Source organism: Peromyscus leucopus, chromosome 4, assembly GCF_004664715.2.
Source record: "Peromyscus leucopus breed LL Stock chromosome 4, UCI_PerLeu_2.1, whole genome shotgun sequence".
NCBI classification, from domain to species: Eukaryota; Metazoa; Chordata; class Mammalia; order Rodentia; family Cricetidae; genus Peromyscus; species Peromyscus leucopus.
The window spans coordinates 35,182,647-35,254,735 of NC_051066.1; the positions used below are offsets into that span (position 1 = coordinate 35,182,647).

Below are 72,089 nucleotides of genomic sequence, written 5' to 3' on the forward strand. Positions count from 1 at the left end.
CTAAAGATTTCTTTCTGAAAGCACTTAGATGTGATCAACGCTTTCATCAAATAAGCCAGACACAAAATCAACATATAAAACAAATATCACTCATATGCCATTATGAAAGAATCCAGGAAACAAACCATATTCACAATAGCTTCAAGAATACCTGGTAATAGCTATAAGCCAGAATAGAGAAGGTCTCCACAGTGAAATCCATGTGACACTGGAAAGCTGAATTGTGGATGAGACTAGAAGATGGAACGACTTCAGATGTTCATGGATTGCCAGACTTCTTTGAAAAGGGGTGTATTAGAAAAGGTAAGGGTGTGAATAGTGGGAAAAAATATTCACTCTGGTTAATTTTTTTTCCTCAGGGACTGTACAAAGGAAAGAGAGATAGATACCACTTGGGTAGTGCATTGAATGGGCCCCTTTCAAAGGGTTTCTACTTCAGTAAACCTGGGGACTGTTACACACTGACATTGGAAATGACTTCACAAAACAACCATGGGAAATCTGCAAATACGATCAGGAGTCCATTTTCTTCCAAGGAAATGTTTTTAGTATTATTAAAATTTTTCTTCTACTCCCTCATTAATTATAGTTCTTACCCTTAATCCATGTCAGAGCACATAAATTAACATTTTTAGCAGTATGTCACAAAATATAGTTCTTAAATCTTCTGGAAAACCCATTTGAAGGGGAAAAGATTCCTCTATCACCCAGACCTATTGGGCAGCATCTCTAGCCCCTGGAGCCTTGAAATCTGGATTTGACACATTGCAGACCTGTGGTTGCCTGAAGACTGAAGCTCAGACAGCTGAGCTCATGTCTGGGCCAGCCAGTTTCATGTGTGACTCTTCACCCACATCCTGTTTTAACCAGTGGATCTGTCTAGTTTGTAAACAGATTAAGAGCACATTGTACTGTGGTAAGGAAATAATAACCAGCTCTTCAAATACAGCTCAATGAGACAAGAATCTCAGCCATTGTCATCATTCTTACTCTTCATATTTTTTAAATATGTTAAAAGAAGTTCAACATTTCTATTAACCTCAATTTTTTAATGGCAAAAATGACAGTTACTATGGTAAAGCAGTTTTTATAAAAGGGAATGCATATTCTGGTCAGCTAATTTCTTTCTTATTTCCTCCCTCTGAAAAAGAATAAAGTTGAAATACATATCAACCCAATTAACTTCTGGACATTTTAAGATAAAATAATTACAAAAAAGTGTCATCTTCCAGTTGAAGAAAGACCATGCATGTCTTCCCTTTCCTCTGTGCATTGGTGTCCTGAGAGTTGGTTTGCCTACATTGATTTTATGTCACAGTGCAAGGAGAGTTCTTTTCTCTCTACCTGAAAAGTTTATGTAGAGCAGTGATTACATTTATGCCTCCAGGCTAAACTAGGACATTTTAGAGTGAATCATATTCTGTTAGGTATAAATACCAGATTTTAAAGATCAATTCATCTGTTGATGGACACTAAAACTGCCTCATACTATAGATACTGTAATGCAGTAGTGAATTTGGACATGCAGACATCTCATTGGTAAGCTGATAAAAATTGTTCTAGGTCATGACATAGATATAACATTGAGTCGTCATAAGATAACTCCATTTTGAGTTTGTTAAGGAAACTTGATGCCATTTCCAGAATGACTGGGCTAACTTTCCACACCACCAGCAGTATATAAGGAAGGACAATTTCCTTTTCTCTACGTCCTGCCAATATTTGCTATCTTTTATCATTTTTTCAGAATAGCTGAGCTAATGAGTGTAAGATAGTTCCTCGTGGTGGTTTTAATTTGCATTTCTCACATGATTAGAAGAATTGAACATATTTTCCGTATATCTGTGGGTATTTGTTTGACTTCTTTTGTGTGATACCTATTTGAGTCCTTTCCCCATTTAAAAACAAGGTTCATTGCTTATTACTGAGTAGATTGTGTCCCTTGTCTGTTCTGGGTTTTAGCCCCCTTACCTGATGTATAATTTATAAAACTAAACAAAACAAAAAAACTTTCCCTAAACATGTTTTCTCTTTACTTTATTCCCATGCTATGTAGAAGCTTTATAGTTTGACATAACTTATGTGGGGCCTACTTTTTTATTACCTGTGTTTTGGGTATCAGCTTCACAAAATCTGAGTTATATCTTTGGGGCCTGAGTAAGTTGTGGTCCATTGAGGAGCTTTGTTAAATAAATGTTTCAGTTATCATCTATTGAGTTTCATTCTGATATATGTACACACACACACACACACACACACACACACACACACGACTGCGTCTTCTTCTTTTTACTCACCCTTCCCACTGCCCTTCCCTGTCTTTAATCTCCTTTCTCCTATGTATCTTTACTTTCCTATCTCCTAGTTTTCCTTCCCTGAAAAGTAACCATTTGTTTTCCTGTTACATGCAAATATGTATGTATACATATACATATTTAAATCTAGATTCTGCATCTGAGAGAAAAGTGACATATTAAGTTTTCGTCCCATTGCTCTAGGTTATCCTGCCTTGCTGCTCCATTGAGAACTCTTTTCCCAGGCTCCTATTTCCTCTTCTACATTCATGCCCTATAAAGCTGTTGAGAAAATATGTGATATCTGTCTTTCTGAGCCTGGCTTATTTCACTTGACATCCACTGAATAAATGTCCTGCATTCAGCATCCATTCATCTGTTGGTGGACATAAAGGCTGATCCCACATCTAGAGTGATGTAAATTGTGCAGTAGTAAATGCAGATGTGCAAGTGACTCTGTGGTGTGCTGACTTACACTCGTACTGGTGTATATCCAGGTGTGAAATAACTGGGCCATATGATAGGTGTATTTTTACATTTCTAAGAAATTTGCATTTTAATTTCTATAGCAGCACTGCAAGTTTGTACTCCCACCAGTAGAGTCTCTCATTCCCACCTTGCCAGCCCTCCATTGTGATAGTTTTGTTTTTGTTGGCTATTCTAAATTACCCTGCCTGTAGTAGGACAGACCCATAGGGTTGAGGAAACTGGCTCAGACCAGTTGCCAAGGCATGTACATAATGTACTCCTTATGAGCCAACCTGGAGTCTGCCTGAGGGCCTAGCAACAGGAGCTGTCAGAGTTCCTAGTCACTGTCAGAGTTCCTGATCATGCTCAGCCAATGAGGGATGACCACGAAATGCTAGATAGATTGATAGATTGTGACACAGACTAGGTGCTGGGAGGCCTTCCCGGCTACTAAATCAAGTTCATTATTTGCCTTCAACTGACTCCCAGTGTCTGTGCCACTGATGTAGCACTTCTCACCCCCTCGCCTGAGGGAGCCAATAGAATCTAACAACACCTTCCCTCATGGATAAACATTGAGCATTTTAATAAAAATCTAGCTAACATTTATTCTTTTGAAAACTATTTATTTGCCCTTTTATTGATTTGTTGATTTGGGTTTCTTGTGGGGGGAGTAATTTTTGGGGTCTTTGTAGATTCAAAATAGTAATTCCTGGCAGATGTATGGATAGCAAAGATTTTCTCCCATCCTGTAGGCTGTCTCTTTATTCTGCTAATTGTTTCCTTTATTGTACAACTTTTCAATTTCATGCAATCCTACAAACTGTGTAGATTCTCAGGAATCTTCCTAAGTTACTGGAACTCTTTTCACATAGTTGTTGTCTATACCTATATCTTAGAGTGCTTTCCTTTAGTAGTGCCAGAGAATTGGGTCCTATATTAATATTCTGTCCACTGTGAATTTTTTTTCTATGCAGGGTGAGAGATATGCATCTGCTTTCATTCTTCTACATGCAGATATCTGTTTTCCCCTGGCAGTATTTGTCAAAGAGGTTTGTTTTTCCTCCATATGTTCTGACATTTAAACATGATTGGATGTATATATGTATAGAGTTTATATCCAAGTTCTCTATTCTTTTCCATTGGAGAAACTTAAGACTCACCCCTGGTACCCACTTTCTCTGCCAACACTCCACCTCCTACATTTTCACAGCAACACTATCTGGAGACCAAGTTCAAAAAATTAATGTGAACCGACCTAAGTTTCTCCTTTCTAAAAGATTTTTTGCAGCATGTCATACAAAGGAAATTCTACTAGCTATGAATTCACTGAACTGTTGTTTGTCTGACAATCTCTTCATTTTTTTCTTCATTTTGGAAGAGAATTTCACAGAGTATAGTTTATTACTTGCTCTCTCCTTAAAATATTTAATTTCTCTCTCTTATAAGGTCTCTGAAATTTTGTGTATACTTAATTGCTTTGATCTAAGATAGATGTTAAAGTTTGAGCCTGAAATATCTCACAGACTCACATTTTGAATAAATGCTCACTCTTTTCCCAGCTTACACATTGTTTTGAAAGTCATGGAACTTTGATGGGGTGGGATCTAACTGACACTAAGTCAGCAACAGTAGGCCTTTGAAGTTCTACCCTACCCTGCTTCTGGCCTACTGTATCTGTCAATTGGTTGTCCATGATGTGCATAAATCTACCATATATTTTCTTCACTGTGGATAGAGGCCACACTTTGTATTCCTAGCCACAACTTACTGAAACCATGTGAAAAAAAAAACCAACTTAGAAACACCTTCCCTGACTTAGGCTCTTTCTTTCGGGTGCCTTTATCACAAATACAAAAGTAACTATTATGGAAAATTGGTACCAGAAAGTAAGGCCATTGCTATGATTAAACCTGACCATGTGGTAATTTCTAACATAGCCTAAGGGGCCTGTCTTCTCAAGCTGGTAGCAGTACTTGGGACATACAGAAGAATACAGAGTGTTGTAATCTCCATTTAATTGGTGATTCTGCTGGGAGTTTGGAACAGCAGAATGCCAACAGAAGTGTTGACAATAAAGACTGCTCACGAAGTTTCACATGCACACAAAGACTCTACCTGGCACAGAGGCCATTCTTGCTGCACTCTGTCAAAGACTCCCGCTAACTTTTCCTATAGTCTGGAAATTTGAATGATATTAAAATAAAAAGTAATGAGTGAATTCTATTTGTTGGAGAAATTTTTAAAATGGCTTAATATTCTGTGTCATGGTTGTAGTGCTTGCTGCTTTTAGCCTGACTTACAGCAATAATTAAGAGTAAAAATGAGATCAGAAATGATTAATGTATAATCTGGTAAGGAAAAGGAGCATGAACATTGTTAAAGTTCCAGACAAAGCAATCGTGGATAAAACATCTCTAATTGTTTAAAAGATTAGGGACTGAAAAGATGGGTCAGAACTTCCTGATCTTCCAGAGGAATCTACTTCAGTATTCAGCAAACTCACAGGCAGACTCACAAACAACCATATTTAATTCAAGTTCCAGGGCTTTTCTGCCATTTGTGGACACACATATACACAAATAAATGTTTAAAAACTAGAGAATAGTGCTACTAAAGAAAAATTCAATCACTTTGCATTAAGACAATTAGAAATGTATCTTGACTGCTAGATTCCTACTTGTCAAAGACTTCAGAATATAAAATTGAGACTTTCATTTGAAAACAGAATGCTCCTGCGGTGTCCTGTAAGGATTCGGTCCTTAATTACATCATCAAGCCTAAAAAGCAGGTGGGCCCTCTGTGTGCTCTCTGTCTTCTCTTTCTGCTCCTTTCTCTCATCAGCGCCCCCTCTCTCCCTCTCCCCCCTCTCCCTCTTTCCCCCCTCCCCTCCAATAAAGCTCTAAAAAGGTAAATATGGCTCATGACTCTCCTCCAGCACTCTCCTCCGCAGTCATGGCCGCCATGGGCAGTGGCCAGCCAGGAGGAGCAAGGGAGCAACAGCAATGCCACAGCATAAACAACATGCCCTGCAGGGAAATGGCACCCTAGGGAAGTATTTTTCTGTTTTCAGTTGTGAAGAAACTCAGCCTACTGTGGTCATGGTGCCAGGGGGTCTGTCTACCTCTTAGAAAGCAGAAGTTGACCTTGTTTATATGATGTTAGTCTTTTTAGGAATAAAGGGTTTAAGATTTGCAAGATTGGTGAGGGGGGCTGGTTCCAAACAAAGGCCTATGAGCCCAGGACATGAATGTCAGGGTTGTACTCCTTACAGAGAGCCCTTATGGTCTTTAAACACAAATGAATCTATGCAGATGAAGCCTGCTTTTCAGTAGAGACCCCAGGATGTAGGAGATGTTAAGAAGATGGACCATCTATAGGGAAGAGCTGCAATAACTAAGTGGAACTGGTCCAAGAGAGAGCTCTGTGTACTTTAGATGACAGGCTCCCAAGAGGAAGGGCTGCTCAGATCTAGTGGTATACAGATGTGCCTGTGTATCCCAAGCACACAGCCATTGTGTGCCTGGGAATCCAGCCCTGGAACTACAGGATTTAATGTCTTTCCAATAGCATTTCAGTGTTACTCTGCTCCTGTTCCATCCTTTTGAAATGATAATGTTTAGCCTATGATGTTATATGTTAAAGTATGATGTTGCTTCTTTTTAAATGGGATCCCATAGCTAAAACTTGCCTAGAATTTCAAGAAAGACTTAATATTGGACTTTTGAACAGTGTTAGAACTTTTTAAAAGGTGAAGACCTTTATTTTTCTGCATGTGAATGTGTGTATGTCTCCCTGTGTGTATGTGGCCATGTACAGGCACATGGAGGCCAGAAGGGAACTCAGGGAGCCCTGGAGCTGGACTTACAGGCAGCAGGTGAGAGCTAGGTACTACACTCAGGTCCTCTGCTTTCCAGCCCTTAGTGTGAGAACTCAACAAGGATGCTTGAAATTGGACTAAACACAGTTTTCATATGAGATAGACATGAAATCCAGGGATGGAATGCCATGGTTGTCTTCTGAAATATCTCCCATGGAAAACCATGTTTTAAATGCTTAATCTTTATCTTGTGACACTATTTTGAAAGCCATGGAGCCTTTAGAAGGAAGGAACTAGGTAAAAGTAGTAGTCCAGTAGGAGTGGGCCCTTAAAGATTGTGCCCACCACTCTTGTCCTTGGTCTGGCACCAAGTGAACAGCTGTGCCTCATACTCTTATCACCATAGACAGGGTTGCTCTGCTGTGCCCTCCCTGTCATGATGACTGGTCTCCCTAAAACCGTGAGCCAAAATTAGTCTCATCTCTTCAAAATGTTTCCACTGAGCATTTTCCTCACAGTTCCACAAAGCTACCATGATAGGCTCAGTGTGCTATTGTTGGGCTTGCTTTCAATAATTTTTCTCAAGCTTTGATTATCTAAAATTTGTGGATAATATGCTAGGTATGTTCTGGATGTTCATTTTACTTAACAGAACTGTGTTTTAATTGCTAAAATTAATTTAGGGGAAGTATCATCTGTTATTGCTTCAAATGGTGCTCCTCTTCCTTTGTCTTTTTTCCCTTTTATCTCCCTTTTTTTATTAGTTACAAATTCTGTAGCTGTCCCACAGTCCTGTTATTTTTATTCTTTCCTTCATTCTTACATTTTTTCTTCTGTCTTACTCTTTTTCATCAATTTCTATGATTCAACAAGTCACTTTAGAGATGCTTTCCCAGCCAGGCTCCTAATTAATCTCTTAAGGAATTCTTCATTTTGATGCTGGTTTTGGAGTCTTTCACTGTGGTAAGAATACATTACATGTAATCTACACTGTTATCACATTTTTAGTGTATAATTCATTGTTGTAGAGTGTATTATGCATCAGGTCTCTAAAACTTGTTTATGTTGTCTGATAGAAACTTTATGCATATTGACTAATAGCCCTCAGTTTCCCATTTGCCTAGATCATAGTAATCACAGTTCTTCTTGGAATCTATTGATTTAATTATTTCAGTTATCTTGTGTAAGTGGAATTGTGCAGGATTTATCTTTCTGGTCTATTTCAATTAGTATAATGTCCTTAATATTTATACATATTGTTCCTTATATTGGTAGATCCCTTCTGTTTAAAGGTACATAATACACCAGTGTATACATTATCATATTTTCTTAACCATGCCTCTCTCAATGGACACTTGATTTTTTTTATCTCCAATTTCTAGCTACTGTGAATAATACAATAATGAGAATAAAAGTGCTCAATGTCAAAAACATTCAGTTCAATTATTTGGCTAAATATCTTGATGAAGAATTACTGATGCATATGGATATTCTACTTTTAATCTTTGGAAAGACCTCTATGCTGTCATCTACAGTGGTATTCAGAAGTTCTCTCCTCTCTACATCCTTGACAGGGCTTTTGTTTATTTTCTCCACAATAGTAATTGTGATATGTTAGGATTTCACGAGAGAGGTCAAACATGTTATACAATTTTTACATGTATTATACACATATTATATCTGTAATTTTAATTATAATTATACATTATACATTTGGCCATTTGCAAATATTTTTAGAGTTTTGTTTTTTGTTTTTGTTGGGTATGTGCTTAACTTATTCCAGCTTTTATCCTGTTTCTATATAAATCAGGTTATTGGTTTGTTCAAAGTATTTTTAAACTCCTCAGTTGTGGGACTTCCTTATGTCTTTCTGTAGACTGAGCACTTGTCCCACATAGCTGGCCAATGCTTTCTCCTCTTCTGCAGATTTCCATCCACTCTGCTGACTCTTGCTTTGCTCTGTAAAAACCTGTTTGTTAGTAGCCCTTCTTGTTCATTCTTGTTTTGTTGTTTACATTTTTTTTGTAAAAAGAAAATATATATTATAGTCAAAATAAGTGTTATGATGCTTTTCTCCTACTTCTTTCTAGGACTTTTGCAGTTTCAGGTATGACGTTTAAATATTTGTTAATTTGAGATGAATTTTGTTTGTGATATGTGCTCTGGGCACTTGGTTGAGGAGAGGAAGGAGGGGCAAAGGTCTTCAGTTGTCTTACCTGTTCCCCTGGCCTGCTTAGCTGGTGCATCATCAACAAATGATGCTGCTCTAAGTGGATGCCTGAATGTAGAAAAATGCAAATAGATCCATACTTAATACCCTGCACAAAACTCAAGTCCAAATGGATCAAAGACCTCAAAATTAAACCAGATATACTGAGCCTCATAGAAGAGAAAATGGAAAAATGCCTTGAATGAATTGGCACAGCAGATGACCTCCTGAACAGAACACCAATAGCACAGGCACTAAGATAAACAATTAATGAATGTGACCTCATGAAACTGAAAAACTTCTGTAAGGCAAAGGACACCACCATTCGGACAAAGCAGAATCCTACAGAATGGGAAAAGATTTTTAGCAACTCTATATCTGATAGATGACTAATATCATATATATATAGTACAAACTAGGTATCACAAAAATAAAGACTCAATTTTAAAATGGGGTACAAATCTAAGCAGTAAATTCTCTATAGAGGAAACTCAAATGTCTGAGAAATGCTTAAAAGAATGTCCAATATCCTTGGCCATCAGTGAAATGCAAATAAAAACTTAAGATTCTATCTTCCACCTATTAGATTGGCTAAGATCAGTAACACAAGTAACAGCTCATGCTGATGAGGATGTGGAATAAGGGGAATGCTCATCCATTAATGATGAGAGTACAAATTTGTACATCAACTATGGAAATCAATATAGTGGTTCCTCAGAAAATTGAGAATCAGTCTACCTCAAGATTCAGCTATACCACTCTAGGACATATACCCAAAGGATGCTCCATCATACCACAAGGACACTTGCTCAACTATGATCATAATGGCTTTATTCATAATAGCCAGAAACTGGCAACAGCCTAGATGTCCCTCAACAGAAAAGCAGATAAAGAAAATGTGGTAATTTACATAATGGAGTATTACTCATCTCTTAAAAAAAATAACATCATGAAATGTGAAAGCAAATGGATGGAATTAGAAAAAAATTATTCTAAGTGAGATAACCTAAACCCAGAAATATAAATATGCTATGAATTTACTGATATGTGGATATTAGCCATTAAATAAATGATAACCAACCTAAATCAGACCCAGAGAAGTTAGGTATAGAGGAAGGAACAAATGTGGAAACATAGATCTCTCTGGGAGGAGGAAATAGAACAGATTTTATGATTGGAATGGGTTCAGGTAGGGACTGTAATGGGAGGATAAGGTGAGGAGAGGGAGAGGAGATATGGTTAATGGAGGAGAGAGACAGCTGGAATTGGGTAGCATTTGAAGGAAGTTATGGAAACCCAGTGCAGTGGAAACCCGCTAAAATATATGAAGGTGATCCTAATGAGGGTTGCTAACAATGAGGGTAATGGAGCCCCAACAAACCATCATTTGTCACCAAATGAAGCTTTTAGTACCAGGACTGTGTTGCAGTCATTTGAACTGTTGGCTAAGGGAGTCCCACAGAAATCCTCAAATAACCCAGGCAACAGTGGGTTGCTTTCCATGAACTGACAGCAGAGTCCCCTTGCTTAGGACAACAGCCACAACAATTTATTGAACATGGAAAAGTAGAGCTTGTGCCTACATGGGGCCTTCACTCCTACAGTCTAACCATCTTGGTGTGGGAAAGTACTCTGCAGGCTTCCAAAGGAGAATCATAAATACCAACACGACCACAAAACCTTTGACCGACAATCTACCCTGCCTGCAAGATAGGCAAGGGCAATGGTGTCACAGAACTTGTGGGAGTGACCAACCAATGTCTGATTTGACTTAAGGTCTACTACAGGAGATGAAACCTATACCCAGAACTGCTTGGGTGACCAAGAACCAACGACTAGATAGTTCAGAGACCAAACACTAGTGGCTAAAAATAATTTTTAAAAAGTATCAACCAAATGACTCCCAGTGATATTCAGCTATACTCATAGATCAGTGCCTTATTCAGTCATCATCAGAGAAGCTTCTTCTGGAAGAAGACAGGAACAGGTGCAGAGACCCACAGCCAGACATTATGAAGATAGAGTCCTTTTAACACAGAGCTGTACATTGATTTCTCTATCAATTCCCTCTCCTCCGAGATCAGGGAACCCAGCAGAAGATGAGGCAGAAAGAGTGTAAGAGCCAGAGGGGATGGAGGACACCAGGAGAAAAATGTCTCTGAATCACCTGAGCAAGTCTCATAGGAATTCAAAGAGACCGAAGCAGCAAGCACAGGCCAACACTGGTCTGCATCAGGTCCTCTGCATTATATTATAATTTTCAGCTTAGTATTTGTATGGGACTCCTGAGTATGTGAACAAGTGGTTCTCTGATTCTTGTGCCTGCTTTGGGGCTCTTTTCCTTCTGTTGAGTTGGCTTGTCCAGCCTCAATGTGCTGGTTTTTGTTTTATCTTGCTATATTTTATTTTGTCATGTTTGATTGCTGTCTCTTAGAAACCTGCTCTCTCTAGTGAGAGACAGAAAGGGAGTGGATCCAGAGGGAAAGAGAGATGGGGAACTGGGAGGATTGCGGGGGAGGGGGGGACTGTAATCAGGATATATTGTGTGAGAAAAGGAACAGTTTTTCAATAATAGGAAAAAATATCATTGAGACTTTAATAGCTATTTTATAGACTCTGTAAACTGCTTTGGAATTGTGAACATTTTAATACTGTTAAATTGTCTTACATGGCCGGGCAGTGGTGGCACATACCTTTAATACCAGCACTTGGGTGGCAGAGCCAGGAGGATCTCTGAGTTTGAGGCCAGCCTGGTCTACCAAGCGAGATCCAGGAAAGGTGCAAAGCTACACAGAGAAACCCTGTCTTGAACCCCGCCCCCCCCAAAAAAATTGTCTTACATGAAATTCAACATGACTTTTTTTCTTGGGATCTTGTTTTATTTTTTTCTTGGTAAGTTGTTTAGGAGGAAAAAAACCAGCAAGGAATTAGCATAGGGAGGACATCTGATCAAGGTCAGCAAGCAAGGCAACAGCTCCCCAAGAATGGGGGCCAGGGCCCAACAGGTCCCCCCTTTTTACTAAAAATGAGCTCCTGACTTAGGCTGCATGGGATGTTAGCACATCACCTTACCCATCATAGGGAGTACCTGCCCAGGCCCCACAAGTCCCCTGTCTTAGGTTGGTGCATGCCTCCCAGGCATTACCAGACATTGAATGCTCATTTATCATACAGGCTCAGACATGTGTGAGCTATAGGGTTAACTGCTGCCATAGATCTAAAAGTGGTGCTGGGCTTGCAATCTGTGCATTCAACAGAGGAAAGACCAACAGAAGTCCTAACCCACCCATAGCCAGTAGCTAAGGGCAATTTAGTCATTCCCTTTCTTAACGAGCCTTACTGCAAATTGGAGTCCTCATAAGATGGTATTCCAAAAGTAAGTGGTACTCAAGTTATTAATTTTATAACTTTAAAGCCAATCGAAATGCATCTTATTGCTGAATTAAATTTATCATGCCCAATAAAATGAAAGATTAATTAACTGTGGTAGCTACTTTTGCTGCCAGGTTCTCCACTGTACTAGCTGTAGTGAACAATTGTGAAAAATAATCCCAGAAATAGTAGCAGCAGTGGCTACTACCACTGTAGTAGCAACAACAACCCCAGTGAAGTCAAATTCTCTTCTGGAGTATGTGAGCACCATCTGTGTCTACAGCCATGGTTCACTGGCATGGACACAACTCCAGGAACACGAATCACCAAGGCCCATTTTTCTTGATCCCAGCATGACTTAAGCTGGTAGCTCTGCAAAAGAACAATTAAGAACCACAAAGAAAGACAGAAACAGCATACAAGGAGCAGAAGTAATGGTTTCATAATGGTTACATTTCAAGCTCACCAATTTTAAGGTATCTTCAAAGGGGGCTAGATGAATTCCAGGAAGCCATAAATGTTGTACAAAGCCATTCCTGAAAAGGTAGGTGCTATACCAGCTTGAAGAGGATTGCAAAAATGCAAAAGCTTAGCTGGCATGGTACTGTTAACAAATGGAGGTCAGTGATCATACTACCAAATGTCAGGGTTGCCCTTTAATATCCAAGGTGCCTGGGTAACATGTTGTCAAACATACTTGAAAAAGCAGTTACCATACATTACCTTCTGAAGAATCCAACTGCATGGCTACAGTTCCTAGGCTTATGTTAATGCTTGTCAAGGCCGGCCGTATAGGGCTCTCAATCCCCACAGGCATCAGAAGTGATATTTTAAACTGCACCTTTTTTTGCTGTTAGCTCAGGTTTTTCTGTGTTGCGTTGATTTTTCACGGATCTCAGCTGCGGATGCCTTGTGCTGGTTCTAGCGTCCACCATTAGCTTCTTAGCAGCTTCTGGAGCTTTTGAAAATTGTTCAGACTGCCTGTTTTGCAGTCTGTTAGGACACTAACTTCTGTATCTCAGGTTCTTTCACCATATACATTAAGCATAGACTCACACTTAACATTTACACTTTACAAACTCACATATAAGGTATCTTGCAAAGCATTTAGACTCAAAATCAACATTTACACTTTTTTACAAACTCACACATAACATTAACATCTACTTATTTATACTCCTTCAGCAAACTATAGAACTACTTTAACAAATATATTTCTTATTTACTTCTTATATTCATTCTATATTCTTATTTAAACTTACATTTACAACTAGCATCTTTACCTCTTACAAGCTTATTACTACATGTCTTAGGACTACCTTAGATACTTCTTGCAAGCTTATATTCTTAAAGAAACTCTATAGATCTATTTTACAAACTTATATAGGGCTACCATTAGCATATATCTAACTTAGCGAACAGATTTCTTAACACTTAGAGATTTAACATTTTCTAACAAGACAGAATAATTTTCTACTTCTTACTCTTAGTTATTATCACTGTAACTATTAGAAAGATTCTCTTAACTAGACAGAAAATACGTATATCATTTCTAAAGTTCAGAGCTTATTGTCAACTTTGATATTCTAAAAGTTCTAGATGGATTGAAACAAGAGTAATTCTTTAATGGCTCGCTCTTAACTCTGGGACTTAGTGACTTCTGTTGCTATGCATTTCAGAATCTTTATAAGAACTCTATTAAGAGCTATCTCAGTTTACAGCAACCCTCCTCCCCCCCCCCAAAAAAAAAGAAAAACCTTGACAGGAATATTCTGTTTCTGAATTGCTTAGTCATTCCATAACAGTCATATTCCCAACATGAGAAGATAGTTGTCTAAATTGGAGTGAGGTTCCAGACCTGCAGCTTTCATCAGGTCTGAAGACATTGCTGAGACTTAGTTACAATTGTCTCAAACTCCTCAGCAGTCTGGAAGCCTCTTCATTCTTCTACTATCCCCAGACTGCAAGATGGAACCTTAATATCAGGAGCATTGTTTTAGCTGCTTTTTACACTCATCACCAAACTCTGATACAATTTTCCCCTTCTTAATTTTTTAAGCTCTATTTGCTATGAGTTCTTTAACAATGCTGATGTTTCTGATCGATTTTTACTAGCCCAATATTTTCACCAAAACTGCTACTCTTCAAAGGAGTCAAGAACATAGATGTTCTTTCATGAAACATATAATTAGCTTACTCAGAGGAAAAGTATTTTCAAGATTTTGTATTTTTACTTCATTAGCTTTAACCCCTGATGTTATTGTTAGCAGCTGTGATATTTAGCATTGATGTCTTATAAGGAACTTTCAGGTGAAGCAACTCTATTTTGTAAGACAGATTTTCTGAAGTTTGAGCCCATCTAAGCAGTAATTTCTTTTTGAATGCCTGCTTCCTTGTGTCATTAGATTTGCAAAGTAATCATTCATGCTGGTTGTTTGTTCAAAAGGCAAAGGACTTAATTTCCCATAAGTTTTTAAAACAACGTTCAATGTATAAACTGCTTTCTCATGTTTAAAGGATTTGAAAGTGGCTTGATTGCTCTTATCGGTAGCTTTTTGTCTAATCTGGGTTCTCAAGAGGTAAGATTAAGCTTTCTAGCATTGCTTTGAGAAGAAACTTCATTCTGAGCTGAAAAACCAGTTTTTGGACAGTATCGCCATCTTTAGTTGAAAAACTACATTTCCCAGAAGGCATTTCTCGGTATCAGCTCACTGTTACAAGCTAGCTTATGGACTCCATTCCCATAGTTCTTTTTGGGTCTGGGAGTCAACTTCTGGTACTTTTACAGGACTTGCTTATGAAGATTTTGCTTTTGCAACAAGAGATTTGAACTAAGCGTGTTAAGTTTTCAATTATGGGACATCAGGAGATTTCTGCTCCTTCTGCGCTGGCTTCAACAGGTGTCTCTCCTTTATCCCCGAATCAGAACTGCACCTGCCTCATTAGCACGCCTTTGAGGTGGGCATTTGATAACAACTTCCCTTGGGGCTTGTGTTTTTCCTAAGCCAGTCAGTGAAAAACAAAAACATTTACAACAGAGCTTTTCCATACCTCCTTCGGAGTCTTCCACTGATAGATATTTATCTCATTTTGCTTGTTCCTTCTGCCCTCCAGATGCAGAGCTTCAGGTATCTGTCTGCAGCTCTGTACCTCTGCTAGCTGCCTTTGGAGGTGGGTTTTTTTTTTTTCTCCCCAGAATCTGCCTCAAACTCTAGCAGCTTTCTCAAGTCATACATTTTCTGGGTAAGAATCTGTCCCTTCTCTATGCAAGTATTTTTGTAAGTCAATCTTAACCTGTTCCCAATCTGGTATATTAAATCCCCCAGAGACCAGAAACCAGGGACTAACATTCTGGAGGATTTGAATGAAATCTTTAGCAGTCCTGCTCTTAACTGTTTCAGTAGTCCAATTAGGAGCTACTACAAACTAGCTTCACCCATAACAATTCACCCACTCTTACCTTCTTTTAAAATGCTGGCCAGCCTTTCCTCGGGTATCCTTCAGAGCGTCCCTTCTTTCTCTGATCTCGGTGGAACCTCCACTTGTAGTGCCCGCACTACTACCCATTCACCATGTCTGAGCAAGGGGCTGAGGATTAAAAAGAGAGACAAGACAGCAGGTCATTCATCTCAGTAGAATGTCCTTTATTGAAGGAGGGAAGAGGCCTTAAATACAGGCTTATAGCACAGTGGAAGAACCTGGGAGGGCAAAAGTTCACTACAGATGTTTTACATTCTAGCATTATACCAATATGCAAGATACGTAAACAAGGAACCTCTAGTAATCTGTTTAGGAAGAATGAAACTGTCTGGGAATTAGCATAGGGAGGACATCTGATCAAGGTCAGCAAGCAAGGCAACAGCTACCCAAGAACGGGGGCCAAGGCCCAACAGATACCCAGGCATTTTTTGCTGTATATACTGTGAAAATCACCCCTCACAAAATTATGAGACCGGCCTTCCAACAATAACCATGACCCTGGGAGTTTTTAATTCTCAGATATGTCCATAGGAATCTCAGGAATTTGTCAGTCACTGTTCAGGCTCTCCTAGTGCACTGCTTCTCTGTAGGTGCTCTAGTAAGCTGAAATTCTCTAAATTGAATTTCTCTCTCAAACTTAGAGGCCATGCTTTACCTTGTTACCCTTCTTTATGATGTATCTAAGAAAAATAAATGTTTAGCTTGCTCGGTCAATTTTTTTTTCTTTTTGCTAGAGTGGTGCCTTCTAAATTCCTTAAAATTTGGCCTAAAAGTCATCAATCTGCAGATATTCTAAAAATAAAAACATTTGTATTTATTTGAACCTTTCCAATCAGTTTTCACATTTTACTACTCTACCATGGTTTCTCTTGTTGTGGAATATTATTTTGACTAGGCAAGGATGTGGTACATTTGTTTATGCTGTGGAATACTACTTTAACTATGTGAAGGTGTGTTACATTTGTTTCTGCGGCATTTGTTAACCATGAAAGATGTGTTACATTTGTTTATGTTGCACTTGTATAATTATGTAAAGATGTGATGCATTTGTTTCACCCTGCCTGCCTAAGGCACCTGATTGGTCTAACAAAAAGCTGAAAGGCCAATAGCTAGTCAGGAGAGGGACAGGTGGAGCTGGCAGGCAGAGAGAATAAGTAGGAAGAGAAATCTAGGCACAAGAGAGAAGAAGAACAAAGAGAATATGAGAGAAAGAGAGGAATATGCCTGGGCCAGAAGCCAGACTGCCACCAGCCAGCCAGACACAGAATAGGTATACAGTAAGAAAGAAAGGTAAAAAGCCCCAGGGCAAAACATAGATAAAGAGAAACAGATTAAAATAAGAGCTAAGATAAAGTCAAGCATTCATAATTAATAAGTCTCCATGTCATGATTTGGGAGCTGGTTGGTGGCCCAAAAGAAAAAGCTTGATATATTCTCTTCCTTCTTTTAATTATCATTCATCAATTTAAATGTACTAATTTTTACATTTAAAAATTACACTCTGGTTTTCGAGATTTATATTTATAAAAAATAATTGTGACAGTGTCCTGTTATCCCCATATACTTTGTGTACAGTTTCCCCAGCTGTTTGCATCTTATATTGTTATAGTTGTGGTGTGTAACTTTTCCTGGGGGGATGTGAACAAACATGTCTTTGCACAGAGCACTAAAAACTGACCAAAGACATTCCACCCAAGTCTACCTTAGTGAGCCAGTGAATTTTTTTGGAGCTACTTGCTGGAGCGTGTGGTAAGAGTTACTTAAAGGAGCATGGGTAACTCAAAGGGAGCTGCATGAACAACAGAAAAAAAAAAAACCCACTCTAGCATGAGTGACAGCTAATAAACACTCTGTCTCTGGAGCTCCATGTACAATCTACCAGAGCTCTAATGGTTGCTGATTGTCAGCCCATAGTGATTATTCTTGCTTCTATAACCTTCGGGAGAGGCTTTGTGACTCTTGTTTCAGGAGTTTGCTGGGAGGTGTGAGTTTTGTACATGACTGAGCTTTATTTTATTTACTTCCTGAGTCTTTTGTTGGTAAGATGTCATTTTTATTTTTGTGTGTGTGTGCCCATGGAGGACTCCCTGGAGCTGGAGTTACAGGTGGTTGAATACCACCTGATGTGGATGCTGGGAACTGAATTTTAATCATCTGGAAGAGCAGCAAGCACAGTTAGCCACTGAGCTTCTCTCCAGCTCCTACCTACTGACCATCAATGAGCCCCCTCTCTCTAGGAAGGAGTGTGTCAGTTTGGAGGAAATAACTATACACATGTGCTTGGTACTGTTTGTCACAATTAGTAACCACAGCTACATATTAATTAAAGTTTACACTTTATCTTCCTTTCTTTCAGAGGGCTATGTTATATCTGGTCATCATGTCCCAGGTTCCTCTTGAGAATGATATAGTTTCAGACTTCAATTATTTTTTATGATAGTTTTTAGAGGGGCTGTTTTTATTTTATTTTATAGTGTCTGACTTAAGGTTTGTCAAAGTATTTTTTATGAGCATCCTGGAGCTGTGGGCTTTGAGGAGGGTGCCACAGAAGTCAAGTGAGCTTCTCACTATAAGATATCACAGCTGCATATTATCAACATGATATTTATTGATTTTTATCTTGACCGCCAAGCTGAAATAAAGTTCGTTGAGTCACTATAGTCCAAAATTACTATATTCTCCCCCTTCTATACCAGAGTATTTGCAAAGAGGTCTCTGAGCTAAACCTGTACTACATGGAGACTTATGGGAATAGGAAAGATCTATGTAAATAATGTGTTGTTTTGAACACTAGAGATTTATAATAACCGAAAAATGGGACACTTTAATTTTCTCTACTTTGGCCTTTTTCTGTAATACTTTGTGGGACATTTTAAGTAGTTTAACTTCCCATGTAAATTTAAGAATAAGTTTATGCATGTCCACCAAAAGTTTATTGGCATTTAATTGAGGGGATATTAAACTATAGATTAATTTAAAAATAGATGATATCTTAAAAATGCTGAGTCTTCAAGCCCACAGAACTTGTAATTATGTGGATTTTTCTTGATCTCTTTCAGTCCGTAGCTTCTCCCACAGAAATCTCATACACATTTTGCTGGGCCTCTGCCTGTGCACATTACTTTTAGCACACTATGATAATTTTGAAAATTTCAGATTTTAACTGTTGATGGCTGATACATAAGAGAGCATTGGCTCTATACTGACCTTGCCTCCTGAGACTTTGCTGTACTTAAGATTGGTTCTGGCATTTTCTACTGAGTTAGTGATGCTTTAGGAGGATGCTTTATATAAACCATCTGGCCACCAAACAAAACTTTTCTTCCTTAACAACTTGGATGTTTTTTATTTCCTTTTCTTGTCTAGTTGTTCAAAGTAAGATAGTCAGCACTGCACTGAATAGGCTAATTGTAGGTTTTTAAAAGATGCTTTTTGAGCTGGGCAGTGGTGGCGCACGCCTTTAATCCCAGCACTCGGGAGGCAGAGGCAGGCGGATCTCTGTGAGTTTGAAGCCAGCCCGGGCTACCAAGTGAGTTCCAAGTGAGTTCCAGGAAAAGACGCAAATCTATACAGAGAAACCCTGTCTCGAAAAACCAAAAAAAAAAAAAAAAAAAAAAAAAAAAAAAAAAAAAAAAAAAAAAGATGCCTTTTATTAAACTGTGAAAATTATCATCTATTCCTAAAATGTAAGTATTTCAGTTTTTTTTTCCAAGTTACTCATTTTCCTCATTTTCTACTAAGTTTGATTGTGGTATCTCCTCATCCAGTCCAACTCTCATCCTCCTTTTTAAAACAGGGTCTATTATGAAGACCTGGCTGGCCTAGTGCTCACTATACAGCACAGGCTGACCTCAAACTAGAGGCAATCCTTCTAGCTGAGTCTCCCAAGTGCTGGGCTGACTAGCATGTGCCACTATGCCCATCTTGTTTCCTGAATTTTGCTTGTAGTTGATCATTTCTTTTTCTGCTTTCTAATTTTGATAGCATGTGCTTTGTTTACATTTCTGTAGAATCCCTACGTCCTCTGATCTTAAAGAGACACCTGTCACTGAAGTTAGATAAATTTTCCAAGTATTTGAAGGGAAGCACTCACTTCCCTCTATAGCATCTTTTAAAGACTCTCCTGGCATTCCATGCACATTGAGACCAAATTAAGAGGTCAAGAAGAGACTTGGCTCCAGAGTCCTACTCAGCTTTGTGACTGATTCTCCAATTCTAAAATTCTTAATGTGATAATTTCTTGACATTAAAAATAAGATTGTAACATTCACTTCTTATTTTTTACTCAAAATCGTTTAAGGAAATCCTGACACTTTTGCACCATTCAGTTTGTGAAATCTTTGAATGGTGCTGCAAATAGATGCTATGAGGGTTACCTCTCCCCACCTCCTCATGTCTGTGCCTCTTTCAAATTCCTGCTTCTAGTGCCTGGAGAGGTGGCTCAGTGGTTAGGAACACTTCCTGAACACTTCTAGAAGTTCAATTGCCAGTACCCACATCAAGTTGTTCAAAATGCTTATAACTTCAGTTCCAGGGTATATACTCAAATCCTACTTGGAGAATTTATCTAACTTCAGTGACAGGTGTCTCTTTAAGATATATAGACACCTTATTCTGGCTTCTGTATGTGCCCACACAGGTGACATACACTCATATACACATAAATAAAAATAATCTTTAAAATACATAAATAAAAAATCCTGATCCTAGTAGATGGAACCTATGTCTTGCTTCTAATAGAATGCACACACATTGATAGGATAGGACTCCATAATTATATTTTAATCCACTGACGAAGTGTCAGGATGCCACTCCCATGTTACATCATCTGGCAAAGAGCATGGGAAGACATTTCAGTGGTTATGTTACACAACAAAGATCATGGTCTATCACCCATGACTAAACTGAATTACTTAAGATTCTGCCTTGCTCGTGACCTCTCCTTTCCTTTCCATTGATGGTTTTAAAGAAATAAGGTGACTGGGATCATATGGCCAGAAGAACAACACTCTGACAATAACCAGAAGTTTGCACATGAATTCTCAGTCTAGATTTCAGATGAGAACTCCAGCCTGGGCAGCCTCTTTAGTGCAGGTCTCTGCGACCCTGAGCAGATACAAACGTGTGCCTGAACACCTGATCCAGTTCAGCCTCTACAAGTGTAATAATTTTTTGAGTCATGATAGAAAATCAATGACTATAAAAGTAGGTAGCATTTGGTTTGATTTGGTTATTTGAGGTAATAGGATTGAGCATAGAGCCTTGTACACATTAGGCAACAGCTCTCCCCTGGTCTATACCCCTAGGACTGTGGTGCCTTTAAATGTTGGCTTGGTTACTTTTCTGTTATTATGTTAAAACACCAAGGACAAGGTAACTTAGATTTACATGCTTATGGTTTCAAAGGATTCCAGTCTATGACCAACAAAGCAGGAAGCATGGCAGCAGGCAGGCAGGCCTGGCTCTGAAGGGGTAGCTAAGAGCTCACATCTCCAGACAAAGCCATGAGGCAGAGAGACACCATGACAGGACTGAATCTTTTGAAACCTCAGATCTCCCTCGCAGTGACAAGCTTCCTCAACAAGATCACATTTCCTAATCCTTCCTGAACAGTTCCACTAACAGGGACCAAGTATGGGGACATAGTCACCTATGGGACCAGTCTCATCCAGAGCACCACAAATGGCACCATAAACTCGCAAGCAGTCCCTCAGGTGTTTTGAAATCTGCCTTTAAAACAGATTTTTCACTTATGATAGAAAAGGAAGCAGAGAAAGCAGAGGGGAAATGCTCATATCCAAGAACGTTCTTTATTTCCAAAAATAAATACTTTCATTTTGTAGTCCATAATTCTGTATGCAAGTAGACACCAAGCAACAGTGTTTGTGACCGGAAGGGTTTGGTCTACCTATGTATTGGTTACTCTACTTTGCTTCTATACATTAATGCACTCCATGATGAGTGCACAGAAACTATGTCCAAGTTTAGTTTCTTTGGATCAAACTGGTATTTGTTACCATTCAGGTCATACACGTAAGATATAAAAGTATTAAAAGTAGAGTGTTTTGAGTTAAAGTTTATTATTTCAAAAAATATACATTTTCCTGGGGTTGGAGAGATTGCTCAGTAGTGAAAAGCACTGGCTGCTCTTGCAGAGGTCTGGGTTCAGCTCCCAGCACCTACACTGAGGCTAACAACCATCCGTAACTCTAGTTCCAAGGGATCTCCACAGGCACCAGGCACATGCATGAATGTAGATACAGTATTCATACACATAAAATAACAAAATCTAAAAAAAAATGCATTTCCTACTTGTTTGATAAAATATTCTTTTAGCTACATGATTATGCAGTTCAGAATATGCATGACTCAGAATTGGTTTATCAGACACCATTCTAGAAAACAGTATTTTCATGACAAATTGTCAATGTGACGCACCAAAAGTACATATTTGACATCTTTGGAATTAAAAAGAAAAAAAAACTTGCTTTTAAATTATTTTCCCCATAAATTACATCCAAGTGAGTCACAGTGCCACAGAAACTGCTTCTAATGTCCCACTCAGCCAGATGCAGACTAAAACATGGTGTGTAATTCACCCCCATTTCAATGAAACTGCTTTTGAACACCAGCAGCCTCCCTTCCTGTGCCTTGGTTAAGCAGCTCTGCTTCCCCTCCCCACAAACCCCAAGAACACAGATCTACCTTTTGATGCCAATTCTTCTCAATACAGATGAACTTGATACTTGCTCTGTCCCTTCCCTGTCCCCACTTTGCATTTGACATTTACCGAGAGAAGCTTGCACTTCTGCAGTAAAGTCACTAGAGAAACTGATGACCTATGATCTGCTTTCTGAGATGATCCATGTAGCTCTGAAATGAGGTTTTCACATAAAAAAAAGAAGAAGAAATTGTAAAGTCATCTTGACCCATATAAATGCAAGTCTCTTCCTGGTACTTTCTGAAGTAAAATTAAGATGCTGTGTGTATGTATATATGTATGTAAGCTGATCTTTATGATATCAGCTTAATGATAATCCTAGAAGATGAGAAAAATGCTGTACTAGCTGAATGGTAACTGGCTTACTAGCTCTTTTTTTTTAAATATTTTTATTTTATAATTAATTTAATTATACATATCAGCCATGGATTTCCCTGTCCTCCCTCCTCCCAACCCCCAGACTCCCTTCCCAATCCACCCCCCATTCCCACCTCCTCCAAAGCAAGGTCTAGCACTTAAGGAAACAATATATTGTTAAATATGTAGGTACTGATGTACCTATAGTTGAAAACTTGCTAATGAAAGGTAAGGAAAGGACCACCCTAAATGTTTGGTTTCCTACTTGCCAGAAACAACATGATTTCTCTGTGCTGTGTCTACAATTTACATTTTAATATTTTCTGGCTGGTGATTTAAAAGTATTACAGTGCAAACTGAATAGAAAAGGGGCAGGAGCTGTCTATCTCACTGCAGGTAGGAAGGGAAAGGCGCTCATGGTGAAGAGTCCATGTTGCTCTCAAAGGGGAAGGACAGAGCAGATACTAGAGTTAAAAGGAAGGTTGGAGTTAAAAGAATTAAGTCAAAAGTGCCAAAGAAGATGAAGAAGAGAGCTTGCAGCTGACTATGAGACAACCCTGATGACCATCAGAAAAAAGACAGGCTCTAGGTAGCAAGGTCACTACTAGCAGGCCAGATGGCCAATGTCTTGGGGAGTGGATAAGTCTAGAATGAATGTATATTGTTGATATGAGTGCAGCCATGTCAAAAGACCCCAGTGTCTCAGACCCACAGGAATGCCAAGACCTTCCCCTGGTCTGAATACAGATGTTGACAGCATGTGAAAGTTTCAATCACAGCTTTCTCCTCTGGGATGACTGAAGCCCTAGACTTCTCCCTTGTAGAGACATCTTCCCAACATTAGCTAACCCATGTCCTTGTTTGGCTATATATCATAACCCGCTTCCTTGTTCAGCTGTTTATTAAACATGCTGAGGCTCCTGGATGCTGGTGTATCTCCATCATAGCTTATGGCCTACTCTGTCCAGCTTCTCTGTGCATGTGTCTGTCATTTTCTCATTCTCTGTTCCTGAATCAGGTCAATCCCATGCAGATTGCATCACTGCGGGAACACATACAAGGCCCAGCTGCCCTTTCATATAGTCTTGCTTCTGATTCAACTGTGGTGGACTGAATTGTAAGGTTAAGGGTAAGGATATCTTCTAACAAGAAGCTTCCATTTAGTTCAGAAAGGAGACCACTCCAGAAGCAAAAAGCTAAAGGTGAGGTTAAAAAAAGGACAACTGCAGCCATATCTTGATAACTGTGATCAAGTTAGTTCTCTGCCATGAAAAAACTGTAAGCTGGCCATATGAATGTGGGAACAAAAAAAACCCCACAATTTAATTAGCAGCTAGAAATAAACCTACAATATCAACTACTAGAGAGCTATCAGCTAACAGACAGGGATCAAGTCCAGTAGCTAGCGAACAGAAGTCAGAGATGAATAAAGCTGGGCATCTATTATCCTGATGGAGTGGGCAACCAGCAAACAGGGCATGATCATTTCTGGGTTGGGCCAGCATGATGTTCACAAAGAGTGTGTTGTCCCTCCATTAGCTTGGCCCATGACACCCTAGAAAACTGACCAATCTCAAGAGAAATTATCTCAGTCTTTGTGAAGTTTCTGCTGTAAATTCTACAAATAAAAATATAAATTTCTAGACAAAACATTTCCATGGCTTTTTCAACCCCTCCCCCCCACTTTCAGGAGTTTCTTCTAGAATTTCTCACTTTTATCCAGCTTCCCTCAATAAAGCTTCATTTGTTTTGCACGTGTCTGTGTCTATAATCTTCATTGAAGCCAACTCAAGAGCCACTGTTGATTTTTGGTGAGAGTTGAGTTTCTGACACCCTACATCCCTGTATCATACAAATCCTGGTCCAGATGTTCTAATATAACTACACCAGAACCAGTAAAGGAGTAAGAAAATCCAAATAGGCCAAGAGTACTGGCTAGATCCACCAAGAAATGGCTTCCAGTTTCCACCAGGATACTGACAAGCCATGTGACCACAGAGTCTTTATATCCCTGATTTATTTTCTGTATCCTGTCTCCTACTTTTCCAGGATCACTTGCAAGGTGCCTTTAGAATGATATTCCATATTTGGGAGGCAGGACTGCTGGTATGCCTGAAATACATGCCACATAGAGTCTCTAGTGGGTGTGTTCACTAGTTATAGACAGCATGTCTCACCTAGATGCCTTTTACATCTTTTACTAGTTTGTTACTTATTATTCTACACACTTTCTTATCTCACTTTTTTCTTGTGGATCAAGTAGAAATTCATTTAAGTGTTACAGTTCTGTTGAAAACATACATACAGAGAGAGAAAGAGAGAGAGAGAAAACTTAGAATCAACGCAAGTCTTTATCACATGGTTCAGACCATTTACTTCAGCATATAGGTAATAAACAGCTGCATCACCAGAACAGAGACTTTAATGGATGTTGAAATAAAATAGAAAATTATGAAAGGCGAGAATACAATACAAGCATAGCTAACAGGGAAGCAAGAACTGAGGCAATACCTCTGTGGAATGCATAATGAGGAGGATCACCAAAAGCAAGTTCTTTTCCCACCCTCCTTTTTAGAATTTTAGACATTTGCAGCAAAATATAATCACAGATCTATAGGATTCTGAGATTTTTGGACTTGGTATCCATGTTTAGGCAGAAAAAAATTGAGATGGGCAAATAATGAGAGTCTCATTCATTTTTTTTAAATATTCAAAGAAAAAATCCTAGGGTAATGGTCCCAAGCGCCCACCTCAGCACCCCATCCCATGCTTCTCAGGAAGCTTAGCCCTTTGCCCCAATGCTAACCTCCTGCCTCACTGTCACTGAAGTGAGAAAACGCTGATGGTCATCTTTGTTTACGATCCTTTAATAGTTTGAAAAAATTAAATTCTCTCTTATGAAGGCTACTGAGAAAATTAAGCAAACAAAAAGTTTTGTAGTCTACCAAATTAAACTATGGAAAGCAACCCAATAATCATATCCTGTCACTCCGTATTCACACTTGACTCCAAAGAGTTCTCCGCTTCTTACACACATAGTCAGTAAAATAAATACTTTTGTACTTGTGTGGCCAGCATTAGAATGAACAGACATATTATTACATTATCTAACCTATCACTTTCTTTCTCTCATGTACTCTTAGAACTTGAGCTGTACTGGATGAAAAAAAAAAAAGATGACAAAAGACCCAAAAATAACAACGTAAGAACTTAAAGGTCAATGCTGCTGTGAAATGGGATGTGAGCTTCACAGAGTGTACTTCCCCACTAAGGCAGGTGGAGTTCATCTAGGCAAGTAGAGAGAGAATTGCGAAACCAGCCAGTTCCAAGGGTCTCTCCCACCCATCAGAAACGACTCTCTTCCTCTTCTACCGCACGATGAAGGCCAGGGATGAATTTCAAAATTTGCTTCCGGACACTTCCCCGTCTGCTTTTCCGGGGTAGAGTTCCAAACATGCTTGAGTAATTGCTCTCCCACAAGGGGGATAAGGACCCATTGCTGGTGACACTGATGCTCCGGTTCCTCCTGGAAGAAGCGTTCCTCAGAATATCGTCTCCTTCCTTGGAGAGAAAGCACTCGTCATCGGTGCTGGTCTGCCGACTGAAGGCGCCTCGGCTGGAGTCCTCCGACACACTTGTCCTGTAGCCGTCCTCGCTGTCCATGGTCAGCGAGCTCAGCCGGCTCTTACAGCTGCTCTCACTGCACAGCCGGTTCCGGTCCAGGAGGGCTGGGCCTGGCCCCAGCAGATTTCCAAACAAGGACAACTCATCCAGGTCCATGTTTTCCAAGCTTGGGGAGTTAGCTGTATCTCCTACAATACAAAGAAGAGTCTATTACGGGATCAATGTCACCAGTCCCTACAAGGAAGAACACTGGACTTGAAAGAATGCAAGAGAGGAAGGAGAAATACTTTGGCCTGAGTTTCTACTTGCACAAATACGGTTAGGAAGGAGGGTTTCCCAAACTAGCACCCATGGGCCAGTTCCTAAGGAAAGGGTCATGAAAATTATAACCTAGAGTAAATTTAAAGATATTTCATGCCCATAGCTTGGATATAGAATGTACTCCAAGAGAGTATATTCATGTGATCTTATTGGGAGATGACGAAAACTTTAAAAGATGCAGGTGGCCTCCTGGGAGGATTTAGGTCACTGAGGACATGGTCTTGGATTACAGTTTCTGTGTTCTGGTCCTTTTTTTATCTCACTCTCCAGCTGCCAACAGGGCTCTTTTATTCTGCCGAGTGCTTCTGCCATGATGAGCCATCATCACAGGCCCAAGCCTCGTGGACTGAAGCCTCCAAACTCTGAGCCAAGTCAAACTTCTTTTTCTGTGAGCTGATTTATCATAGTGTCAGATAGCAAGCATGCTTGATATGAAATCAGTTCAACCCAACTGATGCTCTGACAGTGTGACTCTGTGAACCTCCAAGTGCTAATTTCTTAAACTGTGTAACCCTGGAAACTTCTATGAAAATGTTCACAGAAGTGAGGGCAAAATAAACTCTGAGAGAAATGCTTCTCTGATTCTTAATAGCTGTCTTTTAAAAAAATCCTAAGTTTATTATCAAACCATTTAAAGCATATGGAAAAAAACAGTTACAAATTAGAACACATGCTTATAAAAGGCTTATGAGGTCAACTATGCCTTCCAGCCTTAATATTCCAAATGTCCTCCTAGAATGGCTGTAAGTTCTAGAGTGGTGCTGTGCTTAGAAAGCATCTCTGTCCTCAGGCATGCACCTCTGAAAACCGAATTCTATTGCTTGGCCAAGTTTTTCCATCAATGCTTCATAACCCACAAAGGGGTTCCCCAAACTGAATGATGAGTCACATTCTGTCCTGCCCCACCAGCTTCTCATCACTCGGTCAGCTAGTGTGCTCAGAAAAGCATAACTGAGAAAGCGAGGTGTCAAGCACCCCACAGGCTACCCCGAGTTAGTCATCTTTGCTCTGCTCTCCTGTGTCTTTGCTTGGCAGCACAGAGACACTGTTCTTACTCCATTTGATGTATGAGGCCGTGCGCAGCCAACCTGCATGGTGCTTCCCTCTCTGCTACTACCTTCTGCTTGGTCTCATCTTACAATGAGCTGATAAAGCTGGATGGAAGAGTAACTGCTTTCTAGACCCTCATGTTCTAGTTCTAGAGAAAGCAGATGAATGAACACCCTCAAAAAAAGGGCAACAATATAGCTCCCAATGTTCAATCTAATTAAGACTGTCCCTGTACATGTAGGAACTGTACCCACTGGGCTGTTTGGGAACTGTCAGTAGTTCAGATAAAGTCTTCTGAGATGCCCCATGTCTATGAAAGCCAGGAATCTGAACAAGGCTTCAATGAGTCTCTGTCTCTGTCTCTGTCTCTCCTCTGTCTCTGTCTCTATCTCTGTCTCTGTCTCTGTCTCTGTCTCTCTCTCTCTCTCTCTCTCTCTCTCTCTCTCTTTCTCTCTCTCCCTCTGAAAAAAAATCTTCTGATTCCTCAAAATGTAGTCTAATACATCTGGGCTAGCATCAGAAAGGTGAGGCAAGTGAGTTTTAACACAGCAAAGCCCTCCCTCAAAACAACAACAATTAACTGAAATTCATTAAAAAGAAAAGTGGGTCAGTGAGATGACTCAGTGGGCAATGGCCAACCTGATAACCTGGGGTCAGTCGCTTCCCATTGGCACAAAATGTGTCTGTGCAGGTTTGTGTGAGCATAAACACACACAGACGGAATAAATAAATAATTTTTTAAAAGAGAAGTAACTTATACAAGTTTCAAACTTGTCTAGCCAAAATTGCAAATCAAGTCTCTATACTGTTACCAATGTCTAAATGATGACTAGATTTACAAGGAACTCCAGAAAAATAAAAGACTGTAAGATACAAAGTAGAATATACTTGGATAGATATTTGTCAAAAGAAGACATGAAATTGGCCAACAGATATATGAAAAAATGCCTGGTGTCATCAATTAGCTGGTAAACACAAATAAAACCATAATGACTCACCTTACCCCTACAGGAATGCTTATACCAAAAAGACACAGGTTCAAAATTAATGGTGAAGATGTGGAGAGAAAAAAAAAAAAAAAAAAAAAAACAATCCTCCCGCAGTTCATCTACCGTGGAAAACAGTATGAAGGCTCCACATAAACCATAAACAAAACAAGACAAAAAATATCCACCATACTGCCATATGATCCAGTAATGTTACCAGTGCATGCCCACTGAAAACAGACTCAGTGTATCCACAAAACATGCACTTGCGTGCTCATCTTACCACTATTCTCAAAAGTCAAAACCTGGGCTCTACAAAGACACCTATCAATTGACAAATGGAGGGATAAAATACAGCACATGCACAGTGGAATACCATTTACTCAGGAAAAACTAAAGAAGTTTCATTATTTGTGATAGTATGGTCATGGAGATCAGTGTGTTAAATGGAGGAGTCCAAGTATGCAAACACAAATATGAGATGATCTCATTTCGTGTGCAATATGAAAATGTCTGCTGGTCTAATAGTGGTTAAGAGGATAATGGTGGTGACCAGAGGCTGGGCAGAGGTGTAGAGATAGGAGAGGTAAATGGAAACCCTGACCCTTGGGCACTAGTTACAGTTAGCTAAGAGTGAGAGCTTCAGTGTGCTTCACATGGTTGGGTGACTAGAGCTAACATGAATCTACTATAAACTTCCAAAAGCTAGAACAAAGGTATTTGAAGAGCTTTTACTACCAAAAAGACACAAATGTCTGAGGAGCTAATTAGTTTGTCTAGACTTAAACATCATATAATGTCCACATCTCATCACAACATATCACATGATATTCATGACCAGATACCATTTTTTGTGGTTTTATAACTCAATTTTAAGTGATTTTTAGATGGCAGCTTTTCTGCAAAGTAGTTACCATTTGAACAAATATTCCAGATGCTAAACAGAGGTTAGAGCAGAGTGTTACCTGAAGAAGAGATGGCCTATATCCCAGCCCTCATGGCTAGTGACCTCAGTACATTACAGTGCATAGATAGACTTCCCTTCCTGCCAGCTATAATGCTGTATGCCTGGAATTTCAGCGCATGGGGGACCAAAGCATGAGGATGCTAGCTTGGGCTGAAGAATGGACATGAGGTTATGCAGGGTTATATAGCAGGACACTGTCTCAACCTACCTCCCAAGAAAGAAGTCACCACCTCAAGTAACACAGCAGAGAGTAGACCAGCTGACTAGATTAAACTCCTTGCTTCAAAATGCATAGACAGTAAACTCCTACTACCAGCATAATAATCTTACGTGTCTGTCTTGGTCCTGAGGTATTCGGCATCAATGTAACCAATATAATTTGAAAAGTGGTTGGCGTTCTATCTATGAAGTACGCAGCCATGCCAGTTTGATTCAGCCAGAATCATTTACAGGAATCTAATTCATTGGCTGGTGTGGTAGAAGTAGCAGGCAATGTTATCTCCAGTTGTTGTTGGTTACCTATGGCAACTGTGTGCGTTCCTATGCCCACATATGTTTGCATAGGCATATGCACTGTGTGTGGAGAAGGCAGTGCAGTTTGACTCACCCTCCTCCAAACACACAGGTCACCCCTGTGTTCATCCCATCAAAACACAGACTAGTATCCTTCATTGGTGCTAACTAAACTTTTACTGTAATAGTGATCATCTTAAAAATATGTGTGTGCAGAAACACTGAGAGGGTGTGATGAGAATGTGGTTTCCTGACAGGAAATTGAGCTTACCATGCAGCAGGCGCTGTTCCTGTAAGTGTAGAGACCTGAACTCCACCCATTTTTTCTTCAAGGTTTGCTGTGAGAAAGATGGGGGGAGAAAAGTTCTGAGTCGTAGGAAATTCCAAGCAGGCAAGGCAGTAGAGACTGACAGCATGACCAGCTACTCCCAATCTTTAAAGGCTTGTGCTGAATGACAAAGGACATGAGGAATACTGATTTCTCAAGGGCCAACAAGTCTTCTTTTCAAACACAAGAAAACCAATGAAGTTATTGTAGTTTTATTTCAAAAATATGGAACCAGATTGCTCACATTTGAAAGACCTTGTTAGCTGTTTCTACATGAATGATACAGATAACATGGAATAGAAACCCCAGAATATTAGAACCGGAGGAGTTAACAGATTGAAAGGTTTGGACCAGCAACTAAAGATTAGTAAATGCTTTGTCAAGACCATTGTCAGTCAATGAGTCTGGGCTCTGAAACAATCCTTTTATTGGACATCTACCTGGAACACAGTTAAGTACCCTAACTTTGTTTGTTTTGAGATATCATCTCATGTAGCCCAGGTTAACCTTGAGTCTTGATTTTACTATGTAGTTGAAGATCATATTGAACTTTGGATTCTCCTACTTTCAGTTCCCAAGTACACAGTCCACTATGTCATTTATGAGGTTCTGGGGAACAATGCCAAGTCATAAAAATGCATGTTAAGCAAGCACTCTACCAACTGAGCTGTATCCCCAGCCCACACCCCTGATATCACAACTCTTTTTTCCCTTGGCTGCTGTGGCAAATGAAAAGAGTGACCATCATGACAATTAGGAGACCAGGAGAACAGTCACACGTGGCCTGGCCTGGTCCAGCCACATAGTAGCCAAGTCAACAGAAGTCAAAGCCAACTGGGAAGAAGCCATCTGGACAGGCATGTGTAACATGCTCACTCTCCTTCCCGTTTCCTGTGCCCTGGATCACCCCTGCCTTTGCTATTTTAGGTCCCCATAGCAAGGCCAGCATGTGGGCACAGCTCAGATTTGCCAAGGACATTTATCCATAAGAAAGATGGCCTAGTTGGAAAAGAGCAGCACTTTGTACACCATCACCTGGAGGGAATAAGTGATGATTAAAATAGAAAGATTTTTTTTTTCAGATGTACATTTGGAAGGAAATGGGAGAAAGAGAAGAAAATAAAATCTTAAGAACATCATTCAATGAGTAAGAGGAGCAGGGTTCATGCCTCGGTCTGTAGAACACTCAATCTGTCTCACAGCAGCAGCTGAAGCCATTCTACGATGGCCAATATTCAGTCAAATAACAAAAGCAACAAATTGCTTAGCTCAGTTCATTTGTTTTTCCTTCTGAACCATGAAATTCTTCTACAGTAGTCCTAGGAGGGCTGGTCCCATCAGTCACCATTCTTGTCATCTTATAAGTCTATAGTTATGTGAAGACCAGACTCGGAGGCTTGTGGAGCACAGGACTGGCCAGTGCCACCATATGTACCTACACATGTCTTCTTTGCTAAAAATATTTATCTCCAAGAAAATAGAGCACAGGAGAGAACAGGACGGGTTGTCAGTCAAAACTAAAAACACAAAGACAAAAATGTTATCTTTCTGAATTTAGTTTTCAAAAGTATGGGGACAGAGATTTCCACACAGTTCATATTTGTAACAGAAGGTTTTAAGATCACTGGTTTGCTGATCTAACCCAGTTATCTAAATTGCCATGGCTTACACCTGGAAAACACCAGTATAAAGAGGAGAGAAATCAAAGCGATTGTTTTCGATCTGAAACTGTTTTCTGTTATCCTTAGGGTTGTTCCTGTCTGTGTTACCGCCATCACCATCATACATTCAGTCAGATCTAAATTTTCTGTGTCAGGTGACTGTGAAAGCATATGTGGATCTGGCCATGTGATCCCGCATTATGTCACTGGACCCATACGTGGCAGCTGAAGGAACGGATGAATATTGTTGAATGAATATACAAGAGAACAGTTTCCTAAAGACAACACTCAGCTATCATGTGCTGAGTTGGGTTCCAGACATGGCCCAAATATTTTCTGTCTACATAAGACAAATCACATTTCTCCTGCCAGCTAATCCTTTCACTGTGCCCTTACAAATAATGTGCCATTAATTTTCATAATTTTGTTTGTAGACTGGAAAATAAAATTTCACTGAAGCAAAATATTTCTCTACATATATAATAAGTAGCAGAGACAGATTTAAAACTAACTCTTTTAACTAGTTTACTATTTGTGCTAAGCATCTGAAGCATGGGTTAAGATAAAGGAAATCCCTGAAAATGTGACTCAGAAGGGACAACTTCTTCCAGAGAAGAGACTGGGGCTCTACACTCTTTGCAAATAGAATGTCCATGTGTATAGGATGCAAAATAAATGCCATTGTGCAGAGGAAGCCAGCCTGACTTTAGTTATAGGTCAGACCCAGTCATCTCTGTCTTGGAGGATTAACTACATGTTTATCATTTCAAGATTGGTTGCAAGACAAACGCAAAATGGTAAGCAGAAATGAATTTCAAGCTATCAAACAGAAGCATCGAGAGTTAGCTAGGAACTTAGATTCTGCGGTAATATGTGGTTTAAGTGTGTCTATTTAACACAAAGAACTCAGCCAAATTTCCTTCTTGACAAATGAACCCTGGCAGAGTATTAGGCACTTAGAAAAGGAAGCTGACAAATGCTGCTAGCAGCTGGAGGCGCCTTGGGAGACAGGAGCATAGCAACACCTCATGATCTGAACCACACTGCATTTACTCTCTGAGAGAGGCAGTCAACCTGCCAGACCTGGCCCTGCAAGGGGAGCTTTGAAGCACTGTGTGGAGGGAATTGTACAACTATCTCAGGGAGATGAAGAAGCTGACGTTCAACCACACATCATCCTCAGATGCTCAATGACAGGAAAGGCATGGCACTCAGAACATGGATTCTCTCCAAGCAACATAGCAACAGGAAGGATTAAAAACTGACACTAAGTAAGATTGCTATAAATTCTGATAGAAAAATGAAAATAATCAGTGTTCATAAGCACAAAAAAGTTGAGAGAAATAAGATCAGATAGATATAAAAAAGGAACATTTGTCAATAAAGTATAAATCACATCTAAAAGCTAATTAGAATACAGATACAAGGATGCTACTGAAGTCATTATGAAGGAAAACAATCTAAAAGAACCTAAGAAATTTCTAACAAAATTCCACAGGGTAATGTGGGAAGTAATAAAGACAATGCATCTAATGAAATGGTTTGTCCAGAGCTTGATTCACATATCTTGTAGACATAAAAATCAGTGGCAATTTTAGACTATGAATTGAGGTATGAGTCTGGGCCTAATTAAGTTATAGTGAAAAGCAGCCAGGAGAGAGAGGGAGGGAGAGAAAGACACACATACACACACACACACACACACACACACACACACACGCACACACACACACACACACACACACACACACACACACACACACAGAGAGAGAGAGAGAGAGAGAGAGAGAGAGAGAGAGAGAGAGAGAGAGAGAGAGAGATGGGGGAGGGTAATATAATTAGAAAGTACACCAGAGAAAATGACCAAGAGGAAAAAAAGAAAACATGAAAGTAGAATACATGAAAAATGAGGACAAAAATGATGTCTATAGCAGAGGGTTAAATGTTAAGAATGAGCTGTACCAGGCCCTGCCATATATTTGAAAATTAGAAAACTTTATTGACCAAAACAGAACTCGGCAAAGCTGGTCCAGAAAGAATATTTGAGTAGTTTTACTAATAATAAAGAAATTGAAATGGTGGTTTAAAAGTCTTCCCTCCAGAAAGCACCCCAGTCCTGATGATGCAGATGGCATTACAAAAATTTTACCAGAGAACAAAAGAGGAACAACCCAGCTCACACTATAAACTTAGTAAAGTTAACACTGAAACCCACAAAGGAGCCTGAGCAATAAAACTATAGGTCAATTAAAGCTATTTTCAAAATTTGCCAGCAGTAGCAAAGTAAACCTAAAAGAATAGAAAATGATTGTACATCTCAAGATAACCATGCTGGGTTTATGTTCAAAATTAAAGGGTGCTTTTACATTAGAAAAATACTTAGCAGCATTCATCATATTGATAGATATTTTTAATAAATCTTTTAAAAGACTTTCTTATCAGAAAAGGTGGTGAATAAAATTTAATACATAAGCATCATAAAAACCAGCAAAAGTGGTTTAGATGGGAGCCTCTTAACCTGTGAAAGAGCTGGGAGAACCCCCTTAAAGGACAAAAGAAGGATGCCCATGATTGGTCCCCTCATCATAAGCCACTCCTCGCCTGAGACAGCACAGCAGAAAAGAAAAGGAACCAGATCAATTTTGTACACTTATTATCCTTATAGAGCACACCAAATAATACAGAAATAGCTTAAGGGAGATTATATGGTCTAACAAAGAGCTTGATTTTTAACAACAACATAAAAATGACTGATTTATACCAATACATTAACCATAAAAACTTTTCTTTACAAAAAAAAATCCCATAATAAAATCATAAAGTACAAAGGATAATACAAGAAACAACTATATGATCTATGTGTAAAATTATCGGATTTTATGAAAGATGCAAAGAAAAATAGTAACATTGCTAAGATAACTATGGTGGGGGGGTTGGGGTGAGAATGGGCAGACAGGAGGGAGGGGAAATGTAGCTGGGATGTAAAAATAGATAAATAAATAATTTTTCTTAAAAAAAAAAAAAAGGTAAGTGTGGTAGTTTAAATGTAATTGGGCCCCATAAGCTTGTAGAGACTGGCACTATTAGAGGTGTGGCCCTTTTGGAGTAGATGTGGCCTTGTTGGAGGAAGTGTGTCACTGTGGAAGCAGGCTTTGAGGTCTCCTAGGGTCAAGCCATGCCCAGTGTGGACACAGTTCACTTCCTATTGCCTGTGGATCAAGATGTAGAACTCTCAGCTCCTTCTCCAGCAAATGTTAGCCCGCCTGCCACCTGGTCTCACCATGATGATAATGGACTAAATCCATGAAACTGCAAGCTGCCCAATTAAATGTTTTTTTCTTTATAAGAGTTGCTGTGATCATGGTGTCTCTTCACAGCAATAGAAACCCTAACTAAGACAATAACCTAGCAACAAGAAAATGAAATGCCATGTAATAATGTTCTTGGCACTGACTTATCTATATAAAATGAAATGTCAATCAAACCTATAGCATTTATTCATGGAACTTGACAACCTGACAGATGAGCAACAGACTAAGAGCATTGTCCAATTAGGTAGCACACTGAGTTGAACATAAAAAAAAAAAAATTGACCAGTGGACTACAATGGAGAATATGTGAGTAAATATGGACTTACATGAAAAATTTTCTAAAATATAAGTTTCACAGGAATTCAGGAATTCAGTTAAGGAGAAAAGAAAAATACAAAATAAATTATATTGGGAGAACTGTGAATATAGAAAAAAGTCAAATTATGCCATATTTCATAGTACATGTAAAGATTATTTCTGGATGAATTAAAAACTTCAATATGAAAAAGAAAATAATTAATTAAAAATATTTTAATGTAGATGACTGACAACTGATCAATATTTAGGAGCGCCTTTATAAACAAATATATCAAAGGTTTTTCAAAGAACCAGGGAAACAAAAACTTAGGCCTCATTAACCTAAAGTACTTTCAGTTACCTAGAAACCAGTTCTTCAAGAGTAGCAGAGAAATATAAGAAGATTTCTGGAAAGATCTGGTGGTCACCATTTAATGAAATAATATGCAAGAATGACAAACACCCACAGGTGAGAGTTAAATGAGAAGCAACACAAGCACCCCGATGAGACACATTCGTGTATGTTTCCACTTTAAGTTACTCACAATAAATTCTCACATTATGTATGCTTTAATTGATGAAATGCTAGAAAGTAAATAATACTCAGGAAGATGATTCTTTCAACAGACATTCAAAGTATATTAAGGACCTACTTATATTCTGGAAGAGAACAGAGATGTTGAAAGGCTTGCATGTTGGTAGTTAAAATTAGTTAATTATGTACATTAAAATTACAGAAATTTTGTTAAAGTTATATTCAAAGAGTAGGAATTGCTGAAAAGCATGAAATAATGTTTTGCTCAAATAACTTCATTTCATGAAATATGAATGCATTATTTCATTAATAAAACATAAAATCATTAGCCTATTTTTCATTACCCTTTTTTTAAAGCAAAAGACTGAGAACTTAACATTTGAAAGAAGATATTCACCAAGATCATTGCTGTTTATGAAAATAAATTAAATTTGGGAAGTTTTAATAAACATAAACATAGTATAAAGCACTTATTACCTCTCATAAAAATGCAATATGAATATTGGAAGCAGTTCTCTAAAGTGAAGAATAATACAGTAATTTACAATATACTGAAGATCCTAGCCAATGCTATATGAGAAGAAAAGTAAATTATTTGAATAATTGAACTAAAGGTATAAAACTTAAAATACAAAAGATTATCTTTTTAGCTAGAGAACACATTTGAAAATGCATGAATGAAATTATTCTGGAGTATATGAAGTATGCAATAAAAATGGGAAAACTTATATTCAAAGTGAGAAAAGTGAAAGCCACAAAGATTTCAGTTGTTCTCACATATTCTATGAACACAATTTAATCTCTATCAATATCTGAGCAGAGAGGATTCTTTGATGATTATTTTAAACTGATTTTGAAATTCGTGGGAATGGACACTTCTGCAAGAGTGTCAAAGCCAATATTGATGAGGCTTGCTAGTGTATGGTGGAAGGGAAAGATTCTAGATAAAACATAAATAAAGTGAACTGTACCCTTGAAATCAAAAGTTAATAAATGTACTTCACTAGAAAAACTAATCAATGCAGATTTTTACAAAGTACAAGTAAGTAGCTTGCTTGTAGCCAAGCTATCTCTGAATAGGCTGGCTGCTCCATTGTCCTACAGGTATTGGGTGGTCAGCTGGGACCTGGGAAGAGTCGGGAGCATCTTTGACTCATTCTGTGAGTGTCTGGAGTTCATAATTTGGAAGGCTCACCAACCTAGATAACTGAGATTTTGAAAACCTTCGAAGAGCCATGCTAGTGAATTTGCATTGAGCAGCCTGCATTAGGCACTGGTTCTTGCAACCTTTTTCTTTCCTTTCAAGGTAACAGTGTGTTTACCAGTGGAGGCAAATTCAAGGACAGCCACAGGGTTGGTGATAGATAGTCCATTGTCGGAATGGTGGAGAAGGAAAGGACAATGGGAATGTAAAAGTGATGGGCCCGCCAGCATTCTGCAGCACTCAGTGCTTACTCCTACACTTTTTTTCCCCTTAAGCAAAATGTAAATCAAAAGTGATCACAGGTGCATCAATGAACAGTTCTTCAGGTAAGATGCCTTCCTGCTGGCTTTCTGAGCCTCATAGACTCTGAATGAGGAAGGAAGAGGGTGATTTACACATATTCACAGTCTCAGATATTTCTGCAAATGTAATTGTGTGGCCCTTGAGAAGTCAGCAGTTTGGATGCATCCTGACATTTCCCCTTCAAGGGCTATCTCAGTTCCTCAGAGAGATTATTATTCTGCTACTCACACATTCAAGGATGAAAAAGGACGTGCTGTGTTAAATCAAAGTACCTTTAAAGCTTGCAACTTTGCTTCAAGCTCTGCTCTCCTGTGAATCATTGTTCCATTAAGAGTCTCTATCCTGTTTGAAGAGAAGGAAAAGGTGGGGGTGAATAACGAGCTAGCCATTCAAAGAGGTACCATCCTTATGAAGCACTGCATGTGACGAGCAAACTATACTTAAAATTCAACATAAATGTCACCTTTCCTATGTCTCTCCACTATGGAGGGTGGACATTTGAGTGTCTGGACCTAAGCCAAATTTCCCAACAACACTAGGAGAGAGAAAAGGGGATGAAAAACTCCCTGACAAATAGTAAAGTGAAAGATCCTGGTTAATTTACAAACCGTAGCTTATTTTCCAGAAGGTACTATATGCTAATGGTGGTTGCTCTCCACCAGAATCTATTTTTGCCTAGACAGGCTGAATAACCTCAGTCATTTGGTGAACATTCATTGGACATCTACTATGAGCCAGGTAGCATGTCAACAAAAATGGTGTTCAGGACTTACACTACAGGGAACTCAATGTGCTAGTTGTTAAAATAGGGAAATTTTTCTGTAACCTCATATGGCTATTTCATCTCAAAACCTTTAGTTCACAAATGGCCAGCCTAGAATTATCAGTTTAACAATGTTCTTCTCATCCTACATCCAAGATTTTCTAAAAATGGCAGGCTTGTTCTCCCAGGAGCTGGTGTATTTTCACTGTTGTTTTGACTACAAATCTTCCATCCAAGGATGATAGTTAATTTCACCTTTGAATCACTCTATTAAGCATTTTTAAAGTATTTGTCCTAATTCCTTTGGACTACCAAAGTGTAATTATTTACAAAAATGTGAGAAAATTTAAAGATGTGGTAAGAGCACTATATGTGAGCCACCTTTCCTCTATTCTTCCAGCATCAGACCCAACAGAGTAAGAGGATAGTACAAATTCTGTCTGATTTAATTGAGACAATCTCTTTTGTGGACAATAGAATCACTCTAAAGCTCCATAAGACCCAGTCTTGTTCCAGCCCATCTAAGCAATGGATGTGCACAGCTGTAGAGATTCCACAGCTGTAGAGATGGACCATTCCTTCAGTATTTGTTCATGCTATTTCACATTTTACCGATCTGTTGATTTCGAAGAACCATCTCTAACCATATTTATCTATGGTCTTCTTGCTTCATCTATGTGGGACGTATCTTTCTCTCACCAATAGCATTTTATCTTGGATTCTATCTGGTCCTAGGTTTCTTCAAGGCAAGACCCTTCCTAACTTTTACCTGGAAGTATTAAAGCTCAGAAGGTGGGGCTCAACTCTACCATCATCAGTTATCTCTTAAAACTGCCTCAACACACCCATTCAAAGATACCTCTAAAGTATCAGTGAAGAATCTGGTAGATTCTACTAGCAGCTCACAATGAACAGCTGCAAATGGAAGGAGCAGACGCTGACATCCAAAGCAGGTTGGATCCTGTTATCACTCACTACTCAGCTGAACTCTGGCACTTCCTGTACATAAAGGAATAAACCCAGGCTGACAAAAAGGCTATGGAAAAAAAATGAATTAGGTAACGCTGAAACCACCTAACTCAGAATAAAATCTAAACTCCCTGGCACAGCAATGCATCTCAAGATCTGATGTATGGCCAACTATGACTTCATCGCTCATACTTTCTCTCTAATCCACCAGCCACCAAATTTACATTGTCCTCGGGGTATGCCACATCTATTTCCAGAGCTCAAAGACATCTTTATTTACCTACATGTTTCTCCCAGTTCATATGGCCATTCCTTCCCTCTGTTTAGTCTCAGCTCCAGAGTGGAGCACTTTGAACATCGAATCTCAGCTGGCCACATTCTTATTCCATGTTCTCCCCTGCTGCATTATTCTCCTTTCTTATAGAGGTTATTCATAACTGCAATTTAAAAACTTCAGGCTTTTCTTACAAGTCTTCTATCATTTTTAGAGTTCAAAAGTCTTTGTTTTTTGCCTCTTTAGACATACACAGAGATTAAAAAAACTTAATATTTGCTCAGTATAGATGATTTTAATGCAATAATAAATTTGATTATAACTGTTTATTAATATCTTACTGGGTTCTTGGAACAAGTAAAAGCAAGCCCAAAGCTGTCTGGTTTTTTAGACAGTTATGATGATGGGTAACAATGAGTGTCCCTGTAGATATATCTACTTGAGATTTTTAAGATCAGTCTCAAAGATTAAACCCATTGAGCAGCTGAGAAGACCAGAGTCATTCTGATAAGATGAATGTTAATATATGTTACTGTGTATATTCCAAGGTGGTGAAAGTTGAGGAAACTTTTTTTATTATTCTTTATGGAAGAGTAACAGAGGTAAAACAAGATGCTTGAGAAATATGAGAAAGAAAAAAATGTTGTAGCTGAAAGATGACATGAACCATGGAAATAGGACGAATTTGTGTTGGTCCAAAGAAATGTGTGCCAGTTTAATTGAATTGGATATTAAAACTATATCAGTAAATGATGTCCCTTCTACAAAGCACCTTTGTCTAGTGACATCCTCTTACTTCAGATGTTGACAATATGTTCATGACACATGAAACCTTGAGAAACAAAAGGAACCCATAAAAGTGCCAATGCCCATCCCAAAGCTGTGTAAGCTGCCTCCCTTCTGGTAAGTCACAGACAAATAGCTTATTCACTCACCCCCTCAGGCATTCTCAGACACCAAAACATCTTTGAAACCCCATAGCAATTAAGTGGATATTTACGTTAGCAGATTTCCTGATGATCGGATCAGGTCAACCACTTGTTTGTGAGTAAAGCCTTCTGTGCTCACACCATTGATATTTGCAAGGATGTCACCTGTGAGATGCCAAGAAAAGCAAGTAGTTTATTAGTTACTTAAACAAAGCCTCCTGCCATGGAAATGAAGACAAACAAGCAAGTTCCAACCATATCGTCACTAAAGAAAATTCAAAGCAACAACTGCTTCCTAACCTTAAAGAGTTTCTTCCTATTTAAATGGCTTCTAGCATGAGCAGAACTACATTACCAGCTTGCAGGCCAGCACAGTGAGCAGGGCTGTCTTCTTGTACTTTGTAGATCATAGTGCATACTTCGGAGGAGCAGATGTTCTGGTTCTGGAGCCTGTAGGTCTATAAAATTTAAGTGGATACATAGTAACTTTTCAAAAAAGTCAACCAATGTTTGTCAAAACATAAAATCATGTCAGCAGCATTAAGCAGCACATTAGATAAGTGCAAGGGACAACTGTGGAAAAGCATCCCTCACTGTGGACTGAACTGAAGGTACCAATTTTGCAATTCCAGCAGATAATCAGCAGCCAATTCCATTCATAAAACACATATGGCATGGAAAACGAAAGTGGTATGCAAGTGGCTCAAAATGGTCAGTTTCCAAGCCTAAGAGACCACCTGATGCTATATCACTGTGTATTTATTAAGAAAAAATTAAGCTTCTTATATCTCAATGGGATGAAAATAATGATAGCCATGTGCAAAGGAAAAGATGGAAAAGATGCTTGTGGGTCCTGCTGACTAAAACTAGCATTGGGGGAGAGTGTGAGATACAAAATATCCATCAGGGAGACCAACCAACAGTGGTTTACATTAAATCAGAGTTCTGCAAATAGTGACAGACTTGCCTGGGTTTATTCCAGGTGCTCTAACTGGCCTGAGCCATTTCATTTCTGAGCAAACAAGACCCCTCCTGCCCTGAATTCTCACCAGTTCTTCGGTCATCCAATTAAATAAAAAAGAGACATGCTTCCCTGGGTGTCTCAGTTTGACCCAAATAGTTCAGTGGTACTGGGTTTTATGGTTGATGTTTTTAGTTTGCTTTTCAAAATATATAAAAACACTAAGGAAACATGTGCTACATACAGCACTTCCATAACTCCAAGCAAGCATGCTTTCCTATTTACTACATTTTAATTGTGGGGTGGAGTTCCATCTAGAGTCAAAAATCAGTGTTTTGAGTTGCATTTTAAAGACCTGATTACTAAAAATTAAGGCACATTAGAGTATTGCTTCCTTCTGAGAAATTCATGGCTGAGACGCCATAATCAGTCGCACCCAGATCACTTCTAGAGCTAACCACTTGGTTCTGTTAAATGCTAAGAGATTTTTGCTCAACTATAGTACATTTAGAATACACTATTTGAAAAGTAGAGCAGCTTTATGTGGCCTATAACACAGGTCCCACCTGTGTTAGAAACCTTTTTGAGAGTTTCCTGCCCTAGACCACACTGCAGCTCAGCTCCTTCTAGAAATGGAAGCCAATCTAGTTCATGTGCAGCAGGAGCCAAAGACTGAACTTATACACCTTTCAGAAGTCACTGTTCTAGCAATCCTCATCAATGAGGAGACCTGCCTTCCATTCCCAGGTGTCAAAGTGAGTACAGTGCTGGAAAAGCACTTTGATTTATGTAGCTAAAAATTCTATCTAGATATAGAGAGGCAAAACCAGAAGCCATGAAAGCACAGAAAAGAATATTTGGTCAAATAATATTCCCCATCTCCCACCCTCCTCCCACATCTCCTATCACGTGCTTCTGTTGGCTTGGAAAGAACACCCTTCCAAGAGCACCCCTGCAAACTGTTGACTTCTGAGATAAGATGTATGTGCTGTAGCTCAGAAGTGGAACCATCAGGTCTCATTGGGTTTCTAAGTTTTCATGTTTCTGTGGCCTGTTGTCTAGTAACGATGATGTTGACTTTGATTCTACACACATGCTTGTGGAGAGAGAAACGGAAGGAAGCAGTGATGTGTATCCCACCAGAGTGGGAAAACAAGATGAGCAGGTGCTCAGTCACCCTGGTTCCAGTTTTTATCACTAGGCAACCTCGAAGAGGCAGTGATAAACATGAGTATCTCACCAGGTGGTGGTGGCACACGCTTTTAATCCCAGCATTCAGGAGGCAGAGGCAGGAGGATCTCTGTGAGTTCGAGGCCAGAATGAGTTCCAGGAAAGGCACAAAACTATACAGAGAAATCCTGTCTTGAAAAATCAAAAAAAAAAAAAAAAAAAAAAAAAACCCAAACAAACAAACAAACAAACATGCAGTATCTCTTGAGAGAAAGGCAAATGGCTCATGGTGGGGGGGGGGGTCCATACTTCTAAAATCCTATAGATTTAGCTTATTTTTGCACAAAATTATGTCTCAATGATTTTGTGGTAAATTTTAAAGTAAGGAGCCCAGAAAGCAGAAACCTCTTCTCCCGTGACTTCCTTGTTCACTCCGTGTTGTTTCTTTACTTATGAAGCATGTTTAACGTAGCAGCTTCCTGAGCCTGCTCCTGTTCCGAAAATATACACTAAATTTCCTTCTATGCGGTTGATATCACACCAAAGTTTTCTGAAAGCAGCACTCACTGAAGCTAAGATCTAAAATCTGACATATAGCATAAGAATATGTGCAAAGCACATCGGAAAGAAATGCAGAAATGATGTGTAAAAAATCGAGACTTCAGTTGCTACTACCATGGCACTCAATTAGACTAAAGTCCATGTGACTCCTATTCGCCATATTCACAAATATAATCATGAAAAAACAGGCAACAAGTAAATGACATTCTTGGACAGCCACATTAAAACCAATGAAGACAGGTAAAAACTTCCACCAATGGTTTTCAAGTAATAAAGTGCTATCTTATTATCGGTGGGGAGAGGTACAAATTTCTTGTTATACCCAATAAGAAAGGTTTGCTCTCTGTTGTAATAAACATGAGTTTTATATACATAAATTAAACATCTTACAAGTATTCCTTTTTATTTTCCTTTTTTTTTTTTTTTTTTTTTTTTTTTTTGAGACAGGTTCTCACAATGTTGTCTTGGCTAGCCTGGAACTCCCTTCCTGCTTCTCCCTCCCAAATTCTGGGTTTAAAGCCATGAACCAAAATGTCCAGCTCAAGTATTTAGAATCTGACATACATACAGTACAAGAATAGGATTATATGAAAATAAAGTTCTGCAAAATGTCCTTTGCTTTCTTCTTTAAGGTCCTGAAGTATCAAGCCCCTGTGTCTGGGCCTACCCTTAAGAGTGCAGAGACTCGGCCCAAGGAGGAAGTGCATCTCTAGGGAAAGAGAAGTTTCAATGTTTTCTCCCCCAGGTGGTACTTAACATACTGAAGAACAGCCACACACTAAATGAAATCTAGTCTCCATCCTCATTCTAACCCTATCCTAACCTCCCTGTTCTTTGAAATTTAATTAGTATCTTTTGCAAATGTAATTAGTGTCTACTTCTTCCTTAGAAATCTAGAATGTTTGCCAACTACCCACCTGAATTTCAAATCCAAAAGCTCCATTGTCCTGCTTTTCCACAGAAACAAGCTTTCTGTAAGGAAAAAAAGTTTAAACTGCATAAATGACAAAGTATCATATCTGGCATATATTTAGCATTAACAATTACTGTTACAATGAAAACTAGCTTTCAGTTCTGTAACTGTAGTATGGGTTAGGGATGCGTTCTCCTGTGTGTGGTGTGTGTGTGTGTGTGTGTGTGTGTGTGTGTGTGTGTGTGTGTGTCTATGTCTGTGTGTCTGTATCTGTGTGTCTGTATGTGTGCCTGTGTGCACATGCGCACATGCGTATGCGCATATACTGGAACACTTACATTCTTAAGCATCTCAGGCAGAGTCTTAATAAAAAATATAAAGGAAGGAAGGAAGGAAGGAAGGAAGAAAAAATGAATCTCTTTACCTTTGAGACCAGGAAAAGTCACCTAGAGAACTTGATCTGGCCAAAGCAAGCTGAAAAATAAAAAAAAAAAAAAGCATAGAGTTATCTCAAGGTCTTTAAGATGTGTCTGCAACTGTTCTGGGTCACAAAGAACTTTGTTCTTCATCATCAACCTGGAAACCTTATTAGAAAAGATTAGTAATGTCCATTATCCTGTAACAGCAAGGGAGACTCTGGGAGAGGAGGGACTCCCAGACATTCTGTTGAGAAGACAAGGAGAAGCTCAAATAGTAAGATACTGTGCGAGGAGAACATTCACTCCGTGTAGTAGAATTTCAACCTTCCAATGATTGTTTTATGTCTAACCCATGTTTATGTCAATCTCTCAAAATGAGCTATAACAATTCACAACCATACTAAAACACCTACCCATAGGATGGCATGAAAACCACACAGTCCATATTTTCTGTAGCTGCTGCTGATATGCTTATATTACTATAACAGTTCAACGTGTTACTTTTTTTTACCAGGCCTAGAATGAGCTTATATACGGAAATATGACTCAAAGCACCAGCAAGATGGCTCACCACATAGGTTTGATTGGTGGGAGGGAAGAACCAACTCCTGCAATTTGTCTTCTGACTTCCTCATGCACAGCATTACATGCATACACACACACACACACACACACACACACACACACACACACACACACGAGAGAGAGAGAGAGAGAGAGAGAGAGAGAGAGAGAGAGAGAGAGAGAGAGACCCCACTACCACCACCACGCACACAAAAACAATCAGGATAGAAAATAAGAAATAGATTCAGAAAAAATGATGGAGCTCAAAACCCCAATTCTATTATGATTTATTTTCACAATGGTTTTGGAAGAAAATATGAGATTTCCTGCCAAAAAAAGTGAAGGAACTTCCTAATGCTATAAATAACAACACATTCACTCCCATGCACATTTTGGGAAAAGTCATATAGGCATAAGCTTCTGGGACAGACCCAAACTCTTATAAAGAGAGAAAGTCAGCAAAAGGGAAGACCTTCGTTTTAAGGGACTATGACCAGTTTTAGTTTTGGTTTTATTTGTTTAAGAAATATTTAGTAGATGTTAATTATTAATTAGTCCTTTTTTAAGTATTGTTCTAAAGGCTCAAAACATAACATCATGTCCCTAATTAAACAAAATCTTTTTGAAAAGATATATATATATATATATATGAATGTTTTGCCTGAATGTGTGTATGTACACTGTGTGCATGACTGGTATCTGTGAACATCAGAAGGAGTCACCAGATCCTTGGAACTGGAACTAAGGGCAGCCTGTCGTGAACTTCCATGAGAGTACTCAAAACTGAATCCAGGTCCTCCACAAGAGCAACAAGTGCTCTTAATGCTGAGCCATCTCTCCAGCTGATAAGCTTATGACATTTAGCTGCCAACATAATGCAATTGTCATTCATAAGCAAATAAATTAAATAGTAGATCCAAGAAGTTGATGAAGATAAATAAAAATAATGTGAGGATAAAAACTGCACATAGAAAATACATAGAAGAAATTAATGCATACAGGACAAGTTCCACAGAAGCCTGCATTACCATAAATTCAAATTGTCAGGTACCAAGTGCCAGCAATTTCACAAATTTTCTGGAATGCCTCAGTGTTAGAAATTCAGCCACCAGTCACTATATACACTGGAGAGATGATGTCATTCCACAGACTTAATGTGTAACAATTGCATTGTCTTCTTTTGTCAGTGATACCTGGAGTCTCAAGTTGGAAGGCTCAGACCCAAAATTATGCTCTAGGCTTGGAATAAGTTTCTAATCTTGGTTTATAAGAACTAGTTATGGAATACCTACAGCAATTTGAATGGTTTGCCATAATCTGATTTTGTGCCTAAAATATTTCATGTATATGCACACACACACACACACACACACACACACACACACACACACACACACGAGGGGGAAGGGGAGGAAGGAAAGGGAGATAAGCAGGGATGGGAAGTTTTCCGTTACATCAGAAGGGCTGCATCCCTGTGAAAGACAGGGTAAAAGGTGATATTCTCAAGCCTCTCACCCTTACACTGTGTTCCTATTTTCTTTATCTATTTTCACTATCACTATCTCCTTGTATTTCACCCTTCATTCAGATTGTCAACTATGTAGTTCAGCTATATTTAATTCTGTTAGCTATAATCACAGTTAAGGGTTTGGTGCCTTTAAAACATTGCTCTTGCTAACACAGTTTGTCGTATCCCTCCTGTTACCATCCACATGGAGATTTCTATGCGTCCATAGGCACACTCTGTATGAAGAGCATATTTGATCAAATGCTTCACGTCATTAGGTAATCATCTGTATGCTTGGGGACTCTGGGGAAATACACTGGTTTTACTTTATACCCCAATGCTTCACACAAGGCTTAGAGTAGATTGTGACTTTAAAAATAGTGAAACAGACAGACAGAACTGAGCCTCAGACACCATCTGCAGCTGAGTGATGGTGAGAGACCCCGAGTGAAATATTCAAGCTCAAACGGATGTGCTAAGATCCCTTTAAACTTTGTCCTCCATTAAATTAAAGCTTCCTGAGAAAAATTCAAAGGTAGTTTTAAAAAGATAAAAATGAAAATCTCAAATATATAGAAGGATTTTAAATGCTAAATAGAATTGGGGGGGGAACTACTCAAAAAACATCAAATGGTGTAGAAGGAGGGCTAAGAAAAAAACGAGGTAAAATAGTGGTATCTTAATACCTAATGCTAAATAAATGAATGTTAGCAAGAATTAATCAGCCCTCAAGAATTAACCAGTTGGCAAGAATTAACAAAACATCTGACTACCACAATATTAAATACCCTTTTCTTATCCCTGTATTCATAGAATTGATAGGCGCCTTGGGATTTTCTCAACATGGCTGTTAAGTGACAGGTTATTTTGGATAGATTAAAATATAAAACCTTTCAGTGCCCACCCCCCAATAGATCAGACTTCTCCTTACAGAAGAGGATGTTCCTCACCTCCCTCCTTGTAACAGTTATGTGTAGCTCACTGGCTAAAAAGTAATGTGGGAACACTCCCGTGGCTGCTATTTTTGGGTTATCAGTGACACAAAAAGTTGAGACAAAATTGGATTATAAATTAGTTTCCATTCTGGATTGGTAAAGAGATTTTAAACAGTGAACATATACAAACCAAGCAATTTAAATACATTAGTTACTATCAAACTCTCTGATGGTGGCCAGCCACATCTTGATGCAAAGTCTTCTTGGTTTTGATCAGAGTTGTCCAAGGGGTTAAATAGATAGGAACTCTCAAGGTTCTGCCTTGCTCACCTGCTAAACTGCCTGTTACTTGGAGTGTGCCTACGGCCCTGTCAAGGGTCTTCTGAATCAAGTTTTCTCTGTGTCCATCTCTCTAGCATGCATCAGCCCTGTTTGAAGATGTGGCTTTGGAGTAGGTGTTGCTCAGACAGCTCCCAGGCAGAGTCTTTCTGAGTTGTAGTGATGGCACACACACACACACACACACACACAGAGAGAGAGAGAGAGAGAGAGAGAGAGAGAGAGAGAGAGAGAGAGAGAGAGAATGAGAAATCATGAATGGAGAACTGGTGTGCAATTCACAGCATATGCTGGCAACAGCTGTCTTTTATTACACATTATCTAATATGAGAAGTCTAGGTTTAGCGATTTGGCAGGCTTGAAAGCTGCACATTCAGCTCTAACTACAGCACACCAGGCTCCGTAGCTTCTTCCTAGCCAGGAGTCTAGTGATGTCTGAGGCTGATCTTAGGAAGGCTCCTCTGCTTTCAGGAAGATGACTTAAAAGACAAGGCATTAATATTCCACACACAATGTCTCCTGCTAGGCAGTGATTCTCGGGTCTCTCTTTAGTGGAAAATCAAGACCAAACACAGCAGCTGTCAATGCGCAAAGCAGAGAGGAAATCGGAAACACAGCTTGGTGGTGAACCCTCCTCAGAGCAGCTCAGAGACCAACACAGAAGCCACTTTTGCTGCTAGGGCAGACTGCTGTGTTCTTCTCCTGGCTCTGCTACTCATTTCCTGCAAAAGTTGGGGGTGTGGTTAGTGGAGGGTACAGATTCAGAGGTGGGCTTTTTTTTTTAAGTACTTTGTTTTGAATTATATCCTTGGCTCTTTCCAATTCTCTGCCTATTTCACTTTTATTCCTAACTGTTTCAGGAATACAGCTCTCTCCATCTTCTGAAAATCAGACCGTTAAGACCGAAAGGATCATCAAACTAACCAAAGACACAACAGAATATTGAAAATAGAGTCAATGTCCCAACTTAGAATACCCATATGGAGATAAATACTATGTTCCAGCTTCCATGGAGGTCTGATTACAGTCCCACACCTCTTTTTAAAGAAGAATGGTTAGATATTAGCCCAAGCATAACACTGAAGTCTTGATGTTGCCTAAATGAGATAATGGCAGAAGTACAAAGAACGCCCCTGTGGGCAGAACTCGGCCCGGAACTATACCCATTACAAGCATTTAGTATCATCCCTAACTGAAATTGTATGTGAAACCAGCTTTCTAGAAGCTTCCTATTTAGCAATAATTTCATTACTCAAAGAAAATTAGACACTGACAATCAGTTAGGTCTAATTCACAGTCAACTTTCATACCTGTATGCCAGGTTCCTGGTTCTCTCTGCCACACTGGGCGAGAGTCACCTTCATTATAGCCTTGTAAGAGTAGCAGTCAGGCACACTTTCTACCCCTGGGACATGGGATGCTTATAAGACTTCCCTTCTCTTCCATTAACCTCCCTCAAGGTTTTATATTGCAGGGACTTCGCCCCAAAAGACTACGTTCAAAATTAGAAGCATTACTGATGTGTCTGTCACTTCTTACCAATGCAGGTACTGAAATAATTTGCACACACAGAAACCTATTTTTAAACAATTCTGGGTGCGAATCCCCAGTGGATTCTGAAGATTAAGCTGAAACTAGAAGCTAGCCAGATATAGCTTTGCAGAAACCAAAGCCACAATAACAAGAAGTATGAATGTTGACGTCAGCCGTCCAAGTGTTGAAAATAACTGCAGACAGGAACACCTGCCACTGCTGCTGCTATTGCCTCATGGGAACCCTGCTGCAGACCATTCAGACAGTGCCAGGGTGGGGGTGGGGGCAATTTGTTGTTGTTGTTGCTACTAATGTTTGTTTTTCTAAGAAAACAATTCACAAGAAGCAAATGTCCATGTGGAAAATTATAAAATCTTCGGCAAATACCTCCATCAAGTTTCATTGAGAGTGGTTACATAGTATCACAAGTGCCATGCTCCAAAGGTTTGGTTTAGAAAAAGGGATGGAGTTTTTTTGTTTGTTTGTTTGTTTTTTAATTCCGAGACAGGGTTCCTCTGTGTAGCCCTGGATATCCTGGAACTGACTCTGGCCTTGACTCAGAGATCCAACAGCCTCTGCCTCTCAGGTGCTGGGATTAGAGGTGTGTACCACCACTGCCAGGCCAGGAAAAGCTTTAAGAATAGGGGAAGTGCATGCACAGTGTGTTAAAGAATACAAGAAGAGAAAAAGAAGAAATAGAGAAGAGCTTGGGCATACATTAGTTGTATAGGAAGTCTGCATGCTCACATATTTTTATACGCCTAAATTCCTCTTATCATTCCCTCCAATAATCACTCAATCCTCCTGGTTGTCCTTTTCCAATTCATATTATCTTTACTCGGGCTTAAAAGCCAGATCTGCCTCATTGGTCTTTAGTGCTACTCATCACCAAGTTTTTACCTTTCCTCTCTATTGTTTATTTCCTCTTTCTCCAACTACTGTAAAAGCCACCCTGCCACTCTTGTAGAATGAAGTTCCTAAAATCCACATCTCAAACCTATTCAGTGGCTCTGGGTGCTGGGGCAACCACAGTCAGCTCTCTGCATCCATTCATTAAACCAACTGCAGATGAAAACCCTCCATAGAAACAAAACATTGCATCTGCACTGAACAGGTATATGTTTCTTTTCTGCCATCCTTCTCTAAACGATATAATGTGACAGCTATTCCTATAGCCAATGATATTGTCTTAGGTAATACACCCGAGCCTAGTAGTTTATATGCAAAAAGTCTGCCACTTTATATCAGAGACTCCAGCATCTGTGGCCTTTGATTTTCATGGGTGGTGGTTTTTGGAACCAGTGCTCCATGGATAGCAAAGGCCAATCGTACTGCTTTCTCAAGGAAATTTACCCACGAGTCTAGTCTGTCTCTCTCCTCTCAGAGGCACATTAGATCTTCCTCATACACTAAGCACTGTGTGTCTAAACAAACTTGCCCCAAAGCACAAGATTCTGTCCTTCCACCTTAGGGAGTTCCTTGCTTAGGAGTACCAGACAGAGACAGACTGCAGGATGGTTTATCTGCTGTTTATTCTGTCCCTAAACTGTAACCCTTCTCCAGGAAGGAAACTTGCCCATATGGCTGATCTAGCTACAGGGATGTTTTTCACCTTGCAGGGGTCCGGTATGATGTAATGCCTGAGCTCAAAAGGAGAAGTGGGAAGATCCTGCCCTTGATTAGCAAAAATTAGCAAGTTGCTTTCTTGGTAAGTAATGTACCCAGAGAACAAATCATAGACTAAGTAAACTAACAGAATTTAGTTTAACAGCTTCGTGGCAAGTAGAAACAGAAATGGACTGTTCACTATCTGGAATCTGAGTAAAGATGGTGTTTCCTGTGTTACTCATTTATAAGTTGATAGAGATGTTCATCAAGCTTTGTATCACGAAAGCACTTTGAATTGAGAGTGATAACCAAATCTCGGCAAATGATGCCATCCTCTTCATCACTATGGAAAATGCCAAGAAATCAGTTCACCAACCATATCACTGAAGGAGAACCTGCCTATCCTCCAAGCTGGGACTCTGTAATGCTGAAGTTAAAAGCACTCAGAGGAGAACACAGTACACACAAGAATGCAGGCCCCAGAGCTATACCCTCGTGCTCTCAGTCAATTCTAAACAACTGTGCATAATTGCTGTATGTACATCCAAATATACACTTTGGACCTCATAGCAATTTGTATGATCAAAATACACAAAGAGGTGTATGGTTAATTAAAGACCAAAAATTCAGAACCAATTCACATGGACATAGATTTTCCCAAGTGAGTGTTCATCTCTAAAGAAATTTTATGCAATAAAAATTTCCTAACAATCTTTACCGAGTGCCGAGTGCCCTACATATTTCCTCACTTAAGGAGCGGACAGTCCAAGGATGGTGTTTCTGCTGTTGCCCAATCCAATGAATGGAATTTAGTGTAATAACTTCTTCCCTTTTTTAAGGACTTAATGTGAGGGAGGCTGGCAACTTGCTCGAGATGCCTCAACTACTCAGCAGCCAAGCTTGGTTTCTACCCCACACAAGTCTTACTTCCCATGAGCCCTGGATGGTGTCAGTGCGCTGGAGCTGAAGAATTTACTTAGTTGACAACCTTTGTGTTCCAGATGTCTCCTCTTGACTGGGAACTAATAGGACTATGAAAGCCCGGAGGTGAGACTAGTAGGGAGAGAGTTATGGAGACACAAACGGAGAATGGTGCTGGCTGTGTTCCTGCAAACCGTCTTCAAGCTTATTGTGCTCAATGACTTCACTTTACCTGAGCACATCCTCAAGTTAAAAAGAAATATTTAAGTTTTCCTTTTTAAAAGAAGTTTTTTAAAAGACTGCTTTTCCATCTCTGGACTGCTACACCCTCTCTTTTGGGAATGTCACCTCCTTCCTCACACATACTCTCAGTCGTTAACTCCTAAGTCAATTGACTTAGTAGACAGAGCTTGTCCTCAGTGGGGGAGAAAGAATTCTCTTTTGAATAAGAACCAAAATGATTATTAAGGATGGGGACTGAAGCCAGGAGTCAAGGAATTCATGGAGAGACACAGGAGCAAATGACACATTCAGCAGCAGTCAGACAAACACGGACATTCTAGACAGAAGTGCCATCATACCTGCTTTCGTCCCCGAGGCAGAGTAGCCACAGTGTCTGCCAGCATTTGAATCCGTCTGTTGTCTTCCATTGTGAGGGGGCCCGTGAGTGCGGAGTAGGAGCTGTATGCAGAATCAGTACAGTACTCCAAGTTGCCATTGCCATTCTGCTGCTGTAGAAGCCTTTGCAAAGACATGGTGGACCAAGATTAATCCTGCCAGCACATGCTGCAGTGGCCTTGCAGGAAGAGGGAAGCCAAGTGCACAGACCTCTGACAGGCAGTCAAAAAAGTAGCAAAGCAGAAAGGAACCATGTGACTGCTGTGGTTTGAGGTAGAGTTACACCAACCCTATCTAGGAGTTCACTCCCACTCCCCAGGGCTCCTCAGAGAACCTCATGCTCCTTTTCTACAATTAAAAAAAAAAAAGAAGATGAAGAATCAGCTTACTATTTTTCTCCCTCAAATAGCCAGAACACTGAGAATTTGATACTCTGTGACTACATGTATTCAAAACAGAATTTTTCAGTTTTTAAAAGGAAAGGAATAAGACCCTTGCTCTCTGTCATTTGTTTTTTTTCCCACACCCTTATTTAATGATAGTGCCTTGGCACACAAGACAGAGACTGCGTTGACACTTGGCTCTTATGGCTGTAAGCATCACACGTGCTGGTCATGTTGTCCCCCCTAAAGCCCAGTAGTGTTCCTCCCCCAAAGTACACCCTAGCTCGTTAAAGTTCATCAAAAGGACATTCTCTCACTTGGACTGTAGCCCTATGACATTTGCCTGATTGCCTTCATGCTGCTCTGTCCTTACTTAAATTAGCCATTAGCTCTACAGGGCAGAATGGGGAGGGAAAGGCAGTATGTACAGTGCAGGATATTGGTCATATCTGGGACTGGACATGGCTGAAGCTTTGGGGGAAAGAATGGGCTGGGTAGGAAGGGAATAGGCAAGCTAAGATAGCACAGGATGGCCCCATCGTTCTAATGTGCCATCCCAGGGTACTTGACAACAGTTGCTCATTTTTATTTTTTATTATTTGAGTCATTTGAAGAGAACTGGTTTCACAGAGAAGCAGAGCAGGGAAGGTAGAATCAAAACAAAAGTGAAAAGGAGAAGTTTTAAATAGCATAGAAGTCAAACATGCATCTAAAAGTCATTTGGAAGGTCACTGCCAGAGTTTACAAGAATTAGAAAAGCTTCAAGCTCAAATGGAATATGTGCACTACAAGTCAAGGTGAATTCAGCCTAAGGAGAATTTGCCAAATGTGAATTATCAAGTCTTCAGAATTAATCAAAAGAAGGAGCCAAATTAGAGAATGGTAAAATGCTACCATCACGTGAGTCCTTACTTTTGGAACTGCATTAAGATAGAAGCAAAACCATGTCCACTATAACATACAAAATCCAAGTTAGAATTCACAAACACACACCTTTTAGAGGACAGGGAAGTGTAATTCTAAAGGGAGTGGAGTGACTTCAGTAGCTAAACAATAATGGATCATGAAAGTATTCGTGCAGTACATGTCTATCTATGCAAGTGCACCATAAATATGTGTGTGCATGTGTATGTGTGTGGTGTGTGTGTTAAAAGGGATATTAGAGAGGCTAGGAAGCATGTAACACGATTAATGGATAATGCTTTGTCCTGTAGGAACTTTATAGTTATGTAAGTGTGTTACTATTTCAAAGCATCAATCAAACCTAGTTTTACAGATGAAAACTAAAATTGCATGAATTGTTATATTTGACTATAGACTACAGACCTTAATGATTAATTGGAGAAATGAGGAAGCAGTTTTCACTATATAAGCTGTGAAATGCATTTAACAAGCTGAATCTTATAAGTATGCTTATAAAAGCATACTTACTTTTATACTCCATGACTATACATATCAGTCAAAGGCAGATCTTCTCCCTACCCATACAAATCAGTCAGGTCACACCCACTTATTATGATCTGGTCAATTTCTATGGTTCTGCTCTCTGTTCTAATTCTTAAGGCCTGTGCCAAGCCACTTACTATATATTTTAAATAACATCCTGATCAGAAGTGTGATCTGTGATACAATGTGGTGAAGCACCAATCTGCCAATGACAATGTAGCTTTCCCTCAAATTGTTGGCTTACAAAGGTGTTTTACTGTTTAGGTGTCAGAAGTTCTGTGTGTTTTTCTCCTTTTTTTCCTCTAGTATTTACTTTCAGAGAATGGTAAGTGCCTGCTTCCCATTCCCCTTCAGTCTCTATATCATTGTGAGGAGGAGATGCTGAAGATGATCTGGTCAAGCTGTCCAGCATCCAAGTCCCAGGTGTCATCACTGCCCATGGGACAAAATGGGCACATTTTAAATTCTTGTCTCACTCTACTCTCTGAAGAGGCCTGTCATGTTTTTCAAGATCATTCCTTTAAGACCTAAATACTACATGTGGGTCATAGTTAGATACATATAAGACTGTATCTATACTAATGCATCTTTTCCTCTCATTTTCTTGAGACCAAAAGACAGCTTTTAACTGCATGTTTATATTTCATGTCTTATATGTAAAAATTGTAAAAGAAATGTAAAAATAAAAATAAGAAAGGAGTTACATTTTAAAATTAATTAAATCATCATTTCCTGAAGCATAAAGGAAGAAAAACCAATAAAAGAAAGGAAGGAAGGGAGAAAGGGAGGGAGGGAAGGAGAGAGGGAGAGAGGGAGAAAAGAAAGCCATTCCAAAGGGGTTATCATGTTCCTTGAGAGTGACCTGAGTGTGAGAACAGATCTCTTTAAAAGACCGCCTGCCATGTGCTACAAAAACTAACTTTTCATTATATGGAGGCAAGTAATCCTCTTCTTACCTGGAGCACTTTGTTTATATGTAGAAATCCATCCTTAGTATGAATGAAGTGAACCCTGAGGGACATGGGCGATTTGGTAGAGGGACTTAAGATGTGCTGAGTCCAGGACACAGAGAGAAAGGTAGGAAGTTCTTCAAGAAACAGTGACCAGCCTGCTAACCATCCACAAAAAATAACAAGAATATTGACTTCACTGCCCCAGTGCCAGACTCAAATCCTGGCTCTGAGGGTTTAAAAATACACACTAAAGTGTGTCCCACTGTGTACACCTGTTAAATCCCTAATCTCTAATGTGACTGCCATTGGATTAAAGAGGCAATCAAGGTCAGCTGAGGTCAACGGGATGGAACCCTGATCTAGCAGACTATGTCCTTGTAAGAACACATCAGAGAGGCCTCTTCCCACGTGATGATACAGCGAGAAAGCAGCCATCTAAAGGCAGGAAGGGACCCACAGTATCAAGTCAGCACCTTGATCCTGGCCTGTGAAGCCCCCAGAACCCTGAAAATGAAAATGTCTGTTGTGTAGAGGCACCCAGTGTATGGTGTGTCGTATACTCCGGGACTTGCCATGCTGGCTGTCGTCCAGAAGCCTGAGCTGGTTCACATACTCCCTAAACCTCAGTTTCCATATATATAAACACGGCATTGAGGGGGAACAGATAAAAGTGCCCATGTGCAACACACAATACAAAATATGCTATCACTAGTGAACTTGGTTTTAAGTAGTAAGAACTCACAAGGGAACACTTTAGAGGAAACAACCTTAAACCCAGATGAACTTCCCTGTCAACTACACCGTGTCTGTGTGTGGAGCAAAGGGGCCCTCATCACCCTTACAGAGCATAAAGCTGGAATATGCGTGCAGTCCCAAAATTCACTCAAGATGTGCTCAATAAAGCAATGTCAGAGCCAGTTCCTAAATTGCTGTATTCCTTTTAGCTCAAAAAAATCTATTTATTCACATGAACATGGGAGAGAAGTGAGTGGGTACTGAATGGGGAGACTTCTGCAAAAATCTAGTTGGGTTTTCATTCTGGCTTTGTGACTTCGATTTGTTCAATATTTTATTTGGCTTCCTAGAATACCATAGCGGTTTGTTTTATTGTATTTCATGCCTCTATTATACAGGAAGCTTTTACTTGACTCCCTGGACCTAAGCAAGACATGAGTCAATGCCACAGAGATGAAAGTGGACTATTATGTATTTGAATTTGCAGAAGGTAAATTCAATTTTGTAAAGATATTTTATTTTTTTAAATATACAAATCATCTCAATGCTTTTGAGAATTCTTTATTGAGGTGTGTGTGTGTGTGTGTGTGTGTGTGTGTGTGTGTGTGAGCGTGTACTTTCATGCAGGTTCCAAAAGAGGGAGTCAGATCTCCTGGAACTGGAGTAACGGGAGGTTGTGAGTAGCCCAACATGGGTGCTTGGATCTGAACTCCAGTTCTCTGGAAAAGTAGCAAGTGCTCCTAATCACTGTGCCTGTCTCTAATACCCTTATCACCTTATTTTAATGACTGGCTTGCACAGACGAACATTTCCTTTTTCCCTGGATCAATGATAATTAGATACCATTCTCAAGAAAAAAAAAAGTATTCATCTTAAAAAAAAAAAAAAAAGGCAACCTAAGATTATACTGCAAAGACTGTCCCCAGAGAGTAGACAGTTCAAGGAAAAAGTAACAGACTCAGCTCATTAAAGCTCTTTGTAGCCATAGTGTGGAGAAGCACCAAGGGTAAGATTAGAGTTACTAACACATATTTAAACAAGAAAAAGAAAAAATTTAACCCTCACACAAATAATAATTAACCGAATCTTCTTAATGTGCAAACAAGGAAAGGATTTTCTAACCTATTCATGTTCAATTCAGTTGCACATGAAGCCACGGTAGACCATATTATCACCCCAGAGAGGCCCCTAAATTCATCTGAAGCCGTGTGTCTTATCAAGATCAGCTTTTCTTCAGATGTAAAAACAGATGTCTTTCCACGTCCACTCACTCACTTATCACAGAGCACCATCACTGACGAGTTTACAAAAGTGCCGTTCTCCTTCCTCCCTACTTCAACCTTGGAGAGCGTGTGCCCAGCAGTGGGTGTGTGGCAGAAATAGGTCTGTAAGAAGTCAAGCTGTAGGTGTGAAGTGGGCCACTTGAAGCCGAGGATGTGTGTAGGTGTTGAAAGGCACCTTCTTTGCCTGTATACAGCTCTAGGTGCTATCCAAAAATTATCTGGCGGTGTACAAGCCATGTCTGGGGTTTTAGAGGCAGTCAGTGCTGTAAATTTGAAGTTGTACCTTTCCAGATGAAAGGAAATTCCTTACATTTCCTGTTGAAGAGGGAAACAAGGTGATAGGAGATCACATCAAATTCTGACTTCCAGCCAGGCGGTGGTGGTGCACGCCTTTAATCCCAGCACTCAAGAAGCAGAGCCAGGTGGATCTCTGCGAGTTCAAGGCCAGCCTGTTCTACAGAGCAAGATCAAAACTACACAGAGAAACCATGTCTAAAAAAATAAAAATAAAAAAAATAAATAAAAAAATTCTGACTTCCAGCCTGACAGTGACCTGCAGCCATTCTGCTGTAAATCCCGTGTGCTATATTTCTTCCATACTGCATAATTTGCTTAGGTAAGGAACATAAAAGCCAACTGAAAGCATCAGGCCTGTAGAAGACAGAAAGGAGCCTACACCCAATGTGTGACGAACAATGGCCTATTCTCTCCTCCGTAACTGAGTGTCAGGCCAGGAACAGCTCCCCCAGTTTCCATAGACATGGCTCTCTTTGGGAGGGGTAAAACTGGAGCTGGGAAAAAGAAGTCTCTTTCAATAAAGAGACAAAGCAAACAGTGTCACCACCAGTTAAAAGAAACCTAACTGAGTTTATCGAAAACTTTCCTAGAACCATCTTTCTCTAAGCATTTGCCAAGTTTGACCTGAGCTGAACGGAACCACATTTGCTTCCCAAAGACAGCCTTGTGGTGTTCAGCCACCCTTCAAGCAGAATTTGAGGCAGAATTATAATAACGATTTTACTTTTATAAATCCCAAACAAGGTAGGTTTCAACAGAAACAAGTAATCCAAATCTAAAAGAAATACCCACAGATGCACGCTAAACAGTGAAAGGTCAGTGCTTTCTGTAACAGCTCTTCTTGTACTCCATATACACAAATATGTAGTGATTCTAGGTTTCCAGGACTACCCTCCCCAGGATAGAGAGCTGATTATAGAACAGTTAGCTGGGTGCAAGGGTACAGCCCAGTAGTCCCAGCCACTGAGGACACTGAGGCAGGAGGATTGCTCGATTCCAGGAATTAAAGCCAGTCTGATCAACATGGTATGCCTCATTTCAAAGAAGGAAAGAACAAAACTAGCAACAGTTTTACAAAATATAGGATGAAAAAGTAAAATACAAAAATAAGTAAGTTGCTAATACAACAGCAACTCTTACATATGATGCTTTATAATTCTTGTTATACTTAATTATTGAAATTATTTCATTGCTATTTGGCAATATTATAAACAGACTTAAAATAGTGAGTAAAAGAACCATTATCAAGAACAGTTACACTGTCATAAACAAGCATTTTTAAAACTTTATGGTACTGGACTAGGCCCTCTGGATAGGTAAGACAGTTGTTTAGCTTAAACTGTTTAGGGGCCACCAGGCAGGCAGTGGGAATGGGACCCATCCCTGGTACATGAGCAAGCTTTTTAGAGTCCAGTGCCTATGGTAGGACACTTTGAGCAGCCTTGGTGCAGGGAGGAAGAGCTTGGACCTGCCTCAACTGAGTGTGCCAGGCTCTGCTGACTCCTCATGGGAGACCTTGCCTTGGAGGAGGTGGGGGGGAGGGTGAGTTGGGGGAGAAAGATGGGGGTTGATAGGAGGAAGGAGAGGGAATCTGTGGTTGGTATGTAAAATGAATAGAAAAATCTCTTAATAATAATTTAAAAAGAAAAAAGAGGTATAAAATAATAATTCAAAGACTTATATTACCTACAAAATAAACTTTATAGGGTGACTATAAAAATTCAGACTGAGGAAAACACAGATTGCACTCCCACCAGCAGAGACCGTCTCATAACTATGCTTATTTGCTAATCCCGCTGGGCAAGAATAAGACCACTAACACAATATTGACCCAAATTCGAAGCAATCTTTCATTAAATACTGGCTAGGATGAAGAACTCTGGCCTGGTCTATTCTAGGGTTCCCAGAAAATGGCAACATCACATTTTGCAGAGGTTTATAAAGACAAACATATAAGGCTACATATTTCCAACCAGGTCCAATCAGGGGCAAGCATATTTCCTAACATACTTCCTGCCTGCATACCTCCTGCCTACATCTAATCAGAGGCAAGCATATGTCCTGACATATTTCCTACCTACCTACGTACCTCCCCCTACTTGTGATCCAGCACATTCAGTGCAGTTGGGTCAAACAATCATGTGTAGGGGAATGAAAACTTGTGGCTTGTTATCTTACAGAAATTGCATCCAGCACTTCAGAAAGTATCCATCCTTGGGCAAGGGGCTTCCAGGTTAGAAGTGTTTTTGTTTTATGGAACTCTTAGGTACAGTAATTAAAACACAATTTTGGCCCTCACAGTTATCATCAAATGCTCTACAATATTCAATGTGCTAATCCATAGTTTTTGCTTATAATATTTAACATCTACTTTTACAGTTATATGAAACAGAGAAGGCATAAGAGGAGACAAGATAATTTGCAAAATTATAATGGTGGTGTATGGAGGTAAGGAGAGGCATTAGGGAACTGTTCTCATGAGTACTGAGTAACACAGTGTAACTCAGAGCACCATTGTTAAAGAGATGAGATCAAGGAAAAGAAGATTATCAAATGCTGTTGTCAAATGAATAGAAAAGCCCAATGCATTCAGAAGGCAAAGGCAGACAGATCTCTGTGAGTTTGAGGCCAGCCTGGTCTACAAAGCAAGTTCCAGGACAACTAGGACTGTTACACAGAGAAACCCTGTCTCAAAAAAAAGAAAAGAAAGAAAATCCCCAAATATACCCAAATATATGGACAAACTTATATAATCAAGTGATTTCAACCCATTAGGAAAATAATAGACCCAATAAATAAATAAAACTGGGCCTATTTGGGTAAAAATAAAAAATTAAGTCACATTCTTTTACCAGAACTGAGTAAATTCCTAATACTTTAGCAGTTACATCTAAACAGTTAGAATATATGAGAAATTGGAAATGTAGAGTATTTCAGTAAGATGAGGTCAGGAATGGTTTTCCTACATAAATCATAAAAACTCAGAAATATCACCAGCATAAGGATGAGAAAATTCTGTTCTGGGAAAACTATGCCGGACAAGGGTAAAAACTAAGAGCTAGGCAAGTATTGCTTGTGAGAAACAATTACTTAGTGGTTCTAATGAATGGAGTGCTTGGGTTGGAGCTTCTGCTCACTCACTGGAAAGTGCAAGGCCATGGGGTCAGTCCATATAGTTGGAAGAAGAATAAAAGGAAACATTAAATAGAGTGCCTCAGCTGATATTTCTTAGAAAAGTATTTTTCAAAAATGCAAAGCAATGAACATATAATTTAGGGAAGAAATCACCAATAGATCTGTCAGTGTTTAAACTTATTAGTGAAACAGGAAGTAGAAAAATGAAATAGTAAATATTAACTGTTGCCTACCAGATGGAAAAAAGTTTGATGATAACGCAGTATTGGAAAAGTTGCAAAGAAATGGGCAGTTGAACACTGTGGGTAGGAATATCTATCAATCAAGCCTTATCAGTGATGTCATTTGACTGTATCAAATTAAATATGCAACCAGCAATTCTCATTTTAAGAGTCCTGACAAACCCCTCTCGCTGCAAAGACAATCCAAGAATTATTTTTGTGGGGTGGTTTGTAACTACAAAACATTTCAGGCTTTAATTGTGTACTATATGGGGTGTGCTTAAATGATTTGTGGTTGTTTAATTCTATGGAATACACTGCACTGGTTGTAAAGTGTACAACAAGTATTCCTGTACTGATAAGACAAGTGTGGCATGGAGCTGCTTTCATTTGGTTTTGTTTTTTAAGAAAAAAATATGAACACTAACATAGACAAAAAAAAAAAAGATCAAGGAACTACAAAGTGACTTGCCAATCCCAGTTATCACAGGTGACAGCCTCGGAGAAGGAAAAGAAGATGATTAGCAGAGTCCCTGTTGAAGAGGGTTTAAACCTTTTATGTTTATTTTCTTCTGTACTGTGAAATCAGCTTTCAAAATTCCAATATTTCACAGATAATCTTAAGGAGCCAATAACATTTTGTTGATATCTCTTGGTTTTATGAGTCTTCATCTTTGGTTTATTAATGATAATTATTGTTTTATCCAGTGGATGCCTGGTGTTGTTTGGCAAACAGATTTCATTTCATTTATTTCTCGTCCTTTTATCATCTTCCAATCAAGCAAAATTCTTCCTCTAAAAAGGTCTAATCAGGTCTCTATAAAATAACGACAAAAGAGGGAATGGTATCACAGGCAAAGGACACTGGCCCAGGTTACTAAAACTCATTGATTGTCTCTATAATGGCCAACGTGTGTGTGTGTGTGTGTGTGTGTGTGTGTGTGTGTGTGTGTGTGTGTGTGTGTCAGAGAGAGAGAGACAGAGACAGACACACATGCACACACACAAATACATACACACACTCTGCGTGTATGTATCTTTCTGTCTGCTTGTCTGCCCGTCTCTTACATCATTTCTTACCTGTTTTCTTCCTCATGACACTCACACAGTTACATTTCAAAATCAAACCTTCCATAGAATTTCAAGATAAACAAGTGGGGGTGGTTTCTTCCTCTTCCACTAACTCTTCCTGTCAGGCTCCCCTTTTACGTAACCTCACTCTTGCACTTGGGAATGGGCACTTAACTGTGAAGAATTGGGAAAGTCTTTAGAAAGCAACTTCTTAGAAAGTAACTTGAGGCCTGAGAGCTGGAATTGAATGAGATACTTGGAATAAGAAAACACTCACATGAAGTCTGGGTGGTTTCCCCTTAGTGTGCCCTTCCTGCTCCTGCTTGTTCTGGTAGATCCCTGACCTCATACCACACCACACCCAGTCATTCTGACCTTCTTTCTGTCCCTTCCACAGAAGGCAGCTCCTCTAGGGTGCTTTTGTACCCCTGCTTTGTCCCAAGAGACTGCTCCTCCAATCCTAGTTCACTTGCCTTTTCTCTCCCTTCAAAATGAACTAGAGGCACCAGTTCAACACAATTAGATAGAGGAAGATGTTCCACCGCATACAAAAGGAGCAGCTCCCAGGAAGCTTTCCCTTAGCGTTCTCCAAATAGTCCTCCCTCCAATCTGCTCTCCATCTGTGCTGGGGAGTCACTCTGCCACCTGTAGAGGGTGGCTTTGAACATGGTGAGTGAATCAGCAAAGGGGGTCAGCATGTAGAAACTGATGGAATGCGCCTCACCATCTCCATTTTGTTTCCATAATCTAGAAGTAAGTCTGTGCTTGCGTGTGTGCATGCGTGTGTGTGAGTGTGTGTGTGCATGCGTGCGTGCGTGCGTGCGTGCGTGCGTGCGTGTGTGTGTGTGTGTGTGTGTGTGTGTGCTCGTGCGTGCATAGCAGAAGGAGCTACAGATGGGCAATAAGGTAACTTCTTAGAAAACTGGAATCCTTTATTTCCACCCCAGCCTATTTACAATTTTAAATAGGTATAAAATCTAAGTTACTTTAAGATTTAAATGCAATACAATGGAAAATAGCATATTCATCATTTCTAGTCATTTCTGAACTAACACAAAGCCTGACTTAAGGAAACAAGAAATTAAATTTTATTTAGCTAAAAACAGTAAGCGTGAGAGCCAAAATTACATTTTAAGTTTTAATTACTATACCCAAGAGATCCATGAAACACAAATGCCTCTGATCTGTAAGCCCCTTGCCCAAGGACAGATAGTTCCTGAAATGCTGAAGGCTTGTTTCTGGGAGATAACAAGCCACACGTTTTCACTCCTCTAAACAAGTTTGTTTGCCCATCTACACTGGATGTGCTTGGAGGTATGTGGGCGGGAAATACATCAGGATGTATGTTGCCCCTGACTGGACCTTGTGGGGAATGCAGTGAATTAAGGGTTTTGCCTTCTTAAGTCCTTGCAAAACGTGACTCGGGCCATTTCCTGAGAACCCGGGTATAGACCTGGCCAGAGCCCATTCACTTGGCCAGTACTGAATTAAAACTTGCTTCATATTTGGCTTTAAACTGTGGTAGTGGTCTTATTCTTGACCAGTGGGATTAACGTAAGTTAAATAGACATAGTGCAAGTATTAACCATGAGACATAAACTAATAACAACGTGTCCTTCCATAAATCCATAATATTGATTAGTATCTCCAACAAAGTATACAACCAGTAATTCCTCACTCCTTCACTCTCCCTCTCTTGCTCTCTCTCTCTCCCTGAAAGTTACAAGGAGATAGCAAGATACCAGCTAAATTTACAAAATGCCAAGCAGAAGAAACTTCAGAGTCACCTTGCATAACATCGTTTATTTTCAGACGAAAACCTGAAGCCCAAAGAGACAGTGGTTTAATGGTAGAATGCTCAATGATCACACAGTCTCCTTCAACAGAATTCTGTAAGCGTTTCCTAAGTGACTAGTCATAACTCCAGCTAGGTGAACTACTGAATGTGCATGCCCTCATACTAACAGTAAGGACAGTACTATACTGCTCCTTGTCCAGTGGAGGATGCTGAGTCCAACACACTTGCCCAAGGGACACAACCAGGATCTAGCACAGCCAAGGTTACAATCCAATGATGATTACTATTCTGCAGTTCTGTTACCCCACAATTGTATTAACTCTGAGAAGATGGTAACTATGACCCTTGTCCTCATGGGTATAAGAATCTAGAGAAAATATAGAGGTTTTTGTTGTTGTTGTTTAAGGTTGAAGTCCTAACCTCTAGTACCTGTAAGAGTGGATTTAATATATATATATATATATATATATATATATATATATATATATATATATATATATATATGTATATATAAAACCTTTGAAGATGTAATCCTGCTAAGATGATATCATTAGCATAAAAAAATCTAAATTTCCCTGTCACCATTAAGACCACTATGGTGCAATTCTACCACACCAGATGTAATGGTGGTCACATACTATCCCAAATCTAGACTATGCCATCACTTTAGCTGCAGAATTAAGTTCAGATTTCATCACATCTCTTGCAACTCCTCCCTTCCCCTGTGGCCAGCATCCTTTCCCAGGCACGTGTCCCTTTCACTTGCCTTCTTAGGAAAGGTGTCAGTCAGGCCAGCTGGTGAAACATAGGTCCTTACATTCTTACTAAGCTACTTAACTGACCTTGACTTCATTGTGCTCAGCTCAGCTTCTATAACAGGACCAGTGACGCTACCTATCATCACGTGGGACACACAGTGTTCAGTCCATAGTAATTGCTCCAAGTTTCCCAGAGCCTTCCTTTCAATGACACTGCTCTGTTTCCTTTCCTGAACACAGAGGATTCTTTCTAATTTCTCACTGTTGCTCACAACACATGATTCACCTGAATCCATCCAATTTATCAATATTGGTGTCCATCCTCTCAGGCTCACCTCATATTTCTCATCTCTCTCCAAACTTCACCTGGTGGCCAAGGAGATCAGACAATTCAAAACACCCATTGGAAATCTCTTCCTTGATTCATCACATCCTGCCTTATTCAAATGAACTGTGTCTGTCTTTTCTTCTTCTGAACGCCACCCATGTATCCTCAGTCCAAGAAATCGCTTTTGTCTCATTTATTTGTACCTTCTAACATTAAAGAGAAACACGTTTATCAGAGTTCTCAGTAGGTAGTGATACATGCATTCATAATGTACTTAAAGCTCTGGAGGTTGATATATTTTTTGTGATTATTTACTTTGGGCAATGTATGTGTTTGCTGAATGATATTCATGGTGTTTTTAATATTAAAATGTAATTTATACTCTAGATTGTTTGATTTAATTGCAATGAGTATGGCTATTTTAAGGCAAAACAAATATAGTAATAATGTATATTTTATGCATCATTGATTTACTAACTGCTTTTCAAGGAAAAAAAATCACACTGAATGTGCTCAAAGGTAATGAGAAGTTTCCTACTATCACAAATATAAAGATGACAAGATGTGCATCAGAATTCAAGAAGTATAGTTTACAGCCTCCTCTTTGCTGCAAGATGGTCATACACTAAACTGTAGATAGAACCAGACTGTCTGGGCCAGTGCTGTGCAGCAGATACAATCTGTCAGCCTATTTTTCTCAGATTTCTCTTTTTATATGATAGGACCTCATGTTTTATCATTTCTTCCTCTAAAATGTTCTACCATCTCATCTATCTCCACCTTGTCTTGAACTCAAGGCTTGTTCCTCAGCACAAGACAATAAACCACACAATAGTCTCCCTAATATTTGGTGTCTCTAGTTTTCCATCTTCTAAGTTATCATCTGAACATACTGTGACTCCGTGCATTTCAAATCAAGTTTTAATTTCCTATCTTTACCTTCAAACTCACCTACAATGTAGTTTTTACCTAAGTTTTCAGTTACCAATTTTAATCTAAACAAATTGGCTCCTTGCTCCAAAATGTGATAGCCTTCCTTCTGTCAGTTCTCCTGGGACATGCCTGAGGATCTGTTCTCCCTGCCTGTCACCTGCTTTTCTCACTCATCATTAAATTCCATACACTCTGAGTGGCTCACCTTAAATGCCCCCTCCTCTGAAATATCTTCCTATACCAGCAGCAGATGATGTATCTTTGCTACCCCTGGACTCCTGGACTTACTCACACTTCCCCTGATACATCCCCACTTACTTACTCACATCACCATTCAGGGATAGACACCTCATTTTATATATTGGTGTGACACCTCCCCATAGGCTTAAGCAATGTTGTAGTAAAATTTGGATGGCAAGGAGATAAATGAAGAAATAAAATTATTTGAAGTGGATAGTTGATTTAATTAAACCTCACAAGGAGGTTTCTGGGGGAGATGTGGAAGGAAACAGAGCAGATAAAAGAGACTAAACTGAAGAATTTTATTTCAAACTGTATCACCTGCCTCTTTGGTAGGACACTCAGTAGCTTGGTAGAGGAATGCTAGGCATGTTTAGGGAAACAGGAGGAGACGATATCTCCATTGTCCCTGAGAAATGCATGTTGTTTAAACAGAGCAGAACAAGTGGAAAGTAGAAGTGATTATTAAATACTTGAGGCATCAGTAAATAACAGCCTAGGCCAGGTACGTCATCCAAACACCACATCTTACATTAGCAGCATCTGAAAAAGATGCCCTTGACCATTTTTCATGGAGAACGGGTGCCCCATTTACCCCTTTCTCTTGGTATTTTGAGACAAGATGTCCTATAGCCCTGGTTGACCTTGAACTCCTGATGCTCCTGCATCTGTATCCTGAAGCTGGGGTTACAGCCATGCACCACCACCCCACCTGGCTGTGAGGACGCATTGCTTGTTGACTGCCGGCAGTACCACTCCAAGGCTTGTGACAGTGAGCATTTCAGCCTCACCCTACTTACTCCGCAGCCCTGGAGCATTAAAATGCACAACGTGTAGGAGTTGTGTCTGGGAAGAGACAGTAATTACTGGCCAGGACTGATGTAAATCCTTGCTAGGACCTCACAGAAGTACCCTGATCGTGGCTGAGCACTGAAAGGAAGACACAGCAGCTGCTTGCCAGAGCACGTGTGCAGTTCGGAACAAAGACAGCAAAATATATCCCTGGCTCTTAGCCACGAGCTAAGAAACTGAATGAAGAAGCAGCCAGATTGTATCGATCTGTCGCTCTTCTCTGGGATATGGCATTCAACTCCGGAGTCAGTGTGTAAGACAACCCTCCGTTACGGGAAAGAGGCTTGCTAATATTCATTCCCTAGTCTTTCTTGCACTGTTGGACATCTCCCTAAATGGGGGCCGTTTGTGTGTGCTTATAACTGTATGATCATCCACATATTCTGTGTCACTTGAAACATATAACAAAAAGCTTTCTATATATAGAAAGCACACAGATGTATAACCACAGAGGCGTGTTTCCTTTCCTCTTCGTTCCAGGTGACAGGCCCAAGTCTTCACCTGCAAAACCAGGGGTGGCAAGGTTGAGTCCCTTCCCATAGGTAGTCTCCTTACTAGGGTTATGAACAGCTGTGCTGAATCTTTTCTCAAATGTAGGAATAGCCCCGATCAGTCACATGTACTGCAGTTAACTTTATTTTGTAACTACTGATCCTATCACGGGTACAGATGTGAGGGTAAAAAGCAGATAATGAGAGTTCCATGTCCCTGTGCCTCTTTAGAATTCTGTAGAGACACAAAGAGAGGAAACCCGATAGTTTACTTAGGGGAAAAGACAGAAGGCGTGAAGGTGTGCAATGACTTGCCTCCCATGTGGCCTGGCTCCAAGAAGGAAAAAATGCATGGAAGACTGAGGTGAGCTCTCCAGTGATGTTTTGTGGGTCATTAACATAGCCCTCCCTGCTCCCAGCTCTGCACAAAGCACTGGGCTTTTCTGAACATACTCCCCTGGCTAATTGAAATCCAGGTGGGCTTTTCCTGATGCCTCCTTGCCTGTGTTAATATCCAGAATTTCCTCCTTCACTGTTTTACTGCCTCTGTATCTGATTTGACTTTTTCAAAAGGTCAGCATCCCCTTGAAATTATAAATAGTTCATGAGTTGCATTCTGGACTTTTTCCAACCCCAGTGTGGCCCTTGCGGGCCACTGGTCACACTTTGCAAATAAGCCTCACTGTTGGAAGGTGGCTCATTGTTCTAAGAAACTTGAAAACCAAGCCACCTAAACTGGTGAACTCCTCAGGTGGACAAATAAAACATACTTTGTCTGAAATGAAAGTTCAAAGTGTTGAGGGACATACAGGTGAGGGCGGGTGGGGCGGCTTCTGTTGTTTGTAATGAAACACCTCACCTTGGCTTAATCTAGGCTTTCCCTTCCTCCAGTTTTGAAATGTGACTTCCCTGAGGGCAGGAACGATACTTTGGAACTTGTGGACTACAGGGAACTTCGAAGATCACCTAGTGCTGGCTCAACACACCCTAAGGCACTCTGTACCATTTTCCAAGCAAGCAGGACATAGTTAATTATTTACCTGTTCCACGGGCCCCTGAAGGACTTGGGTGGAGAGAGAAACACACTTCAATGTTGTTTGCTCTAAGCACCACAGTCTGAAAGTTTTATACAGGTTTATAACTGCAATTCTTTTTTCCTTGGAAAACAGCATGTTATTTCTTGCAGAAACCCTAACAAGATTTGCAAAGAAACACCCCAAATTGGTATGCAAGCCAGGTTTGAGAAAAAGTAGGGCAAGCGGAGAACAAACCAGTAGCTACCACAGAAGAAACCAAACTTGCATTAATTTTTCTATTTTCATTTTTTCTTTTTTAAAGTTGATGTTTGGACATGATTCATGAATACAAAAGACACAAGGGGTTCTGCAGTGAGAAGGAAAAAAGAGATGAGCACCGCACCAAGGCCAACAGTACAGACTGGAAACACCCCCCAATGTTTATGAGCAGTTCATCCCCAGCAAGATGGACTCCAGACATTCTGCACGGCTTCTCCTTTTGTTTTCCCACTCAATGAGGAGAGAAGGCAGTGAGTGTGCCTTGGGCCATGCCACATTTGACTGAAATGGGCAGTGTAACAAAGGAAGAGCCCCTTGTGTGAAGATACAGTGGACTATCAGAAGGAGCTGTAGGCTAAGGACCAGCCCTCTGCCTCCCAGAATGTCACTCTTTCCACCGAAGAACACTATTGTCTCCTAGAAGATCACCCATTGGGCTTGGCCTATTTTTATTTCTCCTCAGAAAATCAGCCTTCCAAAGAGTCACTCACTCTTACTCTCTTTCAGTTCATCTCTGAGAGTTCAACACGGCACAGGATAATGTAACTTTTCAATAAAACATAAAATAACAGGTTCATTTATTCATCAAAAAACCCAGCCTTCTAGCTTTACTATTTTTCTGTATCTCCCAGTAAAAATAATTCTTAGCTGCTATTTCCTGACTTAGGACCAAATTCTCATACATATTTCTGGTGGTGCTCTTTTTCTATGCCTCTTCATGTGCTACCGATCAGCTTGCTAAGACTGCTGAAGCCTGACACACGGATCGTTTAGTGCTCAATCTTGCTGCCTACTGCCTGTCACCCATCCATCAATTCAAAAATGAATATGTACAAATGTATTTCACAGTCTTGGCAGGACAAAATTTTTAAAGACTCTGATTGATTTTACAACATCTACCAAATTACTTGACATCTATTCTGACAAAAAAAAAAATGTTCAATGCTAAATTCTAATTATAGAAGAGCAAGGGGAAAAAATGTTTCATTCTTCAGGTACATGGAAGGAGCCCAGAGAAAATAGCCCTAAATGGAATACAGATTTCCCCTTTTCATGTCCTTTGGAATTAAATGAATCTAGAGCTTTTTTTCCCTTCTAACTCAGTTATTTGAAATGATTAACATAAGCTAGAAAATACATTTAATCATGGTAGCCATATTTTCACTTGAAAATAAAATAATAAAATAAACACACCAAAGCAACAAAATAGATCCTAATCAATGTGCACACATGAGTTAGCATACCCTTTTCTACATAAAAAGAACCACATGACTATGAAAGAGTTCTTATATACTAAAGAATATTTCCCATCCAGAACTCTTGATTTCTTAGGTGGGAAGCTAGAAAAATGTAAGGTTGTTCTGACGTAATGGTAATAAGTCTGAAAAGCACGTATCGGCACTGAGAGTGTCTTTGTGCTCTACATTGGCCTATCGAAAAGGAAGAATTTGAAGATGATCTTTACAAAACTTCCTATTTGTGTTGCTTAAAAAAGCTGTTTTTCTTTTTAAGAAATATGTCCAAGAATACATAGAAAATAATTGTAAATAAATTAGAAAGCATAAGTGCATTCCACAACAAAAATCTCCTGGTTATGAAGAATCCTAACTTTAATCACATGCTCATCATAATATAAATGAGTATTTAGAAACCACTTACTGTCTATGGCCCAGTGGTCAGTCCTCTGCAGATTATGTTAGAAGACTGAAAGTTTTGGAACTCATTTTATTGGTTTTTTTTTTGTTTTTGTTTTTTGTTTTTTTTTTTTGGTTGGATTTTTTTGAGGCAGAGCAGCTCTGTAGTCCAGGCTGGCCTGGAACTGATGGTTCTTCTCCACCTCTCTATGAACTCTGGGATTCCTGGTGTGTGCCACCATGCCTGATGGAGACCTAAAAGTTCTTTCTGCATAATAGGAAAAGCTGTCATGGGATTGTCCCCTCTAGATTATCGAGTTTCTTAATCAGAACAACTGGGGCTGATCTGGGTGGGAAAAATCCAACTTCACATACTAAGTTTAGAGCACGGAGGTCTTTAGTATGGAAACTTCACTTCCACCTGACTGAGTTTAGTCACGGAGAGCTGAATTCAGACAAGGAAACTATGAAGAAGCTAATACCTCAGTGACAGGGTCCAGAGCAGTCAGATTGCCACAAGGACTTCTGCCACCCATCTTTTTATTGTCTTGAGGAAAGAGGATGTGAGCCCTGAGAATCTAGACAAGGACAAGCTGGCAGTGACCTTTAGCCACCAGGTGAGGCGGCACACTGCTGAAAGAGAAGTCCATTCCACATTGGCACGGACTGCCAAGGGAATTTACAGAGCATCAGGAACTCTACGAAGTTCAGCAGGACGTCTGGGACGTCTGGATCATTGATCCAGCGATCCAACCTAAGAACTGAGCAATGTGGCTGAGCCCCTGCCTCCACCTATCAAGTCCCAACCAGCAGAGGACCAAATGAACAAAGCAAAATATAGTCCATTCTCCTTCTGTAAAGGGGGGGGGCGGGGGGAGGGGGACAAAAGAAACTGCCTTGATCTGGCTCCTTGCATTTGCCATCAAGAGCACGCTAGAAGACAGTATCAAATCCATCAGTTCGTGGGTCACAGTTTCTGCCCCACTGTCCTGATTGTCTTTGACTCGCTTATCTGCATGGATGTGGTGAGAAAGGCTGTTGTTGCTCTACAGCGTTTAGTCTCACTGCTAAATATAGGAAATGTACAAAGAGAGATTCTTATCTGCAGAGGAGTGAAACACTTTTTTCCACAGTGATGAAAGAGTCCAGTGGCGGGGAAGATAGAAGCGCCCCCGTCCCTGGTTCATGTTTCATCTGTGCACAAAGCTCCCACCGGCTTCAAAGGAAAAGCTGTACCCAAAATATTAGCTATGTGTGCAGTAGAGGCCAAATAGCAGGGCTATTATGAATAGCATTAACCCAAAACATCATGAAACTCCCGAAAGTACTGATGGGAAAATGATACACCATTCAAAACCAAAGCAGGTAACTGAAAGGCTGTGGCCAGATGCAAGGAGAACCAACTCTGAGATCTGAACCCTTCAGTAAAGC

General features: G+C 39.7%; 1 protein-coding gene across 1 annotated transcript; it reads right to left on the reverse strand.

Annotated features, from left to right (window-relative positions):
- Positions 1–25,053: 25,053 nt before the first annotated feature.
- On the reverse strand, positions 25,054–53,053 carry LOC114696020 (cytohesin 1 interacting protein). The gene is made up of 8 exons (XM_028873590.2): positions 52,769–53,053; positions 44,786–44,835; positions 44,366–44,420; positions 41,112–41,214; positions 40,828–40,921; positions 38,094–38,163; positions 30,454–30,520; positions 25,054–26,533 (listed from the first exon to the last, which is right to left on the reverse strand). Exons 1-8 carry the CDS (start codon positions 52,940–52,942, stop codon positions 26,067–26,069), a joined length of 1,080 nt encoding a protein of 359 aa, XP_028729423.1. The 5' UTR covers positions 52,943–53,053; the 3' UTR covers positions 25,054–26,066.
- Between the last annotated feature and the right edge of the window lie 19,036 nt (positions 53,054–72,089).

Coding starts and splice junctions, on each gene's coding strand:
- LOC114696020 (XM_028873590.2), bottom strand. CDS start 52,942: ATGTCTTTGCAAAGGCTTCTACAGCAGCAGAATGGCAATGGCAACTTG. Junction 41,215..44,365: donor CTTTTGGATTTGAAATTCAG/GTGGGTAGTTGG, acceptor TAAATTTTATAG/ACCTACAGGCTCCAGAACCA. Junction 38,164..40,827: donor TCATCAGGAAATCTGCTAAC/GTAAATATCCAC, acceptor CTCTTCAAACAG/GATAGAGACTCTTAATGGAA.